The sequence below is a fragment of the Ursus maritimus genome, unplaced genomic scaffold (genome assembly GCF_017311325.1).
Source record: "Ursus maritimus isolate PB19 unplaced genomic scaffold, ASM1731132v1 scaffold_33, whole genome shotgun sequence".
Classification (NCBI taxonomy): domain Eukaryota; kingdom Metazoa; phylum Chordata; class Mammalia; order Carnivora; family Ursidae; genus Ursus; species Ursus maritimus.
In genome coordinates this window covers 9,729,567-9,800,190 of record NW_024425897.1, presented here as the reverse complement: position 1 = coordinate 9,800,190, position 70,624 = coordinate 9,729,567, and the positions used below count along the sequence as shown (strand labels likewise).

Here is a 70,624-nt window from a genome sequence, read left to right as displayed (position 1 = left end):
TGCGCTCTTTGAAAGACCCTGCGAGGAAGATGAAAAGGCAAGGTACAAACTGGGAGAAGATTTTTGTAAACTACATCCCTGACAAACTCAAATGTAAATATCAAACAATCCTATTAGAAAATGGGCAAAAGGGGCGCCTGGGTGGCACAACGGTTAAGCGTCTGCCTTCGGCTCAGGGCGTGATCCCGGCGTTATGGGATCGAGCCCCACATCAGGCTCCTCCGCTAGGAGCCTGCTTCTTCCTCTCCCACTCCCCCTGCTTGTGCTCCCTCTCTCGCTGGCTGTCTCTATCTCTCTGTCAAATAAATAAATAAAATCTTTAAAAAAAAAAAAAAGAAAATGGGCAAAAGACATGAGCAGGCATCCCATTGAAGAGATGTATACAGATGACAGATAAGCACAGGTTCCCCATTATTCGTCAGCAGAGAAATGTAAATTGGAGCCACAATGAGATATAACTACACATGCATCAGAATGGCTAAAATAAAAAATAATGAACACCAAATGCCGGTGAGGATGCGGAGAAACTGGATCACCAGTGTTGACTGCTGGTGGGAATGCAAAATGGCAGAGTTACTCTGAGAAAAAGTATGCAGTTTCTTACAAAACTGATGGTATGCTTACCAATACCCAGCAATTGTACTCTTGAACATTTATTCCGGAGAAATGAAAACTTAGGTTCACAAAAACCTGTGCGTGTTCGTCCAGAGCTTTCTTTGTAATAACCCCAAACGGAAACAAATGAAATGTCCTTCAGTGGGTGAAATTTAAAACAAACCGTGATACATTCACGCTATGGAACACTACTCAGCAATGAAAAGGAAGGAACTGTTGATACATGCAGCAACTCTGTGGGATCTCAAGGAAATTATGCTTGAGTGAGAAGAACTGACTTCAAAAAGGCTGTATACTGTATGATTTTATATATACACATAACATTCTTGAAATGACAAAATGCAAAATTATAGACATGGAGAATAGATTAGTGGTTGCCAAGGGTTAGGGAAGTGAGGAGGGAGAGGCCTATGACTATGAAGTGTGACCCAAAGAATCCTTGAAATGAAAGAATTGGAAGTGTTCCATATCTTTTTTTTAAGTTTATGTATTCATTTAAGTAATCTCCACACGGAACATGGGGCCCGAACTCATGACCCGAAGATCAAGAGTCACGTGCTCTTCCTACTGAACGAACCAGACCCCCTAGAAGTGTTCTGTATCTTCATTGTGGTGATGGTTAAACAAATCTACACATGTGATAAAACTGCAGAGAATTAAGCACACACACATAAACACAAATGAGTACATGTGAAACTGGTGAAATCCGAATAAGGTAGATGGGTTGTATCAACATCAATTTCCTGGCTGTGATATTGTACCATAGTTAGATAAGATGTGATCATTAGGGACGAATGGGTGAAGGGCATAGGGAATCTCTGTTGCTATTATTTCTTACAACTGCATATAAATCTTCGATTGTCTCAAAATAGGTGTTTGGGGGTTTTTTTAATTCTTTTGACTGCTTGACCCAAGATGGTTTCTTTCAGTGGAGAAGGTGCATTCACCATTCATTTGCCAATTAAGCTCTCACCGTTAGAAAGGTCTATATATGTCAGGCACTGGGCTAAGTGCTCTCCATAGATCATCTCTTTTTATTGAAGGAAGCAAGAAGGCAACACTGTTACTATATCTCCATTTAACAGATGAGGAAATGGAGGTTTGGTAGAGTGAATTCATTTGCCCAATCCAAGTAGTATTAAGAGCCAAGAATGAATCCAAGACTCATACCCTTAAACTCTACGGGACTCCTTTCTTGGATTAGATGCAAGGTGGCACTGGTCTTTGGGCTAGGCTGGCTTGAACCTGGGACAAAAGGCCAGGGCTCTCTGTGTAACAGCCAGGCATGATGGTGTAGTGGAAACACTAGATCCTTCCACTAGATTCCTCTAGACCGTCCTAATCCCCAAGACTATGTTTAAGTACCAACACCACCACTTGCAAGCTGTGTAGCCTTAGGAAAGTCACTTCTGTCTGAGCTTCCTCGCCCTCACATCAGACCTTGTAATTCTAGCACTGTCGGTGGATCGAATGAAGTAAAGCATTTCAAAGGGCTTTGGACACTCCAAAGAGGGGCAGTTATTATTAATAACAGGGCACCATGAAATAAATTCTAAATATAGGCCACTCGCTCCTATTTATCTTCTGGCTTGATGGTAAATGCTCTGAGGACATGGGCTGAGTTTTAGCTTTTTATTAGATCCTACCCTTCCTTACAAAGTGCTCACAAAAATGGTAGATTTCTTTAAGAGTCCTTGTGAACTGCTATATTGGTAGAAATGTGATCAGAATGCAAAAAGAAAAAGCAAAATATTGACAGTAAAAATAAAGAACTCTGTGCTTTAACTGCGTTTCTCTTGTAAATCGTGAAAAGAACTGAGAATGATTTCAGCCAAAACTTGGTCCCTGAATTTCCTGCCTTCTAACCCCAGGTAACTCCTTGTTTTCAACGTAGGAAGTGTAAGTTCTCTCTTTTTAGGGGCGTGGAAGAATGTGAAATTTGCAAAGTCCTTTGAGGTGCAACATGTTCTTGCTATTTATACCAACCAACCAGGATCTGTGGCTGGTTTTGGGGCAAGGTTTTTCCACATAAAATCAACTTTTTTCCCCCTTTCCCAGTTATGACAACCTTGCAAACTCACAAACAAATTCCTCGGCTTTATTACTAATGCCAATAACATGGACTTTTAAAACTGCCTTTCATCTCAACATCTTAAGCAATGTTGCAAACAGTAATTAAAGTTCAACACCCCAGTGAGGTAGGCATCTATTATTCAACCCATTTTCCAAACAGGTAAACCCAGACTTACAAATTAGAGGCCTGACCATAGGTTACTAGGGGTCGGAGCAGGGAAGAGAGTGAAATGAAGAGTTCTAGGCTCCCCAACTCTTCAATTCAGTAAGTGGATAGTGAGATCTTATGGAGATGCCCTCTCAGGGAAGGCATTCACAAAAGTGGGGTGATGCAGAAGGGGCAGAAAAGAGGAATGGGCCAGATACAATGACACTCAAAGAAAGGAAGGAAGAGGAGCACCCGGCTGGCTCAGACCGTGGAGCATGTGACTCTTGATCTCAGGGTCATGAGTTTAAGTCCCACGTTAGGAGGTGAGCCTACTTTAAAATAAATAAATAAATAAATAAATAAATAAATAAATAAGGAGAGAGAAGAGGGCCTAAAACTACTTGGAAAAGAAAATAAATTTATTTGATCCATTAATTTGGTTGAAGGTAAGAAGGAGTGTGATTGAGAAAGTAATATGCTTTAAAAAAGTAATATATTTACAATGTCTGATTTTGTAATGGAAGTAAGGAGCATAAGATTTTTTTTTTACTTTCATATTTTGAAATCATTACAGACTCACAAAAAGTTGCAAAAATAGTGCAGAGAGATTCTGTGTACTTCCCCAGCTTCCCTAGCGTCAACATCTCATGCAACTATAGTGCATTTTCAAAAACAGGACATTTACAAGACTACATACCTTACTCAGACTGCACCAGTTTGGGGAGCATAATATATTTTTAAATGGTATTTCACACAAAAAATACACAAACCTTAAGTGTCCAGCCCAATGAAGTTTGACGTACGTAATCACTAATGTAACCAACACCTCTGTGAAGGTATAGAATGTTATCAGCCCCCAAACCTACCTCATGACCCCTCTAAGTAAACAGCCTCCAGCCTAACCACTTTTTCGTCCCTATCAATTAATTTGTCCTATTTTAAACTTCATATAGCTAGAATTATACAGGGATGGCTGGGTGGCTTAGTGGGTTAAGCGTCTGCCTTTGACTCAGGTCATGATCCCAGGGTCGGGCTCCCTGCTCAGTGGGGAGTCTGCTTCTCTCTCTCCCTCTGCCTCTCCCCCTTCTCATGCTCACTCTCTCTCTCAAATAAATAAATAAATAAATAATATTAACAAAAAATGATAAAGGGGGCCTGGGTGGTTCAATCCATTAAGCATCTGCCTTCAGCTCTGGTCATGATACTGGGGTGCTGAGACTGAGCCCCACATCGGGCTCCCTGTTCAGTGGAGAGCCTGCTTTGCCCTCTCCTTCTGCCTGCCTCTCCCCTGCTTGTGCTTTCCACCCCCCTCTTTCTCTCTGTCAAATAAACACGTAAAATCTTTAAAAATGATAATAAAAAATGAATAGAATCATACAGCATATTCTCCTTTATGTTGTCTTTTTTCACTTAACCTTAAGCCCGTGAGATTCATCCATGATTTGACACATAGTAGAGCTTCATCAGTTTTCATTGTTGCATAGTATTTTATTCTATGAAGATATTGCAATTATCGTTCCATTCTACTGTGGATGGACATCTAAGTCACGTCTAATGTTGAGTTACAATGAATAAGGCTATTGTGAATCTTCTCATACATGTCATTTGATGGGCCCAAATGCTGATTTCTTTTTTTTTTTTTTTTAAGGATTTTATTTATTTATTTGACAGAGAGAGAGACAGCCAGCGAGAGAGGGAACACAAGCAGGGGGAGCGGGAGAGGAAGAAGCAGGCTCATAGCTGAAGAGCCTGATGTGGGGCTCGATCCCATAACGCCGGGATCACGCCCTGAGCCGAAGGCAGGCGCTCAACCACTGTGCCACCCAGGCGCCCCTCAAACACTCATTTCCGATGGGAGTGTACGATGGAGAAGAATTTTTGGTTATAGGGTAGGTGGATGCGCAGCTTTGGGAAATACTCTTAGCAAGTTTTCCAAAGTGGTTGTACCAATGTAATTTACCCTCCCACCAGCCGTGTGTGAGAGTTCCAGCAGAAGTAAGAAGCTGCCTGTCATTAAACCTTAAAAAGCAATTGCATGCAAGTCCAATTATGATCCATCTGTGTTTCCGAATCCTCTTTTCAAAGTATTTTCTGTTTAGATCCCAAAGTAGAGAGTGTCTGAGAAAATCTCAAAGGCTATGGGGCAGGAAAATGACATCACATAATCAGGAAGTTTAGAAACTAGAGTTGTCATTTTGTTGGGTGATTTTGAGCCAGTCACGGCTCCAGGCCTCAGTTCCTTTCTTTGAAAATGAACCAGATGGATGGAACTTTCTTAAGTTCCTTTTAGCTCCAAAGGCGGTGATTCCAAGATGAAAAAATGTTGATGCTGTAATGTTAAGTGAAGGGTAGAAATAGCTCTTGCTATAATTGGGGGAAATATGCCTGCCCAAAGGCGAAGACTGGAGGAAAATACACAAAGCTTGTGTTGTTAGGTTGTTGCATATTTATTTATTTTCTGTTTTTAACAGTGTTTTTAAAAATTTGTGGCCATATGAGTTTTAAAATGTGTGTCTATACAAATGTATATTTGATATTAAGAATATAACTTGGCAATTTTTTAAAAAGATTTTATTTATTTGAGACAGAGAGAACATGAGCAGGGGGAAGGGCAGAGAGATAGAAGGAGAAGCACACCAGGGTGCCCAATGCGGGACTCGATCTCAGGACCCTCAGATCATGACCAGAGCCAAAGGCAGATGCTTAACCAACTGAGCCACCCAGACACCCCTATAACTTGGTAATATTATTAATACTCCATATTAATGCACTGATTACTTTTCTACTTTTAGATGTTATATAAAACCTGAAACTTTGGGGCGCCTGGGTGGCACAGCGGTGAAGCGTCTGCCTTAGGCTCAGGGCGTGATCCCGGCGTTCTGGGATCGAGCCCCACATCAGGCTCCTCTGCTATGAGCCTGCTTCTTCCTCTCCCACTCCCCCTGCTTGTGTTCCCTCTCTCGCTGGCTGTCTCTATCTCTGTCGAATGAATAAATAAAATCTTTAAAAAAAAAAAAAACCCTGAAACTTTATTTCCTTTAGTAAACCCTCAACTCAAGTTATGAGACACTTTGAAGTCTCCTAATATTTACTCAACAAAACTTACGCAGCACCTTCTCTGTGTCAGGCACAGTGCTTGGCCCTGAGGAAATGATGGGTAAACTAGGGACAGTACCTGAATGTCAAGGAATTGATTGCCCTTGTAGGAAACAAACACATAAATAGACAGGTACAGGACTATGTGCTAAGGCTTATTTTAGGTAACTTGGGAGCTTATAGGAGACATCTCACTCAGTTTGAGAAAGTAAGGAAGGCTTCCTGGAGGAGGTGGCAGTCAGCTGAGACCTGAAAAATGGTTCAAAGTAAGCCACGTAATAGGGGAATAGGAGTGGGAAGTACCTCCTGTAGAGTGGGGCCAGCTGGGGCATAGGCATGGGAAGTAGAGGGAGTGTGGGATGGCCATGGAGCTCACTGGTAGGAGGTTATGGGACACAAGATGAGACAAGGCTTGAATACCCTACAGGCTCTTGAACTACCATGGGCTGCCACTGAAAAATATGAAGCCAAGGAGTGGCGCAGTCAGATCGGGGCTATTCAATAACTGTTCAGTCCTGCCCCAAATTCCTCTGATATGCCTGTCCATTAAATTAAGATATTGCCAAATACGTATAAATTGGCCTGTCTATGTGCCCTGCTGACTCTGCTGTGGTTTTCTGTTGGGGAGGTAGAGGATTGTGAAAAGGTAAGATGTACTGGGCCTGCTGGCCTTATTGGCAGCAAGGAGGAGGGGTTGAGCCCAGGAGAGGTGGATGAGGGCCCTACCGGGAGAGGGGCAGAATAGGTGTATGGGTAAGGGCCAGAGGATTGAGAAAGTGAGGCATTCAGCCAAATGGTGTCAGGGATTGTCAGTGGGCATCAGTGGAGGAAACTGAGCCCAGGGGAGCAGGAAGCAGAGACGTTATTATGACATATGTCTGTAGCCGGTTGGGGAGAGGCAAGGCTGCCAGAGAAAGGCCCCTCCAGGCCCCTCTCACCGTCTCTGCAAAGACTTGTTTTGTGTCTTGTCCCCGGCAGGCCACCCCAAGAGAGCACTTCATGCCTGAGTGGAGGTGGGGACGTGTCGGTGTCCTGACACATCAGTCAGAATCACAGGGTCTCAGCCGAGGCAGGGCAGCCTTCCCAGTTTGCCTGGTAACATCTTGATAAAGTTCCCAAGGCCTACGGTCAGCCTCTGACAGCTCCTCCGGGCAGCAGTTTCATCTTGGGCCACTCCTGCTGCCTGCCTGCCCACCCAGCTGTCAGGCTGCTGCCACCTGCCAGCAAAGGCCTGGGACTCACTGGGTTTTAAGAATCTTTTTGACTTTCAGTCCCTGAGTGCATTATCTTCTGAGCATGGCCCCTAATCAGCAGGCAGGAGGCTAATATAAAGGCATAAAATTTATTTTGTTGATGTCTCACATGTTGCCTAAAAAGCATAAAGATTAAATCTAAATCTTAGACTAGCTAAAATCTTTGACTTATCCTGGGTTCCCCCAAAATTAGAGTCTGAGATAAAGGTTTCTGTGTGGATAGTTTATTTAGGAAGTAGCCCCAGGGAGTAGAAGTGAAGGACAGGCAAGGAGCAAGGGCCAGAACTAGGATGAATCATGAGTAGCCCTCGGGATCTTTTGAAATGCCTTAGGAAATCTATTTCAGGAGCATCTACTCCAAGAATAAGGAGGAAGCATTTAAAGATTTTATTTTATTTTTATTTATTTATTTATTTAAGTAGGTTCCATGCCCGGCATGGAGCCCAATGCAGGGCTTGAACTCACAGCCCTGAGCTGAGATCAAGACCTGAGCTGAGATCAAGAGTCAGATGCTTAACTGACTGAGCCACCCAGGCGCCCCATAAAGACTTTATTTTTAAGTAATCTCTACACCCAACGTGGGGCTCTAACTTACAACTCTGAGATCAAGAGTCCCATGCTCCATTGAGGGAGCCAACCGGTGGGGAAACATTTAGCCATCAGCTCCCGTTCCCATTGCTTCATGGGGCATTAACATCTCACACTTACAGGTTATACATGGTGAGTACTGAGCCTGACAAGTACCCCCTACGTCCCCTGTGGCAGAAGTGAGAGAGGTGAGGCATGGTCAAGTTGCACCTGAGAGCATCTATCACCTGTCGGAATAAAAGGTGAGCCCAAGAGAATCTGAAGTGCTACGCAGAGATGTCCGATACTACTCTACAGATATACGAATGTCCCCCCCCCCCAACAGTCCCTCTCTTAACCGCCGGCAGGGGACACCTTTCATTCTTGCCTGCTAGGCACCTATTCCCCCTTTTCTGGTAACAACATCCCTATTTGGTGATTGGGAAACCAAGCCTCCCTCACTTTCAGTCCTTGTGATTGGGTGCAGGTGACCTCCCCACCTCCCCACAGCCTCAACTCCAAAGTTTGGTCAAGTCTCAGATCCAGCCAATCTATATAGTCTGTTCCTCTCCTCTAGCTAGAATGATTGGTTCAGGAATGGTCAGTAGATCCTATCAGTGCTTAGATCTTCATTTGGGTATTTGCATGGCCATATACTGGGGGAAGTGATTCCATGCCAAGTTCCAGGGGTGGGACTTAAAGGGCTTAAACTAACCAGCACACCCCTTCCACTGGGTGGAGATGCTAATTTCAGAGTGGGCTTGTGACCTAAGTGGCCCAGCCAGGCTGACTCCGAGGGCTCTGGCTTAGAATCCAGGAACAAATGTGTTCTTTCAGACACTAAAGTGAATAAGAAGGCCACGGTGCCAACTGCTGCTGGAGGTCATTCTAGGACCCTGAGGTTCCAGTACCTGTTCTCACTGTATATAGCAGAGCAAAAACGCAGAAAGAACTGGTCCCTGAGGTTGAGGACATGTGAGAGTTATTCAATCAACCAAACCTGAAACTCAGCCTACTTCTGGATCTTCAATTATGGGAACCCATTGCTCTTCTTCACTGCCAAGTCAGGTTAAGGTGGTTGTCCCATTGCTTGCACCTGAGCACAATCCTAACCAAGACCTGGACTTCAGCACAAAAGAAAACCATCAGTTCATGCAGCAGACAAGCCCCGGGGTGGAGACACCCTGAATAAACCGAGACTTCACATCTGTGATCTCCTGTGATCACCGTATTGCACCCTTGTAACTACTACTCTGATCTCCACTTAACAGACGGGGGCGGGGGAGACTCGAGGAAGCAAAAACAACCCCGTGGCTCTCAAGTGGGAGCAACGTTCCCCCCCAGAGAACACTTGATAATGTCTAGAGATATTTTTGGTTGCCACAACTGGGAGGAGAAGAAGGTGTGCCACTGGCATCGAGTGAGTAGAGGTCAGGAATGCAGTTCAAACATCCTACAATGCACAGAACAGTCCCCAGCAAAGAATTATCTGGGCCAAATGCCAATAGTGCTGAGGTTGAGAAACCCTGCTGGACTAACCCACGGCCACTCAGATTCTAGGTTCGGAATCAAACCCAAGTCTCTCTGCTGAATGCAGCTGAGCCCACTCTGGACGTGCAGTGTAGCCCAGCTCTGGAACCAGGCAGGGGTGCCACAGCTAAGACCCAGGAAAGCCAGGGGCCTAAGAGCCAGAGCAGAATGGAGCCCAGTCACTTCGCGGGCACCATAATCTTGCGCAAACTTTGCCCTCAGTCAAGTGCATTCCAGGCCGAGCCCCTTGCAGATTCCTGCATAATTTCCTAGCGCCGGTGGCCTGTGCTTCAGGGGACCTGGGGAGGTCTGTGGCTCCATGCCCAGGGTTTCAACTCCATTTCTACCTGTTTGCCTGGCATTTGCTGTACAAAATTGGAAATTAATAATTCATCTTGCAGGATGAATAATTCAACGGAGGGGACAAAGGGCTGTCAGCGATGATTGTCATCACAAAAACAGCCTATGTTGCCTTCTAAAGGAAGAGGGGAAAGAGGGATTCTACAGCTAGGCTGGTGTCTGGACCAAAGTGACTCTGATATTGAACAATTTAAACAAGCCCTCCTTTTGGACATGGGAGTTGATGAGGACATTGGGGCCACCAGAAAGGAATTTGAGATGCTATCCTTCTCCCCATGTCACTTCCAGCCTCTCAAACCTTCACAATTCATTACAGCCCGGCTTAATTGGCGCCTATACCAAGAAACTTTCCCTGATATCCCCACCCAACTGAAGCTGAATATTTATCTATCTGTCTGTCTATCTATCTATTTATTTAGAAAGTTTCTTTCTTTCTGATCCCATGTGTTAGCCACTTGCCCTTAACACGGCTGACCCCACAGCCTCACACTAAGCCATATTTCTGCCACCAGAGCTTCTTGAGCTGTGGAGTGGCTTTTTCAGCTAGAAGGAGATGAAAGGTTTAGCAGAGAGCTGGTGTGAATGATTCTTAGCATTTTGGCGATCTTGCTCTTCTGAGGATCAGAAGAGAGTCCTGCAGCTTCGCTGCTGAAAAAAAAGTCCCCAATACATCTGCAGGCAATTCAGGGGATACACAGATCCTGGGAGCCCCTTCATGGACCCATCTTTAGAATTCATGCCTCAAAGGGAGTCTTCTCTTAAGGAGAGGGACTACAGATGTCCAGGGCATGAAAAACAGCTCAGTCCCTCAGCTTTGCATTTCCTTGAAATAGCCCTGTTTCAGGCACTACTCTAAGGAAGTGAATAAACAGCAAGGAGCTATTAGATACTTGCTCTGTAACCGTGGCCCATCTCTGCATCATATTTTCTTTGCTTGGCATTGGAAGAGTTGGTCTAGATTATCTTGGGGCTTTGATTCAGTCATTCCTTCTGCAAATATGTTTTTAAAGATTCATTTTAAGTAAGCTCTGCACCCAACGTGGGGTTTGAACTTACAACGCTGAGATCAAGAGTCATTTGTTCCACCAACTCAGCCAGCCGGGCACCCCTCCTTCTGCGAGTACATTTTTTAAAGATTTTATTTACTTATTTCACAGAGAGAAAGAGAGTGCATGGGCAGGGGGAGCAGCAGGCAGAGGCAGAGGGAGAAGCAGGCTCCCTGCTGAGCAAGGAGCTGGATGCGGGACTCCAGCAATCCGACCACACCGACCACGACACTGGGATCACAACCTGAGCCAAAGGTTAACCGATTGAGCCACCCAGGCGCCCCTCCTTCCTCAAGTATTTATTGCACTCTATCAGGTGCCAGTTATCAAGCTCAGAACTGGGGATGAGGTTGGAAAACAGAACAGTTGAGGTCCCTAACTTGTCAGAATGCATAGTCCAATGAGGGAGGCGGTCACTGACTAAGCAATCACACAAGAAATACAAGATGATGAAATGTGATCCGTGCTACACAAGGGAAGTGCAGGGAGCTAGTGAGGAATGTGTATGTCAGGGAATAATTATAACCTGGCTGCATTCTGGAGTCCTCTGGGGTCTGTGCAGCTCGGAAACATGAGAAGGCTCAGGTTTCCCTCTTTTTGCGATGATCAAGGCATATATCTTCTAGTAACTTCGTTTTCATGCTCTCCCTAGGAAAGCTAAAGAGCTGGCAATATTCCATTGCATGTAAACCCCAGGTTCAATGGTTTAAAACATTAAGTACCAAACTTTCCCATCTCCAAGTAGCTGAAACCCCTTCCTCTCAGGTCCTATACAAAAAGCACAACATGCTACCAAATAAAAATTGTTTAATCTTAAAGTAGCACAGATCTCCCTGCCCTGGCCCCCTCTGCAATTTAAACCATGTCCCAGCCTTTGAGGAATTATTTCCACCTCCTGGTTCTGTGGTTCCATCGTCCCACACCGATGATTATGGAGAAGCCCGGACGTGCCAATTGCCACTTTGATGGGTGGTCTGAGTGCAGAGTCTCCAGGCTGCATGGGGCAGACAGAGCTACCCTTTCATCTCCTTGGGTGGAGTTTTAGGCTGGAGCCTGCACAGAAATTTTGGTTCCAGTGCCCATTCTGCCACCCACCGGTTACAGGGCAACTCTAGGCAAGTCCCACTCCCCTCTTTGGGCCTCAGTTTCCTTATCCACAAAATAAGAGATTTAGACTACATGTTTGATAAGATTCTTTCTTTGACTTGGGGATTCTCTAACCTCTTCTTTCTAAAACGTGTTAACTCAGACATTTTTTCCCCATCTTTTTGACTATTGTTCACAGACCAGTGACAGAAGGCAAGACGACCACTATTTGTAAATTATAATGAGTGGATAATTAGCTGCCTTCAAATTAGGCCTCCCTTCTTGGAAGCCAGGAGCCTTAGTTTCTAAGTTGTTTATCATTATCATCATTTAACACTGTTTTCTCACTAAAACCCAGAGGGGTAGGGGAGAATGACAAGCAGATGTTTTGTTATTAGGGGCCCTGGGGGATGATTTGAGACTTTCACTGCAGTGATCACTCTAGATTCTTCTCGAGTCAGCAGAAGCTTTGATGAACTCAACAGAGGGCAGGGGGATTGGACAGGCACAGAGCAGAGAGGCCTGTTGAGAGAAAGCCCAGTTTAACGGAAAGCTGCTAGGGATAGCAGTTCCTGGCTGGGGACAGCCTGGATTATGAAATTAGTATTTTTATGTAACACTTTGCAAGGAGATTTCACTGCCATTGTTTCATTTTCTCCTGGGGAAACTGCTACTGCCCGCACTCAAACCACTATCATCTCCCACATGAATCTCTCTCATTGTGTAGTCTCCCTGGCTGTGGGTAGATTGCCTGTAAAAATGGTCACCCAAAATCTATAGAGACAGAAAGGAGATTAGTGGTTGCCCATGGATGGGGGAGCAGGGCTAGTTCCAATCTCCTTGAATCAGAGCTGGCCTTGTAGCTTGCTATGACCAGTAGAATGTGAAGGAAAGAATGCATGCGTTCCAGAACCCAGGCCTCCAAAGATCTGGCAACTCCCACTGTTACCATCTAGAGGCCTAGCCACCATGTAAAGAAGCTTGGGCTAAGACTAAGGTTTCTCAACCTTGGTACTACTGACACTTTGGGCCAGATAGTTCTTTGTGGTGGTGGGCTAGCTGATGCATTGTTGGATTTTTTAGCAGCACTTTTGGCCTCTACCCACTCGTTTGGTTTTGACAATCAAAGTGTCTCTAGACATTTCCATGCATCCCCTGTGGGAGAAATCACCCCTTGCTTGAAAACCACTGGACTAGACGACCACCAGCTGTTGCAGCCACCCCAGCAGACATATGAGTGAAACTATCTTGCATGTTCCGCCCTCCACGGAACACCCAGTTGAATGTAAGCAAGTGATAACTTTAGCTGACAGCACATGAAGCAGAAGAACTGAGCCTAGTCAATGCACAAAATCACAAGAAGTAATGTATCATTGTAAGCCACTAAGTTTTGGGGTCCTGTGTTTTGTAGCAACGGATAACTGCAATGCAGACCATTCTTGTTACCATTCATTCTCTGCACTTTCAAGGCTACTGGAGTTGCCTTTCTAAAATACATTTGTGAAATTACTCAGTTCTATTCAGACCTCTCAGGGTCTTCCCCACGATCGACAAGAGGAAGTCCAAACTCCTCTTGGTCCACAGAGCCCTTTATAATCTGGTCTTTCCTTAGGATACCCTCAGACCCTGAGAGTCAAGCTACACAGGTCTGCTTGCAATTTCTTGAACCGCCCATTCTTTTTTACACCTCTAGGTCCTTTCCCAGGCTGTGCTCTTTGCCTGTTATTCTCTTCCAATTGGTAAATTCCCACACTCCTTGAAAATTCAGATTAAATAGCATCCTCTTCAGAAAGTCCACTCAGATCCCACCGTCTAAGCTGCTTTCTCCCTTATGACCTCAAAATAACCATGTATATATCTCACACTGTGTATATCTACCTCGAACCACGTTGCATTTCATGTTTTATTCATACTTCTTTTTCTTTTTTTTAGATTTTATTTTCAAGTAATCTCTACAGCCAGCGTGGGGCTCAAACTCACAACCCCAGGATCAGGAGTCACATGCTCTACTGACTGAGCCAGCCAGGGGCTCCCTGTCTTATTCATACTTCTGGCGAGACTGTGAAAACCTTGAAAGCTAGAACTGAGTTTTTTGTAGCTTTGTCGACAGTACCTGGCACATCATAGGTCCTCAATAAATGTTTGCTGAGTGCACATAGTAGGTTGAACAAGTATTACTATTTCCGTTATGTAGATAAGGAAATGAGGGGTCAGAAATGCTAAGCAACTTGTCCAAAGTTGCCCGGTGAGTAGGTGGCACAAACCAGGTCTTCAGGCTTCACCACCAATTTCCCACTTCTTAGCTCACTTTACTTCTGAACACGCTTGGTCTAGTTAAAGAATACCAGTCGGTGCCTACCCGAAGTGTACAGGGTCAATCCGCAAGCTGACTTCTCATCACTCTGCTGTGACTTGTAACGCCAGCAACTCCTAAGCTTGAACAGTTAACAAGCAACCTCATCCTTCTTGTCCCAGTGGGTGCCAGTCGTAATCTTCAGCAAAAGCTAATGAAACTAGACATAAGCACTCTGCATCTAGAAGGTGTATAGAACAGAAGCCCAACTCAAAATGGCTTAGGGAAAACAGGAATGAGAAAAGTCTGGGGAACTGGATTCAGGTGCACCTGGATCCAGGGATCAAATGATATCATCAGGCTCTTTCATCATCCCCTCCCCCCGCTTGCCATTTCCCCCCCCAGCTCTGCTTCCTTTGTAGTGGCTTCATTCTTAAGCTGCAGGTAGTGGCCTCTGGCTGCTCTAGGCTTAGTTCTTTCTTACTGCTATCAATCTCATCAGAGAGTTTTCTATCACTTTAACTCCAACAAAGATCCCGAATTAGGTATCATGTATCCACTCTTGACCCAACCATTCTTCAGCCAATCACTATGGCTGTGGGTTTGGAAAATGCCAATTGGCCAGGTTCACCTGAGATGGATTTGGTGGCCAGCTTCTGAAATGGCCCCCACTGACCTTGCCTTCAGATATCCCTGCCCTTATATGGTCCCCTCCTACACTAATCCAAGGCTATGTGAACAACAGAAATACAGCAGAAGTGATGCCATGTGACTTTCCAGGCTAGGTCCTAGAGGTGTTGCTGCTTCTTTTTTTTTAAAGATTTTATTTATTTATTTATTTATTTATTTATTTATTTATTTATTTGAGAGAGAGAGTGAGAGAGTGCATCCAAACAGGGAGAGGGGCAGAGGAAGAGGGAGAGAGAGAATCTCAAGTACAGGCCCCACTGAGCGTGGAGCCTGATGCTGGGCTTGATCCCAGAACCCTGAGATCATGACCTGGGCTGAAATCAAGAGTCGGACACTTAACTGACTGCACCACCCAGGCGCCCCAAGGAGAGAGAGAATCTTAAGCAGCCTCCATGCCCAGCGTGAGCCTGATGCAGGGCTGGATCTCACAACCTTGAGATCATGACCTGAGCCAAAAAAAAGAGTTGGATGCTTAACCAACTGAGCCACCTAGGTGCCCCAGTATTTTATTCTTTTTGATGCTACTGTAAATAGAAGTGTTTTCTTAATTTCTTTTTTTTTTTAAAGTAATCTCCATACCCAACGTGGGGCTCAAACTCACGACCCTGAGACCAAAAGTCGTGTGCTCTTCTGACTGAGCCAGCCAGGCGTCCCATGATTATTATTGTCTTAAGTCACTGAGTTTTGGGGTGATTTGTTGAACAGCAGGACATGACTAACACAATTGCTTATCCCTCAACTCTGGGTAAGGAATCAGTCCTACTCCATATGGACTGAAGTGGAAGAAATGATTCCCTGAGGAGTAATCAAGTTGCTGCTAGTGGGAAGGTGAAGAGGGGAATGACCATTGGGTGGGCCACACAATTGCTAACCCAACAATGGGTTCTCCATGGACATATACTTGCTGGAAGAGTGAAGCACTAAGATGATACTAATTCATTTTAGGTGACTCCAAGCATCTGGGCCAGGGGGATTCAGGCCCGGATATTCCTATGCGGATTTTCCAGCTCCAACTACTGACAGTTTTTCTCCCAAGTTATCCCTAGACTTGATTGGTTACAGGCACCACAGATACCTTCATTGCCAACCCAAACACTTGCTCTTAAAGTAAGCTATTTATTGTTTTCCTTTTAATCTAAAGTATTGAAGCCCCCAAATTCCTCCACATTGTGTGACTAATGTATGGCTTAAGGCTTCTTCTGTTAAAATGGCTTTTTAATTTAATTTCAGTTGGACATATGTTAGCTTAGACAAAGATGTCTCTTTTGGAAATTCGTATTCCTTATTAATTTCTTCTGGCAAAGAAGAGAAAACAGAGATAAAAGAAGTATAAGTGTTAATACTCCAATTGATAAGGAGTCTCTTTTCTTCTTTCCTTCCTTCCTTCCTTCCTTCCTTCCTTCCTTCCTTCCTTCCTCCCTCCCTCCCTCCCTTCCTCCCTCCCTCCTTCCCCAATAAATTTCTTGAGCACCTACCATGTGCCCAGCATTGTCTATATTATCTCATTAAACCTTCTGATGGTCATGAAGTCGGTATTAAGGACCCCTTTTAATAGTTGAGGAAACTGAGACACATTTGGAAAAGTTAGTTGTCTTATTAGTTGATTTGTCTTTTTACAGTTCTGTTATTGAGCTCCAAGACACTGATGATATTAATACACATAAGGAAAGATGAAACCCATCCATACATTTTTGCCAGAAATCTTTTTTTTTTTTTTAAGATTTTATTTTTTTATTCGACAGAGAGAGAGACAGCCAGCGAGAGAGGGAACACAAGCAGGGGGAGTGGGAGAGGAAGAAGCAGGCTCCCAGCGGAGGAGCCTGATGTGGGGCTCGATCCCATAACGCCGGGATCACGCCCTGAGCCGAAGGCAGACGCTTAACCGCTGTGCCACCCAGGCGCCCCTTTGCCAGAAATCTTAAGTTTTCTTTGTGCCAAAGGCTGCTACTCATGATTTCCTTCCAACCAATCACCAGGATACAGATTATGTTTCCTGTGTGCTCAATGTGTGTGGTGCCAGAGGGAAAAAACATGGAGTTCCTGGCACCTTTTCTGCCCCTTCTGTTACCAGACCAAAGTGGGTATGCTCCTTGGTGAGTTATAAGACAGAGACTACATTAGATGGAACTGCCATACACATCATCTTATTTGTACAAATAAGGAGATTATGGGAAATAATTTCCAAAGCCATGACTCTCCAAACAAGGGAAAGCAGGGTCCTTTGATTAGAGCTTGGGATGAATATTCAAAAGGGGATTTCAACATTGCAATGAGGCTGAGGTAACTGTTGGTCACTTCTGGCACTTTCTGATTCATCTGTGCAGGCATCCTCCTCAAATGTTTCTTTTTCAAAATTCTGGTAGTTTGTTAATTTGTTTCGAAAAAGTAAGGTAGACAGGCAGAAGCTGCTAAGAGTTTAGTTCCTAAAAGGTAAGACTGACAGTGAAGCAGAAACTTCTACTAGAAATTTCCTGAGTTCCTGGGTCAGGCTGGTGACACTTCCATATCAGTAGATGACCAGCTTTGCCTGAAAAATGACGGCAATTAAGGCAAGTACCCACTGTTTTGACACAGTTTGCAGCATTTAGCCCCAGAATTATTCCTGGACTTGAGACCCCCAAACTTGTTTCATGGAACTTGGGCAAGCCCTTGTAGAGCGGTTATGAGAGCAAACTCTGGAGCTAGACAAAGCTGGGTTCAAATCCCCAGTCCATCAACTTACAAGCTTTGTGACCCTGGTTTGGTCTCTAAACCTCTCTATAAAATGTAATAGTAATAGTTTATCTCTCTTTCAGTTCTTTTTTTTTTTTAAGATTTTATTTTTAAATAATCTCTACACCCAACATGGGCCTCAAACTTATGACCCCGAGATCAAGAGTCATATGCTCTACCAACTGAGCCAGCCAGGCATCCCTTGTAATTCTTTTTTTTTTTTTAATTTTATTTATTTAGTTGATAGAGAGAGCACAAGCAGGGGGAGTGGCAGGCAGAGTGAGAAGGAGAAGCAGGCTCCCCGCTGAGCAAAGAGCCCAGTGTGGGGCTTGATCCCAGGACTCCAGGATCATGACCTGAGCTGAAGGCAGATGCTTAACTGACTGAGCCACCCAGGCACCCCCCTTTTTGTTTTCTTAAGATTGTGTTTATTTATTTGAGAGAGAGAGAGCATCACACGCAACACATACACACACACACACACACACACACACACACATGCATGAGTGGGTGAGGGGCCGAGGAGAGGGAGAAGCAGACTCTCCAATGAGCAGTGTGCCCAACATGGGCCCAATCCCAGGGCCCTGAGACTATGACCCGAGCAGAAGGCAGATGCTTAACCAACTGAGCCACCCCGGTGCCCTGGCAGTGGTGGGTTTTTCGTCCTTACTATGTGCTAGCCACTGAGATGAAGCCAGGGTTGTGTATTTTTAACTAGCTTTCTTTGACGATTCTGATGCACAGCTGGTTTTGGGAATACCAACCCTATACCACCTAAGACATTCTGTGGAAAATTTGCATTTTGCTTTTAAGATAGCTATACCACATGGGGAGCCTGGGTGGCTCAGTCAGTTGGGTGTCAGCTCAGGTCATGATCCCAGGGTCCTGGGATGGAGCTCCACATCTGGCTCCCTGCTGAGCCAGGAGCCTGCTTCTCCCTCTGCCTGCTGCTCTTCTTGCTTGTGCTCTCTCTCTTTCTTTCAAATGAACAAAATCTTAAATAAAAAAAGATAGCTATAACACAGCCTTCTCGATTTAAAACAAAACACAAAACAAAACCCTTTTGTATTGCATACACACAGAAATGTGCACAGCTCACAGGTGTTCAATTTGACGACTTTTCCAAATTTAACACATCTATGTAGCTACCCAAAGATGAAGACATGGGATGTCCCAGTGTCACCTGTGGCCCCTTCCAGTCACCAGCCCCAGAGGTAACCACCATTCTAACCCCATCAGCACTCACTAGTTTTGCCTGTTCTAGAACTTTCTACAAACAAAATTATAGTCTGTGCTACTTTGCTTTCTTCTGCTCAACATCATGTTCCTGCTTCTGACTTGTTAAAACTACTCTTAGCAGGAGTTTTATTAAATGTGTGAAACGATGACTGAGAAGGTTAGGAAGGAGATGGAAGCCTGAGATCCCGTATCCAGGTACGATACTTGGATTTTCCAAGAGGTGGAACCTCCTGGAAGATAGGAGGGGGGGGGGGGCCTGGTTACAGGCCGCCTTATTTCTCGTGGGGGCGGAGTCTTAAGACTGGGGGCGTGGCCAGGGCCCGGCTTCCCGGCGGCAGTTAGCACCGGGGGCGGGGCGGGGCAGAGGCTTCCTGTCTGCGCCTGCGGAATCGCCGTTTGACCCCGGAAGTGCCGGCGCACTGGGAGCTGTCACCGTGGACCGCGACAGCGGCGGCGGCGGTGGCGGCGGCGGTGGCGGTGGCGGCGGCACAGCGCCGGTAGTGGAGCCGCCGAGGTGAGTGCGTGGCTGGGCCCTGCCGAATAGGGGGCAGCGGGCCTGGGACGAGCCGCGGCCAAGCCTCAGGCGGCCGCGGGCCTCCCCGCCTCCGTGGCGGGGCCGAGACTGACGCTGCAGGAGGGGCCGTGAGTCGCCCCTGAGGGCAGGCCGCTAGAGCCGGGAGTCTCGGGTTCGAGGCTCAGCCCCAGAGTCACCTTGGACGAGTCACAATCCTCCTACCCTCACTCCGGATTTTAGTTTCTTTGGAGTTCATTCATTCGTTCAACAAATATATGTCCATCGCCTCCTATGTCAGGCACAGATCTAAGCACTGGGGATACAAACAGCAAGACAGATAAGGCACCCTCCCTCGTGGAGCATACAGTCCAGTGGGAGGAGATAGACAGTCAACGACAAATAAAGGCACAAGATAATTAAAGATATGACAATAACTGCGAAGTGAATACTTTAGATTGGGCAGTCTGGGAAGGCCTTTGAGGAAAGTAATATGGAATTGAAACCAGAAGGGTGATGACAGAGAAACTGAGGCAGCAGTGGCCCTGGGAACGCTCCCAGGCCTTACTATAATTGGCGCTTGCCCCAAGCTCACCTTCTAAAGAAAGCCCTTTTCTAAGTTTTGGTTTCTGCTGCCCTGCTTGGCATGAAGGATGCAGCGGTGGGCACAGATGTCATCATAATCAATGTCCTTTTCCTTTTGGAACTTAGAGGCTCATCTTTGCCTAATTAATTTCTACCCATACTTTAGATGAAAACTCAGATCTTCCTTGACATGCTCCCTTCCTCAAGTCTGTTCTCTCTATTAAATGCTGTCACAGCCCCATGGGCCCGATCTACATAGCATACATCATGGTATTTTATTAGTCTGTATGGCTGTTTGATTCACATCTGTCTTTCCCATAAAGACTGTAAGCTCTGTGAAGGGCAGGACCAAATCTGTTTTTTGCCCACCTTGGTATTCTCCAGGCTTCAGTGCCTGGCACATAGCAGGGGCTCAAAAACTTTTTGAACGGCTGAGTGAAATTATTAACATGGTCTTTGCTCCCCAGTGGTTTATAGGCAGTCTCTCTGCCACTGGGTTATTGTCTTTTCTTTCTGATTATATCTCTTCTCTACTTAAATGACTCCGCACTGCCTTTAGGTGAAAGGCCAAAATCTTTAGCATCACGTGGGAGGCTCTTCTTAAAATGTCTTCATCTTTCCCATCCAATCTCCTCTTCTCAACTTCCATCATCCCCTACCTGACCTTGTGTTTTCAGCCATACCAAATATCTCCCTCTTGCTTCAAAGCCACTGGTTCTGAGCCTGTGTTCACACTTGCTCTTTGCTTGGAATGCCCTTCCTCCCCATCTTTTTCTCCTGTCCTTCAACAACCAGGTTATGGGTCACCTTCTCAGAGACCTCCCTTTCTCTGTTGTGCTTGTTTTGGAAATTTCCTGTTACAGCTCTGATCACACCAAATCAGTCATTTTACATGCCCAGGACCTGGGATGTATTCAGTCAGCCTTTGCTGAGTAAAGGAGGAAGTCCAAAGTGTTCTGCCTATGGTTGGGACAAGTAAACTTTATTGAGTGCTTATTATGTGCCAACGACTGTGTTGAACACTTAGCATTAATTACTTCTCACATCTCAGTTTTACAGATGAGGAAATCAAGGCTTAGAGAGTTTAAGGAACTGTCTCCAGGTCTCAAGCAGGGGTAGGAAAAGGTGGAGCCGGGATATGAATCCAGGCTGCAGAACTATAAAGCTCTCTTTTAACCACCACACCAGCCTGAGTCTGAGCTGCCTTTACAGGCATTGGCTTGTGGGAGTGAATTTCTTCTGAAATCAGGTGCTGTCTCTACCTGTCTAGGCCTGGCCTCTGGGGCCTAAAAGTTAAAGGATGAAGAGCCACCACCTACTATGGCTCTTTCCCCAACCTAGGTCCCTACATTGGACACTCCCACAACCGTCTTTGGCAGGTGAACATGGAAAGAACTGGGCCTGTGAGTCATTTAGACTTCTGGACTGGCGAGCAGACCCCTGGTGTTTTCCAGCTGCCCTCCCAGCATCACTAGGGGTTTAGGAAAGACATATTTTTAGTCTATTCAGTGCAAGAGATCCAGGTGCCAAGGCAGAAGGGCTGGGCTTCAGTTTCAACTTAGCCACTAATATATCTGCCTTGAGCAAATCAGAACCCCTCTTTGGACATCTGAGCATAATAATCCTTGTTGTCCATAACTAGGTTGTTGTGAGAGGCTAGTACGATAGTAACTCGATTAGAAACAACGTCCGTACAACATGTGTATATTATCTACGTTTTGGAAAGCTGAAAGGTGAAAACTCACCCAAGCCCCTTTCATTACTTCGCACCTTATGATTTTTTTGAGGCCATCTCACGTGTGCAGGGACCACATGCCTGACCCACAGAGATCCTAGAGCTGGAACAGGCCTTGAGGACTAGACGGAGTGGTCTTGTCTCTTTTACATCCTTCTAGAATGGTTATCTTCACAGTCTTTAAAACAGCCCACAAACTAAGGTTCCTTGTGTACCAAGCTGCTTCCTACCTCCTTACTTTTACTCCTGCTGTTTCCTCTGCCTGGAGCACACTCCAGCCTGACTAATCTCCACTCTCAAGATTCAGTTCAGGCTCTCCTGATCATTTCGGCTCCCCAGAAGTGCTTTCCTGACAGCAACACCCCCTGCAAGCTCAAGTACACTAGACTCAGTACAGCGAATGGTTAAGAGCCCGCCAGCTTCACCGGCTACTAACTGAGTCCTAGGGCAAGTTTCTTATCTTCTCTGAGTCTCTTATTTCCTTACTGATAAAATGGAGATAAAAATAGACCTACCCTTAGAGTTGTGGTGAGTATTGATATATGCAGAGCGAGTTAATGCTGAGGAATGCTCTAGGGAAAGCACCAGCACGTGATAAGCATGTTGCTGCTGCTGCCATTATTGTTGTAATGATTGGGCCGTAAGCCCCTGTGGGGCAGAGGCCCTGCATTATCACTCTGTCTTAGTAACACGAGGGCCTGGCCTGATATCTGAGATAGGGGACCCCCTGTAGCTCACGGCTGACCGTGCCCCTCAGCTCATCTAGGAGGTTCTCAGGAGATGAGGGACGGTTTCCTCACCCCAGCCGCAGTATGTCTTTGTGTTGTCGTTGAGACTGTGCTGGCCTTACATGGCATGTCTTCCAACGGGCCTCATTCACTTCCATTCCCAATATGCGGGTCCCTTCTATGGGGCAGGCCAAGTAGAATTATGGAAAGAACATTGGATGGGAAGACCAAGAAACATGGCGTCTACCACTCACTGACTCGGAGGCGGGTTTGGGCCTCTTCAGAAGAGAGCTCACACTGGCAGTTTTCTGTGAATTCTGTCGTCCTCTCTGGTCCTTCTGTTCATCCACATCCTGCCTTCCTGAAGCCTAGGGAGGTTGTAAAATCTTAAAACCCTCTACAAGTGAGGAAAGGCCCATTCCTCCAGCCCTGAAAAGACTGCCGATCTGCTTAGAATTGTAAGGAAAGTGTCCTTATATTCAGTCACTCATCAAACAGTTGGTGAGGCCGACCCCATACCAGGCCTGTGTTCGTCATGGAAATGATAACAAAAGGAGAGGCCAGGCACTGTCTTCACAGAGCTCACAGGCCAAGGAGGGCACAGAGCTGGAGCCATAATAAAGATAATCCAGGTGCTTTTAGCCAGGACTTCACAAAGAGGGTGGGAATGTAGCAGGAGTCACCTGGCAAGTGTTCTTCTCCTCAGTTGAGAGCTCTTGTTTTAGGCAGAAAAGTCACCTTAGTCTGGAGTAGTAGGAGAGGCACCAGGCCTTCGAGGCTCAAGTCAGGAGCCTCCTGAGGCCAGAGGGTGAAGCTTCTCTCCTGGCTCTGGGATCCGTTCCAGGGCAGGCCCCTGCCACCAGGAGCCTATGTGTCTGCTCTCTTCTTCCCATCCATATTCCTTTCAGGAGGGTCACCCAGCACAATGCCAGCTCTGCCCTTGGACCAACGCCAGATCACCCACACGGACCTGAAGACAGGAAAACTGAGGACTTCACCAGCGCTGGTGAGCCGGTACCTTGAGGCCGTTCAGCCTGATACTATCATTCTTGCAATTTCAGAAGCAAAAAGCAAATTCCTCCTATGTCTGTTCCAAGAATGACCCGAGGGCCACAGTCAGGAATTCAGCAGCTGGGATACTACTAGGCCCAGTGCAGAAGTTGCCTTTCTGAGCAGCAGCTTGAATTTGAGTAGTATTTTCCATGTTGCCACCCCACACCGTGCCCCCAAAGCATTTCATTTTGAATCAGAGTCCGATGGCAGTTGTGACTCAACCTGAGCTGGCCTAGAAAAGGATCCAGCCCAAAGCCAGGTTTGGGGATTTGACCCTGCGGGAAACGTTCAAGTTTCAGGTCGGCCTTTTTCAGAGCTATCTCCCCTGCTATCCACACTTCAGGGGGAACACCAGTTTCAGAGGTCAGGCTGTCTTTTATCACAGTGGGCTAAGACGCGCCACCTGCCCCATACCAGCTCCGCAGGGCTTGGGAGACTGAAAAATAAGGAGGCTGTGAGCGTGCCGATTACCAGCTGCAGAGTGAGATTAGGGCTGCAGAGAGGTGCCAGGCTGCTGAAGGAGACAGACGTGGGGACTGGAGTCCCCACACCCACTTACTGTTTCCCAAGAATATGAGCTTACTTGAGCAAGGTGGGAGGAAGTATTTTCTAGGGGGGCTTGAGTAAAGTCGTGGGAAACAAGAGCTTGGTGTTGTATTTCCTGCTTTCTGGATGGCTTCTTATTACTTCCTAACTCCTCTCTGATAATAGGACTTAACATTTATAGAGCACTTGCTCTGGGCCAAACCTTTCTAAACACTTCACCTGGATTATCTCGTTTAAGCCCCGTGAGTAGGTATTTTGATTGCCCCCATTTTACAGATGAGGAAACTGAAAGTTCAAGGTCACAGACCTAGGAAATTAAGGGAGCCAGGATAGGAAGCCAGCTAGATTGACCCTGGATCACATACCCTTAATCTTTCTGCTATAAAGCCTGCCATTTCTTTTTTATAACCTTTTTATCCAAGAAGGGTATTTATCAGAAAATCTAGATCTGTTCTGCTCAACATGGTAGCCACCCCGTGCAGTAGTCATTCGCCACAAATAGGGATTACACACTTGAGATGTAGACAGTTTGAGCAACTGCATTCTTTACTTAATTTTAGTTGAATTTAAATTAAAATAGTCCATGCAGTGAGTGCCTACTGTTATTTGCCAGTACAGATACAGAACAGTACCATTAACACGGAAGGTTCTTTTGGGCTGGGGGAGACGGACTCCTTAAGTAGTTGACTCTGGTTTTCCACCTCGGTCCTTCCCTGTGTACTTAATACCTAGGTTGCTAGGCTGTGGGCTCCTTGAGAACTGGAACTGGTCCCTTCCCTTCATTCTGGTTTCACAGTGGCAGGTGCATTTCTTTCCGGAAACATTCAGTAAATGAGTCAAGGGCTCCAGCTAGGCCTTGTACCAGACCCTGGAGCTACAGAGAAAAAAAATATGGTTCCTGCCCTTGAGGGGTCTGTGGAAAAGCCGACCAGTAGTTTCTCTACAGTGTGATCAGGGTTGTGTTAGAAGCGGCTACATGAGTGCAGAGCCCAGGCCACTGATCCAGGCCGAAGGAGTGGGTGGGACAGGGAGGTCTTGGGGCTGGTGCGAGGGCATGGGCAGCTAGGGAAGGCTTCCTGAGCTGGGCTGGGTATCGAAGGGGGAATAGACACTGGCCATGCAGAGCAATGGGAGAAGGATGAACCTGGCAGGAGGACCCAAGTATACAGGCCCGGAGTCTTGAGAGCCCATCTCCTACGCCAACCACCAGTCACTTGGGGTGGAAGCAGTATCATTGAGTTAAGGAACACAAGCTTTGTGTTAAGTCTCACATGTACTTAGCCACGTAACTAGAACATAGTAACACTCAGTGATGATGATGATAACAGTGACAGTGGCAGAAGGTTCGAATGGGGAATAGGGTGAGAAGAGGGACGAGCTGAAGGAGACAGCTGCCTGATGAAGGAGTGGTCTTTTTGAAAAGACTTGTAACCACTGTATATTTGTCTCTTTAGTCCCAACTTAGGACAAGGAGATCCCTAGCCAAGGGACAGCCACCACACTGCCTTTGCAGGATGATAGGTGGGATTAATGTTTATCGAGTAGCTACTGTGCACACGGCACACACTTGGTGCTATTGAAGATCCAAAAGAAATAAAATCTTGGGCCACAGTGGGTGAATGAGCTCTTGAGGAAGACAAAACTCATGTAAGTGGAACATGTGGAGAACAGTGTGAAATGGTTTCTTATCGAGATCAGCAGAACAGAAGTTTGATGGGCAGAGAATGTCCAGAAAGCTTCACAGAGCAAGTGGAACCTGAGCCAAGCTTGAAGGGTGGAAGATACAGCTGGGGCCTGCTAGTCTCTGTCCTCAACTCTCCCATGGCTCCTGTTACCTACAGAATAAAGTCCCCACTCTTGAGTTTGGCATTCAGGGTCCTTCAAAGAACTTGGTGGGATCTGGTCCTTCATTACCCACTTTCATGCTTTGTCCAGCCCACAAATGTATACGGAGAGTCTGCTCGATGCCAGACACTGTTCTAGGGACTGGGAATGCTGTAGAGAGCAAGGCCCACAGTGCTTGGAGACCTACAAGCTAGCGGGGGAGACAGAGAAGGCAGGCCCTTCCTTTTCATATAACTGTGTGGGCCATGATTGAAAGACAATAAACTACACATATTGAAAGTATACAGTTTGGTTGGTGTTGACATATGTTGTCATCATGATCAAGATAACGAACATTTCTGCCACTGCCAGAAAGTTCCCTTGTGCCCTTCTGTGATCCATCCTTTCTTCTCTCCCCATGTGCAGCAGCCGCTGAACTGAAAGTACTTCTAATGTAGTTCAACAGTGCAGAGTGCAGGAATTGGGGGAGCCCAGGTGAACACCTAACCTGGTCAAGGAGGGATTTGGGGAGACTTCCTGGAGTAGGTGAGGTCAGAGCTGGTATCAGAAGGTGAAGTAGCGAGACCAGGATAGCGTGTGGGTACTGTAAGTCATTCAGCAGGTCTGTAGTACAAGCTTTGGTTCAAATCCTGCCTCGGTTGCCTCCTTAGCCCTATGACCTTAGCCAAATTCCTGAACCTTACTGATGCTTCGTTTCCTCCTCTGTAAAATGGGGAGAATACTATCTCCATTTTAAATAGTTACAGATGAAAAAGAAATAAGCTATGGGACATACCTACTCAGCAGCGGGCACAGGGCAGGTCCTTAGTAAGTGGTGGCTTTTATTGTCACCATTCCAGTGTTCTCTCCCTCCACATCTATTTCCCACCACCCAGTGCAACCTGGGCCCTTTCTTTTCACAGCCCATTTTTATGCCTCCATTACGGAGGCACCATTTCCTTCATCAGAAAATCCTTCTCATTTTCCAAGGCCCAGCAGACGTTTTCTCCATGTGCCTCACCATACCTGGCACAATGGTGTGCCAGTAAATGTAGGAATGTAAGGACGGTAGAATCTCAGGATGCGTGTGCGTGTGTCTGTCTGTCTGTCTGTCTGTCGGCCGGTCAGAGGAGTAGGGAGCGATGAGTGGCCGTGCCTGAGAAGTGACCTAAGAGATGAGGTGTCAACAGAAAGACGAGGGGAGGAGCTCAGAAACCGAGGAGATGAATTTAGGGCCTACAGAGTCGTATTGATCTTGTTTCAGTCAGCAGGATTCCCTTTTTCAAAAAGTTTGTCCCTGGAAGCCCACTGTATAAATTCTGATTTCAATGGGAGGGGTCCTGAAGACCCACCTAATAGGGGCCCCCGAGGAATCCTTATGGGACCCAAAGACTTCACAGTTTGAAAACTTGTATCAGGCAATAGGGAGTCATAGGGGGTTCTTGAGGAAACCGACCAATCAGTCATGATTTTCCTGTCCCCCTGGACTGACAGACCTGGAAGTGGGTGGATTGTGGTTGATAACTGCTGAGACGTTGCCCAGCCTTCCTCCTATTACCACTTGCCCCGGAGAAAGCAGCCCTTACGTAGGCAGAGGAGAAAACTGAGCTCATCATCTCTTCTTTATGGTGAACAAAGTAAGGTTTGTTCATGGCAAGGTAAGGGTTGGGAGAGAGAACTTGTGATTCCAAGCAGAGACCTGCAATTACTTGATCAGCATCTTTTCTTTAAAAGAAAAAAGTTACCGAGGTTTTTTTTTTTTTTCTTCTGATTCTAAGAAGGATATAGCATGATATATACAGTATGGTACTATTTATGTAAGAAAGATGAAAACAGATTAAAATACCTTCTATGGATATATTTTCATGTAAAAGCCTAGAAAAGGTCTGCAAGGACACTCACCTGATGGTGAGTGGTCACTCCTGGGAGGATGTGGGGAGTGGGAGTGTGGTCCCAAGGACACTCACCTTCTCTGCAGTGTTGTAAGTTTTGAAAGAAAAGATGTGCATGTCTCCCTTGTACAATTATGAAATAACTTAAAAAGTAATACATGCATATGTTTTTTAAATTGGAAAATATATTTGAATCCTGATTCCCCCCCACCCAAGACCACCATTATTAGCTTTGGTATGTTGACCCCCCCGCCCCCAGCCGTTTTTTTTTTTTTAACCTGTGTTAAAAATATATACTTCTTTAAAAATCCCCAAACTGGTTATATTAAATAGGTTTATATCCTGCTTTCTCTTCCCTTGACCTTTCCCCATGTCATTAAATATCCTCCAAAACAGGTTTTTAATGCCTGCCTAGCATTCCCTGGATGCAACCAAGCCCCCTTTGTTAGAGACACTTGGTTCTTTATGCTTAAAAACTCCTTGGAGGGTCACCGGTTGGAACAGCCAAGTGTTGTCATTGCTGTGGGTTGGCAAATGGGCCCTCGCTGACTAACCTCTGCCACGTTAACACGTGGTTTTTGGATCCGTAGCACCCCGAGCAGAAGGCAGACCGGTATTTTGTGTTATACAAACCGCCCCCTAAAGACAACATTCCCGCCCTAGTGGAGGAGTACCTGGAACGCGCCACCTTCGTAGCCAATGACCTCGACTGGCTCCTGGCCTTGCCTCACGATAAATTCTGGTGCCAGGTAACATTCTATCAAAATTAACACTAAGACAAAGCACATGACATGCCCTTGGTTGGTTGCTGTTGTTGTTTTTCTCCCCCTAGGAGGTGCTTTTTTCCCTACTTCTTACACTGGATCCTTAACAGCAAATTGTGGTTTGGATTGCTCTGTCTTGTATCACAATCTTAATGATGTTTACACAGCGCCTTCCAACGTGTCATTTTTAGAAACTTGTGTTTAGCCCTCTGCTCATTCATACCTCCTTAGTCCCTTGGGGTTGGAGTGTTTGCCTTAGGCCAGGGCTGGTAGGCCGTGAGCCCCTGCGCAGTCCACCCACAAGCCCTCGGGCCTCAGTGACAAATCCTCGCTCTGATCTGTTGTCTGGCATAGGTTATCTTCGATGAAACCCTGCAGAAGTGCCTGGACTCCTATCTGCGCTATGTCCCCCGAAAGTTCGATGAGTGGGTGGCCCCGGCCCCTGAGGTTGTTGACATGCAGAAGCGCCTCCATCGAAGTGTTTTCCTCACTTTCCTCCGCATGTCCACTCACAAGGAATCCAAAGTAAGCCCCTGATCCCGCGACAGGATGCCACCCGACACCCAGCACCTCTGTGCCAGACTCTCCCGCCCTGGGAAGGAAGGCTCTGGAAGTATCGTGTTTCCTCTTTGTCTCTGCTCTGCCTTCATTCCCACCTTTGGGGAAGAAATCTGTGGCCACCCCCCTTATCTGTGAATTCACTGGGTCTGCGTTACATCCAGTAATTTCATCAGTGGGAGCTGAGGGCCCTTTGCCAGTTGACGGGTGACTGTGCCTTTTTTCATGCGTCAGAGGGTGAAAACATTGATTCTGATTTGTTAAAGGAACTTTTATGTGCTTTTTAAATAACTTTATTTTTCTCCCCCCGGTTTTAAAAATAACACCGTCTCTAAACAACTCAAACATTACAGAAATATTTTGTAGATAGTGAAAGTCACCACAAAATCCCTTTTCCCAAAAATAACCACCATTATGGTGCATGTTCCTTCAGGGAACTTTTTTCCTTTTAATCTATTTGTGTGTGTTTGAGTGCATATTTATTTTTACAATAGGATCTTGCCTTTTTTTTTTTTAACTTTTGTAATATGGAAATTTTCAAATATATGCCAAAGCATAATGAACCCCATGTACCTATCACCCAGCTTCAACAATTATCAATATTTTGCCAATCTTATTTTCTTTCTTCCCCTGAGTTTTTTCTTCCTAGAGTATTTTATTTTATTTTTCCTGGAGGTTTTTCATTTTGGGGGGGCTTTGGGGTTTTTTTGAGGGAGAGAGAGAGAGTTCGAGTGCAGGGGCTAGGGGGTGTGGGCAGAGGGAGAGAGAGAATCTTAAGCAGGCTCCATACCCAGCACAGAGCCCAGCACAGGGTTCAGTCTCATGATCCCGAGATCATGACCTGAGCCAAGATCAAGAGCTGGACACTTAACTGACTGAGCCACCCAGGCGCCCCTTTCCTGGAGTATTTTAAAGCAGTTCCAAACATCCATAAAGCAATTCCAAACATTCCATAAATATTTTATTTTTATTTTATTTTTTTTAAGTAAGCTCTACACCCAGTGTGGGGTTTGAACTCAAGACCCCCAAGATCAAAAGTTGCATGCTGTACCGCCTGAGCCAGCCAGGCGCCCCAACCCATGAGTATTTTAGAATGAATGCCCAACCAACCATTTATTTATTTATTTTTAAAGATTTTATTTATTTATTCGACAGAGATAGAGACAGCCAGCGAGAGAGGGAACACAAGCAGGGGGAGTGGGAGAGGAAGAAGCAGGCTCCTAGTGGAGGAGCCCGATGTGGGGCTTGATCCCATAACGCCGGGATCACGCCCTGAGCCGAAGGCAGACGCCCAGCCGCTGTGCCACCCAGGCGCCCCACCAACCAACTATTTAATAGCATATTTTTGCTTCTTTGTACATTAAAATGAAGAATAGCTATTGCTCCGGGTCAATATGTGAAGCTCAGATGTGTCTGCAGTATGGATAGACCTTCAGTTGTTAGCCAGTCCCCCGTTGTTCCTTGTGAGTTTGCTATTACTTTACGAAGAGCATGCTTTTGGAAAGTCTCTCATCCTCTCTCTCTGCACTGTTCCCTAGGAACACTTCATTTCCCCTTCGGCATTTGGAGAAATCCTCTACAATAACTTCCTGTTTGACATCCCAAAGATCCTGGACCTCTGCGTGCTCTTTGGAAAAGGCAACTCGCCTTTGCTCCAGAAGATGATAGGTACGTAGGGCACAGGGCCTGGCGGGCTGCACAGCGATGGTCCCCACAGGCCAGACTAGAGCACCTAGATGAGCGGAGGGGGATTCAGAACTACAGTGGCTTGGACGTGACTCTGCAGATATATGCGTGTCAACTCCGAAAGACACACCTAGGTGGCCATGGGGGAGTGGAGACAACACTGTACCCCACGGTCCCTCAAGGATCTTAGTATTAGGCCAAATGTCAAACAGTTGAAGGAGTGGGGAACCGCTTTGGCGGTGAAAGTAGGAACAGCAGTGATTGCTAACCTTTAGGTGAGTGCTCACTGGGGGCCCGGCACTCTGCTGAGCTCCTTGTATGTGATCTTAATTGATCCTCACGGCAGCCCTGTGATAGGACTCTGTAATCATCCCTATTTACAGGCAAGGAAACAGGTTAAAATGTAAGGAACTTGCCTAAGAGCCCATAACTAACAAGTGGCCAAGTTGGGGTTTGTGTCGCGTAGGGCTGACTCTCGAGCTCTTCCTCTTTGTCACTCCCTGCCTCGGGGATAATGGGGCTGCCTCAAAAGTCTCATGATTTGCAGTGTTGCTGAGAACAGTCAGAGACCGCTTTCAGAGAGGACTCTTCTGGGTTGAGAAAGGAATGGCTTCAGCAGTTGAATCCCGTCAGGAGGCAGTGGGCTGGAGGGTTCGATCAGAGACTGAAGTTTGGTTGGGATGCTGCAGAGGGAGCCGCACCCCAGTGTTGGGCCAGACACGGAGACCGGACACCACTGTCAGCCCTCCTCATCCTGGGATTATAGGACACAGTCTTCCCAAATGCCCGATTTCAAAGCTAAGTTGTCCCTTGAAATGGTTTCCTTCCTTCCTCCTAATAAAAAAGGTAATAATAAAGGTAGTATAGGTTAATTTAGAAAGTTTGGGGAGAGGGGCGCCTGGATGGCTCAGTCGTTAAGCGTCTGCCTTTGGCTCAGGACATGATCCCAGAGTCCTGGGATCGAGCCCCGCATCGGGCTCCTCCGGTGGGAGCCTGCTTCTTCCTCTCCCACTTCCCCTGCTTGTGTTCCCTCTCTCACTGGCTGTCTCTCTCTCTCTGTCAAATAAATAAATAAAATTGTTAAAAAAAAAAAAAAGGAAAAAAAGTTTGGGGAGAATATAAAGCATAAAGAAGCAGGAAAGCAGTTACCAAATTCCTGCACCCAGAGACAATCATTTGGTGATTATTTCCTTCCAGTCTTTTCTCTGCATGTTTTTCAAAAACATGTCAGAGCATAACGTATACGAAATTTCACATCCAGCCTTTTCATTAGAACAGCGTCTGGTTTCTCGTTCAAATCTAATTATTCCCTGATCATCAGTTCATTTCTTTTACTTTCCCAGAGAAAGACTCTTCATGATGTTACTGTAGGCCGAGGGCACAGGGTGAGTGAGCAAAACCAGGCCCGGTTAGAGAAACCATTATTAGGCCAGTTTGGTTAAAGTGGAGCATTCTAGGAGGGCAGCAGCAGGAGATGGGGAAGAGGAAGCTGGGGCCAGATCGGGGAGGGCTCTGTGCCAACCATTAGCAACACTTGGGGAGAGCATCGCTTGGTGCACTCAGAAGGCAGGCCCTGCCCAGTTCACACCCCAGCCCTATTCCTGGCTGTGTTACTTTGTCCAAGTCAGTTACCCACTCTAGCCTCAGTTGTCACATCTGAAGAATGGGAAGACTGATGTTATATCTACCTTATAGGATGGTTGTGAGGATTAGCACGGTGCCTGGCTCATTATAAGCGCCTGGTGACTGTAGCTCTTACTGTGATGAGGCCATGGGAGCTGCGAGGAGGAGCTGCCTGGTGTCAAGGTTAATTTGGTAGCATGCTGGTGGGAAGGGTGGTGGCCAGAAACCTAGGAGGAGGCCAGTGCTTTAGCGTGGGTTCGAAGGTGAGAGCCTGGTTGGGCTGAAGAGGACATCCTGGAGGTAGAATAAAGCAGGCTTTAGGGAGGTCAGCTAGAGGGAAAAGTCAACAATTCTAGAGAAAACTGGTGTCGGGCGCAGGAAAAGGGCCTTTTGGGCGGGGCGGGGGTGGGGATGTTGCAAGTGGAGGCACAGTCAGTGTTAGATCTGCGGGGTGCGAGATGCCGTGCAGATTCAGGGGGAGAGGATTTCTGGCCCCAGTTCCAGGTGGGCAAGGGTGGAGTGAGAAAGCTCCTAAACCTTTGAGTCACTGACTTCTTTGAGAATCGGATGAAAGCTCGTCCCCAGAAAAACATACCCCCTTATAGATTTTGAGGTGTTTTAGGATGTTTTTATCCCCCAGATGGAGAACCCCTGAATGGCTTATTTAGGAGAGCCCTTTCTTTGGCTCCTAGAGGGTGGTTCATGAAAAAGAAGGCAGGCCAGGCATTGGGAGCCCCTTCATCGTGTGTGTATTGGGGGGGGAGGTGTTGAGGGGGTGTGGAGGAGGGGCCTGTGGACACACATGCGCACATGCGCGCACACACACACACACACATACACACACACAGCAGCTCTCTTTCCAACCCTTGAGCAGAAGGCACAACAAGGGGCAGCCTCCACTGTCTCTACCACAGAAGCTCTTGAGCAAAGCAGATCAGCTATAGTAACAATGTTGACAAGGGAGAGAAGGAGGGAACAAGCGGATTGGCCAATCGTCCTTTGGGCGGAAGCCCAGTCCTTACCTGGCACTCTCCCACCCGCCTCAACCTTTCTGCACAAACACACCTTACTTTTTTTTAACCTCAAGATTGGTATTCTGAGTCAGTAAGTGTAATTCTGAAAGCAGGGCCTTTCAGTTAGACTCTTGGAGCCGCTTTGTGAAAGCAGGAGTACGTCAGGCCTTGGCCCCATCGAGGACTGCACTGATCTCTTTGGCAATACCTTCCCTTCACCCTGGGTTTCTGAACTGCTTTAGTCTGAGAAGGATGCTGCTGTTGTCCCTTACTTCTTAATTGTTTCTTTAAGAGATCGAAAGTCAGATCTTTGCATCACTCGATCAGATAAAGGAGAGGAAAGGGTCAGTTGTGAAATGTTATCTGTTTCGATGCTTGTAAAACATCCCTGTTACTCAGGCATAAGCACTAGAAGGATTATGAAAGAGTGCCCTACCCTGGGCCAGGTGGTTAGGGCGCAGTGGGGTCTACCGTACGGTACTGGGGGGAGACTGGCTCCTGACGCCTGAGTCAGGAGCACTGCCTGGAGAAGGTGACACCTGCCTTATGGTGGACTTAATTCTGGGAGATCACTCCAGGCAGAGGGGACAGGGCTTGTTCTCTGAGGTTGAAGAGGTACGAGAGAGGAATGCAGCCCAGGAAATGGGGAGAGGGTGGCTGGAGATGCTCTCTGGGCCGGATCTCACATGGCCCTCTGTGCTCTGGTCAGGAGTTCAGACTTGACCTTGAGGATACCATCGGATGGGAGAGTTTGGGAGAAAGAACAGAGGTTGATGGGGAGACAGCTCAGTCCCTCCTTGCTGTCAACGATAGGAGGCGGGCACAGATGGTCAGGGAGTACCTTCACAGGTTGAGGGATCAGGACCCATCTGGAGGTGGGATGCACTGACCAAGCTCATGCTGGTAAAACTCTGGCTTCTGGAGTCAAGGAACAAAGTGGCATCCAAGAAAGTATTTACAGAAAGTCCAGCTACATAGTGACTTTCTTCCTCATCCAGTCCCACCTGGCCTTTGAGCTCATTGATTTTCAAATCCTCTGGGATGGGGCAAGGGCTCCCCTTGGTTTTCATTAAGGAAACCAAGGACAGACCTGCACAAAGACGAAGGACACCTAGAATTCAGCACAGCCTGACAGACAGCCTTAGACGTTGGGATCATAGCGGGCTGAAGAACCCTGGCCTCTTCTTAAGGGTGTTGGTATTTTGCATCAGCATGTCTCCTGGCTAGCTATGATTTTCCCTTCCTCCCTCGCCATTTGGGCAGCCGGAACACTTGGTTTCTGTTCCAGTTACCATATGCTCTAACCTACGCACTCAGAGCAGCAGCAGCGCTTGGAGGTCGTAAACATTCGGAAAGGAGCTTTGTTTTATAGGAACCACTGCAAATGTGTGGTAAACCTGTCTCTAGGTCCCTCTCAGGTCTCTCCACTTGGAGGAGGATGGATTAATATGGCTAACATATTCAAAAACAGAGGGTAAGAGAATTTCCAGACAAATTTCTCCCTAGAGTCTCCTAACATTATTAGAGGCGTGGCCTGGCAAGAATCCTGGATTGTAGCATCCAGGTTTCTTGAGCAAAGAGATCATATCTCCTGATTTTCCTGGATGACTAACTCCCACTTCCAAAGCCAATGCTGTCATACAAGGCACAGTGCCCAAGTATGATCACTCCCTGGGGACATCAGGGTGAGCTGGTTTGACCAGGGCAGGCCTTTTATTTTTTTTTTTAAGATTTTTTTTTTTTTTTTTAATTTGAGAGAGAGAGAACACAAGTAGGGGCAGAAGCAGGAGTAGAGGGAGAAGCAGACTCCCCATTGAGCAGAGAGCCCAACGTGGGGCTCGATCTGAGGGCCCTGGGATTATGACCTGAGCTGAAGGCAGACACTTAACTGACTGAGCCACCCAGGCACTCCCAGGGCAGGCCTTTTATGTAATTCTCTAGGCAGAGGTGCTTAAAAGGTTAAATTGTACTGAGTAAAGTCCTCCCTCATGCTGGGGAAGTTTCTAGGCTGGGCCAAAGCTCTGTGCCAGCAGGGCCTGGGGCCAGGACTGCTCTGGTGCAGACAGGCTTAGGAAAGGGGAGAAAGGTCACAGAACATGCTGGCAACCATTTGTAATGTGTCCTCCCCTCCCCCACCCTCTTTTCCCAATTCCTACCTTTTTTTTTCTCTTTTCAGGAAACATCTTTACCCAGCAGCCAAGTTACTATAATGACCTGGATGAAACCATGCCCACCATCCTTCAGGTACCAGCTCTCAGCCCTGCCCAGATCCCCTCCCCAACCTGATGGTATGTCCCTGGACTTTCCTGGAAGAGCCGTAGAAATGTTTACTCCCCACCCCTCTCCAGCCCCATCTCCAGACAGTCTCTGTGTCCTGCCCCTCAGCACACCCTTTCAAATTAGCCCTTTTCCGCACTTGAACAGAACTGAAATCTAAGGGCTGTCTAGCACTCATACAAAAAGAGCTTAAATTGTGTGCTGCTTGCCAACAGCCATAAGCCTCTAAGGACACCCCTCTAAGAGACCTATGTTTCTCAAATAAGAGCTTTAAAGTTCTATAAAACTGTTTTAGAATATAATAATGTTCATTGTAGAAAATTTGGAAAATAAAAAATAAAAAACAGAAAGAGGAAGATTAACCCATCATCCCACCACCACCAAGCAGTTCTATTCACGATAACATTTAGGGTGCTTACGTGCTGGCGTACTTAAAGATGGCGCAACGAGTGCGAGACTTACATGATTTTACATTGGGCTCTGTTTCCTCCTCACTGTTGATTTGTCTTTGATTTCAGTATATTTCCGTAAATCACCATCTCCAGAGGATCCAAAACATATATTGTTGAATATGTATCTTCAATTTCATTACCATACACTTGCCCAGCATATCCATTCAGATAATTTCTATAGGAATCTGGGGACTTTTCATACATTTTGTCTTTTTTTTGGTTTTTTTTTTTAAGTTTTATTTAAGTAACCTCTGCGCCCATCGTGGGGCTCGAACTCACGACCCCGAGATCAAGAGCCGCAAGCTCTTGCGACTGAGCCAGCCAGGTGCCCCTTTTTTGTCTGTTTAATCCTCACCACAATGCTGTAAGAATAACCCCCATCATCCGCATCTTACAGTTTCCACTCTGACCCCGTGCCCTGTCGTTATCTCAGCTGGTTTCTTGGGAACACTGGCACGTATTTGAAAGATTCCAAGGCAGCTTTCAGATCACCCGTCCCCGACTGCAGGTCAGGGGTCCTAGCTGCTGGTTCGACAGGATGTGGGAGAAACCCTTCTTGTGTTTCACAGGTTTTCAGCAATATCCTTCAGCACTGTGGTTTGCAAGGGGACGGGGCCAGCGCCACACCCCAGAAACTCGAGGAGAGGGGCCGGTTGACCCCCAGCGACATGCCTCTCCTGGTGAGGTTGCCCTTCAGCCCAGCCTCTTTCTGTCTAGCACAGGACCCGACAGCTTCTTCCCCTGCTCGTGGCCCTCTTCCCCAACTCCGGAAACAGCTATTCCCATCACACAGGCTTAGAGCATTTCAGCAGGCTTTTTATTGTTCTCTGGGAGCTTCCTTTATGGGGTAGTGGAAAGAACAGGGAACTAGAGTTCAGAGGATGGAGGTTCAGTCTTCACATAGCTCAGCACAATGAGCTCATTCATGTTACTCATTGAGCCCTGTGTTCAGTCCACATATTTGTACTGATGAGGCTCCCGTGTGTGCCGAGCCTTCGGGAGAAAGCAGCAGGCAAAGGCAGACGGGGCACCTGCTCTCATGGGACTTGCAGTCTAAGACAGGTGAATAAGGAGCACAGACATGCGTCAGGCCTTATGCTCATAAGTACTGGAGATAGAACGGGAAAGAGGCACCGTGAGCTGTCTTCTTGGAACTTGCAATCTCATGGGAAAATGGACATTAATCAGGTGTTTCAGAAAGAGACACACTGAGTTCTGGGGGCGCAAGTCATTTTACCTGCCTGAACCTGTTTCCTAATCTGTAAACTAGAGACCCGTACAGCTGCTCAGCCTACTTTTTAGAGTTGTCAAGAGACTCTGGAACATGTATAAGAAAGCGCTCCATGTTCTGTGTACCCTCTTTAAAATGTACAGAAAGCGTGGGCTGGATGTTCTTGTCCTCGGTGGGATATACCTTCTACGTAGGACCACAGGCATTGTCTTGAGGTTCAGGGGTTGGTGCTCCTTCAGCTTAGAAGAGAGAACTGTATTATCTTAGAACTAGAAGTAACCCCAGAGATCCTCGGGCGGGTGCCCATTGGGGCTACGGTAGGGAGACCTAAGGCAGGGCGATTGAGTAACTGGTCCAGATCGTGCTCCTGGAGATGGACCGGCCAGGCTTCATGCAGACCTCCAGTGATCCCTTCCCCTCCACACGGCATCTGCCTGTTGCCTCCCACTGGTTTCCATGTCAACTTTGTCTCATAGCCACCACAGAGCTGTGTATGGGGGCGGAGGAGAATAATGCAGTGTTTTCTTTTGGCAACAGGAATTAAAAGACATTGTTCTCTACCTTTGTGATACCTGCACTACGCTCTGGGCCTTTCTGGATATCTTCCCCTTGGCTTGCCAGACCTTCCAGAAACACGACTTCTGTTACAGGTACTGCAGTAGTCCGACTGCCGAAGTAGAGGGTCTAGTTGCCGTCCACATGCAGCAGATATTTACTGGGTACTTAGAATGTGTCGGGCGCTCTTCCAACCTGGGGATACAGTAGTGAAGAGGACAGGTGAGGCTCCTGCTTGTGTGGAACCTGCATTTTATCTTTTTTTTTTTTAAGATTTTTTTTTTTAAATTTATGTGAGAGAGAGGGAGAGCACGCACGAGCAGGGAGGAGGGGCAGAGGGAGAGGAAGAAGCAGACTCCCTGCTGAGCAAGGTGCCCGATGTGGGACTCAATCCCAGGACCCTGGGATCATGACCTGAGCCAAAGGCAGATACTTAATGACTGAGCCACCCAGGCTCCCTGGAACCTGCATTTTAGAAGCATTCCCATTTTTGGCTAACAACTAAGTAGGGAAGGGGGAAAAAAAAACCACCAACCAAGAATAGGGCAATTTTAGTTCAGTTCCGTTGTTTCAAAGCCCCTCTCATGGGCAGGCACAAAGCAGTAACAGATCGTAAGAAGTGGTCTGAGGAGTTCAGCATCTGGTCTAGAGTGGAGCACATGCAAAGAAACAAGCAGATATGCTCACATGTGGGGCCGGCTGCTGTGGCCATAGTATGAAGCACTCTGGGAACACAGAGGAGGGAGGCAGAATTCTGCCTGGGGAAGTAAGAAGTTTCATGAAGGCCCTTGAGTGAGAATGGACAGGAACCTTCCAGACAGAAGGATTACAGTGGCAGGACGGGCATTCCAGGCAGGCGGTGTGAAGGTGGGAAGACCCAGAGGGTGTCCAGGGGAGAGCCAGGGAGTGGAGTGGGGTGAGGCAGGGCCCAAATCAGCAGGAAAAGGAGCAGCTAACAGCAAGAGACGCTCTGGAGAGGTTGGTAGAAGCCAGATTGTGAGGAGCCCTGACCTTGCTGGCAGGGAGTGGGGTCTTTATTCTGTAGGAGCAGAGGGAGAAGCTGGGAGCTTTTATCCAACGGAGTTACAGAAAGATCCTGCCAGGATGAGGGAAGATGTAGGGAGGGAGACCCTCCTTCCCCACTTAGCATCACGAGCATCTGCCCATTCCTTGTGCAGTGAGAAAGGGGTGCCCGGGCCTGGGCTGGTAACCTGCACGTTGCCTGGCAACAGTGTGTGGGGGGATGCTGGCCTGTTCTTAGTGGCCTCTGGCTGTTGCTCTTGCCAGACATCTCTCCCCACCGTTTGCAGGAGCTCCTGGGAGCTGCCCAGCTCTGTGCGCTGAGCCGTCAGTCCATTCAGTCATTTCTTGCCCATTCAACAAAACATGTATATAGCACTGACCTGTGTCAGAGGCGGCAGCTGGCACTCTGACCCCTCCTGGGTCTCCTGAGCTCGAGAACATCACATGCGAGGACTGATCGGCCCGTGAGGATGTTAGAATAAAGCGCCAGTCGGCGCTCTGCCCGGAAGAAAGGGGTTAGGCTGGGCCTGTAGCTGTCCCCTTTTGGAAAAGGTATCTTTTCTCATGGTTAAAGTGGCAGGCGCTCATAGGAAATTTGGAAAATCCCCAAAGGTAGAAAATTAAAATCACCTTGAGAGATCATGCTGTTCTTAGGGTTTTGTATCCTGCTTCTCTTCACTTACCATAGGCATTTTCTTTTCTTTTCTTTTTTTTAAAGTAAACTGCCCCCGATGTGAGGTTCAAACTCTCAACCCCGTGATCAAGAGTCACATGCTCTGCTGACTGAGCCCGCCAGGCGCCCCTGTAGGCATTTTCCCATTTTGTTAAAGCATCTTCCCAGACGTGGCACAGATTGCTTTTGAAAGGGTCTTTGGAAACAGGGCAATTTTTGGAAAAACTAACTTTCCTGCAAGGGACAGTGAAGGCAGGCGAGCGGCTCCACCCATCTCAGGGTGAGGAGGAAGAAAGGAAAACAGGGTTGACTACAAGCCTTTGACCCACAAACAGCCCCGGGCTGGCCCAGCCTGTTCACACTGTGCTGGAGGCCAGGAACGCCCGCTGAGCAAATGCCTCCACCTCAGTGCCCGCAACTTTCTGGAACGGGCTACAGTCACCAAGCAGCTCTGTGGTTAATCCTCTCAGAACAATCTCCTTCCTCCCAGACATCCTCAGGTATATCGGACTATCTCTGTCTGTTACTTAATTTTATGAATGAATAATATGTTCACATGGTTCAAAACTCAAAAGATATGAAATATATAATGAGGGGCACCTGGCTGGCTCAGTCAGTAGAGCATGCAACTCTTGATCTCTGGGTCATGAGTTCAAGCCCTATATTTGGTGTAGAGCTTACTTAAATAAAACTAATAATAATAATAATAATAATAAAATATATATGTATATATAAAATACAGTCTACCTCTTCCCCTTCCCCAGGTCCCATTCTCACACACCACCATTGTTGTTAGGGGTTTTTCGTGGAGTTTTCCAGAGATATGCATATAAATATAAGCAAATGTGCACATTACATATCACCCCCTCTGCCTTTTATTTTTATTATTTCTTTTAAGATTTTATTTATTTTTAGAAAGGGAGAGGGCGAGCAGGGAGAGGGGCAGAGGGAGAGCAAGAATCTCAAGGAGATTCCCTGCTGGGCACAGAGCCTGATGTGGGGCTCGACCCCATGAACCTGCGATCATGACCTGAGCTGAAACCTAGAGTCAGATGCTTAATCGACTGAGCCACCCAGGTACCCACCCCCACCCCCTGCCTTTTAAATTAACTGCCGACGTATTATGAGTACTATATGTACTGTTTGCATTTTATTTAATTAAATTATTTGTTAAACAACAAATTTATTTCTCACAGTTCTACAGGCTGGGTGCTTTTATTTTTAAATTTAATATGTATCAGTACACAAAGCAACCTCAATCTTTGGTATGGCTAGATAGAATTCCATTGTACCGTATGGAATACCGGACCCCAGAGATCGACCTGGAGATTTTTTTCAGTTGTTTGCTCTTACAGAAAAATGTCACAAAGAATATTTGTACGTACATCATTTTGCACCTTTGCAAGTACATCTGAGGAATATATTCCTAGAAGTAGACTCACAAGAACAGATGGTTTGTGCATTTAAAGTTTTCATAGATCTCGCCAAATCGCCCTCCACAGGGGTTGTTCCAGTTTACCCCTCCCACCAGCAGTGTATCCTGGCAACACCTGAGTCTCTTTGGGCCAAACTGCCCACTCTGCCTTTTTCTGGGTGCCATGCTGTGGGCCTAGAAAGCCTGCCTCTTTGGGCCTAGGTACCCTCTCCTGCGTACGGGACTACTCTAGCATAGAAGTTGCCAGAATCCAGCGAGTCGATAGTGAAGTGTTTACAGAGCACCTGCTACGCATTCAGGAGCGGTCCTAGGCCCTGAGGCTACAGGTCCGGCTTTGGGAAGCCTACGCTATTCAGAGGAAGAGCCGGGCCACAGAAGAGAGGCAGCTGCATTTTCAGTTGCAAGGGTAACATATTCGGAGTTCTGCACACCTAGTTTGGGGAAGGAGTCATCACGTGGGTGAGCGTCACCAGGAAGCGTGTGCCTGGGGCAGAGAGTTAGGATCTGGGTTGGGAAGGGGGGTGGGTGTGAGGTTGCCGAGGTGAGAAGCAAGGTTGGCTACTCTGTGCCAGCTATGGGTATACCAGAGAAAGGAGTTACAGTCTGATGTCATGGGAGGTAGGGAGCTGCTGCCAGGCTTGAGCAAACAAAAAGAGTGATCTCGTTTGTTTCTCAAGCCTCGGTGAGTTCCGACTAGCCCTCTCATTGCTTTGTGAGAGGGAGCCTGTCTGGGCCTCGGTGTCCCGAGTGAAAGGGGGCTGTAGCTACAGATCGCTTCTCACGAGGCTCTCCCTGGACCAGCCACAGTGGGCCCAATCTGGGGTGAACTTGGGGAAGAGCCGGGGTGGTGCTGGGAGCAAACTGCTGTGGTGACAACTTGGGAGCAAGAGATGGGCCTTCCCCCTTCCCACGGGTTGCTGTGATTTTCTGATGAAGTGTGGTGTTTATGAACTAAGCCCACCTTCTCCCCATGTGCGCCTCCACAGACTGGCTTCCTTTTATGAAATCGCCATTCCTGAGCTGGAGTCCGCGATGAAGAAGAGGAGGCTGGAAGACAGCAAGTGAGCAGGGGACAAAACTGAGTGCCTCGTCGTGGTGGAGAGAGCGTCCCCATCTCGAAGAACGATGGGGTGGCCCACGGAGCTCCAGCTTCAGTGTCCCTGCCGAGCAGCCCCCCCGGCCACTGCGTCCTCGCCTTTCCCCCTCAGATGTTGCTGCGAGCTCTTGTTAGCGCGCTGGTTTCCCACCCACTGTTTAAACAAGAGGCGGCCCTGGAATCAGCTGGCCTCTCAGGGCCTGTAACCTTTTGCCAACTGCTGTCCACACTGAATTGTGAAGCTGTCTTAGCCCTGGGGAGGGACACCTGCAACTGTTGAGAATAAGCTCCCTCTGGGCCTTTTTATCTCCTAAATCTCTATTTTTTTTCCCTTTCTCTCTCTGGCCTTCAAAGGCTGCTAGGTGACCTGTGGCAGAGGCTGTCCCATTCCAGGAAGAAGCTGCTGGAGATTTTTCACATCCTCATAAACCAGATCTGCCTTCTCCCTGTCCTGGAAAGCAGGTGAGTCCTTGGGAGCAGCTGCCTGGGCGGAAGAGCCCCCTTCCCAAGCCTAGCAGAGGTGGCCCCCTCACTTCATCTGCCCCCTCCCCTGCTCAGCGGAGATGGGGAAAAGAGACACAGGCCTCTTTTCCTCTAACTGGCCTGAGGCCTCGCAGAGGAGCGGGGCGGGCGGCAGGGAGGGGAGCTACAGATCATTTGCATCGAGTGAGCTCATCTTCCCTGGTGTCCTGTTCCAGCTGTGACAACATTCAGGGCTTCATTGAAGAGTTCCTTCAGATCTTCAGCTCCTTGCTGCAGGAGAAGAGGTGAGTGTGGCTGAGCCAGGACCAGTCTGCACAAGGCCTTACATACTAAAGGCTCTGCCATAAGCTCACCATGGTCTAAGGTTCTGAGATTTGTGGTTGGGCAGCAGACCAGCGCGCCTGTTGCCCCAGCCTTGTCCCTTCTGTCTGCTCTCTGCCCAGCAGGTTCCTCCGGGACTACGACACCCTCTTCCCTGTGGCCGATGATGTCAGCTTGCTACAGCAGGCCTCCGCCGTCTTGTATCCTTCTTCCACAGCCCCTGGGACAGGACCTGGCCTGACCAGGTTGGAGATGGGCTGCTAGGACCCAGAGGAGCAGAGGGAGGTTTAGCCCCAGAACCCACCGGTCAGCCAGCTGTCCCCAGAGTGCCTGCCAAAGCCCCAGTCCCTGTTTCTGGAGGAGGTGACTACTCTGATCCTCAGAGCTGGGTGGGGTTGGAGTCCTGTGTTCTGTAGGTGTTTACTGAGTGTCTGGGCCTGTGTGACCAACGTGGACTCGGCCCTGCTCTCACAGACCTCATTGCAGGAGGGGAGACAGACAAGTAAACAAGCAAGCTCAGGGTTAGGCTATGAGACAGAAGTGATAGCCGAGCTGAGAACCGCAGAAGAAAGTAGAGGAGGCCAAGCCCAGAGCGAAGTGTTCCCAGTGGATGGAGGACAGAGAGGCCCAACTGGGGAGCCCACAGACATTTTGTGTAGATCGCAGGGTGGGGCTGGGATCTAGTGGGAGGAGCCTATGGCATCGCAGATGAGCTGGGGCTCAGCAGACCTGCACAGCTCTGGGGTGACCGTCACTGAGCTTGGACTCTGTCCTATAAGCACTGGAGTGTCATGGAAGGGTGTGAAACAGGGAGGAACAGGGTCAGTTTTATACTTTGGGAAAGCTCTGTCTGGCACAGGGAGGAGAACAGACTGGCCTGGGACCTCTGTGAGGCCCAGTGGCTGGTAAGAGTGCTGTTGCTGGCATCCAGGCATGGCCAGTGGGGGTGTGGATTCAAAGGGGAAGGAGGGAGTCTAGGACAACTCTCAGATGTCTGGCTTGGCAGTGTCCAGACTGGTAGAGAGAGAGGAAGGAATGACAGGGAGGAGGGCCCGTGGGCCATTTTGGAGGCTGGGTGAGGTTGCTCAGTCTCGCCTCAGGGATACCCTCTGGGCCCCCAGCCTTTTCAGGAAGCCCTCAGCTAGTTGGACAGGAAGCCGGGTGGCAGTACCCCCCTCAGGCCCTGCTCCTGGGGGTCAGTGCAGAAGTGGAGCTGCTGGTTCACCCAAATATCACGTCCCAGGATGCCCCTGGCCCTGTCTTCATCCCGAGCTGCTTCCTGCTGTGTGGCAGGTACTAGGTTTCAAGACCAGTGTGGTCATGGTCTGGCCTGTTTCCCCACGCATCCCGGGTGCCCGTCATGTCCACTGGGTACAGCCCAGCCAGCCCCTAACACAAGTCATAGCGTCAGATGCTGGCGAGGGAATGAGAAATTACGCTGCCTTAGAGCGAGGGAGGCAGAAGAGACGCTGGCACCCAAGAGAGAGCCGCCTTAACACGTGTCACAGGGACGAGACCCGGACTGCCTACATCCTCCATGCGGTCGAGAGTGCGTGGGAAGGGGTGGACCGACGGAAAGCCACAGATGCGAAAGACCCACCGGCGGCCGAGGATCCTAACGGGGTCATTGCGCCAGCGGGGCCAGTCGGTGGACCGTCCTCACGTCTGGAAAACTCAGAGGAAGAGGAGGTGTGTGTCTGGAGCGCCGTTTTCCCCTGCTTCCCCTGCCCCTTCCCGGAAACCTCTCCCTTCTTGGTTTCTGCTCTCAGAGAAAAAGGTTTCTTTTGGAATTGACAGCCTCGAGCTGCCTTTAGAGAGCCCTGCGAGTCGCTTCAGCTGCCAAAACGCGAGTTTCCCCCTATAAAGGGAAGCGATGGAGCTTTCTCCCGGTGAGGTCCTCCCCGGAGCTCTCCTCTCAGCGGATCACGGTGGTGCTGCTCCGGTCCCCCTGCTGGGCCAGCCTGGATGCCCCGCCATGGGACTGTAGGGCTCCACTGAGCCGGTTTGGAAGCCCCTGATCTAGTACTTTCTCTCCAGGCCTCTCCAGAACTCGCCCAGTCTACAGCTGTACAGATTGGCCCTTGAGCCCAGGACTCTTCCCTGCATGTGGGAGGCAGCATGACGTAGGGACTAAGGCCACCTGGCCTCTGGGGTCAGACAGCTCTGGGGTGTACCGGCTTCTGCCACTCACCAGCTGTGTGGCCTTCACCTCTAGCCTCCGTTCCCCATCTACAAGTGGGGCCAGTCACCATCCCTGCCTCCACAAGTTTGTTGGGATTCCCAGAGCGGTTGTGTGGAGAGCCCCAAGCCCAGCTGGCCCTCTGTGCTCTGTTAACAGACGCTACTCTCCTTCCTGTTAGACTCAGGCCCATGACTGTCACTGGGCCTTGGAAAGTGACAGTCCTCTCCACCTTTCCCACCCCCTTCCCCAATTTGGTTTCTTAGCTGAGACATGGATGATTTTTATCGTTTGTTTACAAGATTTGCGAATTTCCTGAAATGAAAAACCTAACAGCATCCACTCACATCAAGCAGGATACGGACTGAATCCCCCCTCTTTTTTTTTTTTTTTTTTTTAAGATTTTATTTATTCATTTGACAGAGAGACAGCCAGCGAGAGAGGGAACACAGGCAGGGGGAGTGGGAGAGGAAGAAGCAGGCTCCCAGCGGAGGAGCCCGATGTGGGACTCGATCCCGGAACGCCGGGATCACGCCCTGAGCCGAAGGCAGACGCTTAACGACTGAGCCACCCAGGCGCCCCTGAATCCCCCCTCTTAAAAAGAATATAATTAAAGGGGAGCAGCTCCCCACAGTCCAGGGCTGGTGATTGCCGTTCCTCTCCAATGTCAGCCGTCAACTTGTTAGAGCTGGATAAGGATGAGTAAAAGCCGTGGCCATTTATGGTCTTCTCCAGGCACTGTGCTCGGCGCTTCGGGAGCATGATTCTCTGAATCATCTGAAACCACCCCATGGGGTGGATGGTGGTATGCCTATTTTGTGTGGAAGAAGCTGGGGTTCAGAGTGTTTAAGCACTGTGCCCAAAGTCACACAGCCAGAAGTAGCTGTACCAGTAAATCATAGAAACCCCCCTTTTCCCAGGGGAGGAAAGGAAGACTCAAGAGACCTGAGTCACGGGGCCGAGATCCTCGGCCCAGGAGCGACAGGGCCAGGACTCATACCGGGTCCCCTGATTCCCGGTCCTGTGCGCCTCGGGGCCTGTGGCCCTATCACCCAGCTGGCCTGGCCTTCCCCACCTTCACTCCCGCTCTCTCCGCAGTGCATGGGGGCGGCGGCTGCGCTGGGCCCCCCCGTGTGTGGCGTGGAGCTGGACTCGCTCATCTCCCAAGTGAAGGACCTGCTGCCGGACCTCGGCGAGGGCTTCATCCTGGCCTGCCTGGAGCACTGCGACTATAACCCGGAGCAGGTGATCAACAACATCCTGGAGGAGCGCCTGGCCCCGGCCCTCAGCCAGCTGGACCGCAGCCTAGACAGGTGGGACACATAGGTAGAGGTGGCTCATGGCGCCCAGGCTGTGTCAGGCCCTGGCGGAGGCGCTCTGGGGCCCCTGTCCCGGCCCCTTCTTAGCTCCTCTGCTTCCCACTCCGGTGCCAGAACTCAGCCCTCCGTCTCTTCCCCACGGTAGCATTCGCCATACAAATGAATGGCCTCCTTGGCAAAACATCAAAACTTCAGGCCCCCGGGAGGTCCTCACATGCCCCCTGCAGGGCGGAGAGTGTGCACAGTCCCACGGCTCTGCTGCACCTTGGCTGGAGGACGGATTAGAAACGTGGGATGTGACAGAGGGGTTGCTGAGCCTTTCAGAGCTCTGAAGTTTCTGGCCTGTCCCTGTCACCTTTCCAGTAGATTCCTGAGGGAGGACGGCCAACGCTTCTCACTTTCCTCACACCTACCTTTCGGAGGTTGGCCCACTGCTTCTCTGAAGGGCCGCAGAAATGGGTGCACACATGGGTGTTTCTTCCACGAACAAATTATGTTTACTGGTCGAGTGAAGTTAGCTCTGTCTTTGGACAAGTTCCTTAGCCACTTTGTGCCCATTTTACAGAGGAGGGCGCAGAGGCACAGAAAAGTTGAGTGATCTTAGCTAGCCATCTCATCAGACTGTTGTGAGTGTTCGGTGAGGGAGGGAACTTTTAAGAAAATCTGTGTGAATGGCACGTGGGACCAAGGGGGAGTTTCGTGTGAGGGACGGCTGCGTACCCAGGGAGGGGCCAGACAGTGCAGGGTTTTAGATCGTGTCTCATGTGGCTGCCGAAGGGAGGGGAGAATCTGATGGATGTAACATGGTACGGGGTCAGTCGGGCGCAGGCAGGCATCAGCTGACCAGTCCCCCTTAAACTGATTTCCGTGTCACCCCCCAGGCAGGTGAAGCCAGACCCGACACCCCTGCTGACATCTCGTCACAACATCTTCCAGAATGACGAGTTTGACGTGTTTAGCAGAGATTCAGTGGACCTGAGCCGGGTGCACAAGGGCAAGAGGTGAGTGCAGTGGGCTGTGGGGTGCCAGGCACCCCAACTCTGTAAGTGCAGTGAGAAAATAGAAAGTCAGGGCGCTTTACAGAACTAGCCTGAGTTTTGGCTTAGGGTCCCCCCAAGCAGTCCAGGACCTGCATACTCCCAGCAGGCAGGACCGGGTTCTCTAATGGTTATACGTTAGGCTCTGACGGCACAGGGTGGTTTTTTAATGAATCCCCTTGTTGATAGCAAAAGGCCAGAGGGACCTAAGCTGTCCCCCTCTTCCGTTCTTATATCTTCAGATATGTCAACCACCAAATCTCTGGGCGATAGAGCTGAGCGGTACTTCCCAGGTGCCGCCGCTCCACGTGATTTTCTCCATTCTGTGACAAAATGAGAAAATTAAGGACCTGTACTAAGTGAGCTTTTTAGAGGGTGAACATATTCTATTTTAAGGTCTTTCTGCTTATTTTTAGCTTATGTCCTTTCTACTTTTTTGGCATTGAAAAGTCCATTTATGATTTATTCATTCATTCAACAAATATTTGCTTGGTGCTTACAGCGTACAAGGTCCTGGGTTTATTTGGTGCTGGAGACGTAGTGGGCAGTGAAACAGACACGGCCCCTGGCCCTGTGGAGTCTGCACTAATCAGTTGGTCAAACAAGCAAAGTAACATTGCAGATCTAAAAGGCTCTGTAAGGTGAAGGTGTGCAGACCTCTGAGCCTCCGGTAGGGCGTTCGACCTGGACAGGAGGGTTCCTCTGAGGAGATGCCAATGGGACCAAGAGTGGAAGGATGAGGAAGGGTCAAAGGGCCAATTCTGCCAAGAGGGGGGAAGGAGAAACTTTCCAGGCAGAGCAAACAACAGGGCAGTGAGCCCGAGGTCGTGGGGAGCATGGTAGGGGTCCCATGAGCTGACACATTTTATGCTTTGGAAAGAGGACCTGGCTTTGGAGTAGAGGCCCATGGGAGGGCACCATGAGTCAGTAGCGATGAAAGTGGGTTCGATATAAAAGGCAAAGTAAGACGTTGACAACACTGCTAGCCCCCAGGCTCCCCATAAATGGTATTGGTTCATGAAATCTGCAAATCTAGGAACTGCTGGACAAGTGCAGTGGCCCCCCTCTCTCCCCCATCATGCATATGGAGACAGTGAGGTTCAGAGAGAGGCGGTGGGAGACCTGCCCCCTTCTTGTGATAGGAGCCCCCGTGGCAGAATTGCAAGCTGCTGCTTCAGCGATGGCCCCGTGCTGCTCGCTGTCCCCAGGGTCATCGCTGCTGGAAGCTTGGCTGGCTGAGGGCTTGGGGGAGTGGGCTCAGGGCAGCTGTAAAGCCATCTGGCTGGCTGGACAGGAAGCAATTGTAAACTGCTTAGTCACGCACATTGCGACATCCCCAGATCCTGAGCTAGAGATGTTATCCTGCATCAGTGGCCGCTGTTCCAGACCAGAATGACCCTCTGCAGCTCCTGGGGCAGATGAGGAGGGCTGCGCCCTGCTCCTAGGGCATTCCAAACCGCCAGGAGGAGAGACCGGGCGGCAAATGTTTACTGAACTTGTCGTGCTGGGTAGCCTGGGGCCTGGGGATTGCAAAGAGGCAAAGCCTCCATTTATGTGTTCATTATTTATTTATTCATTCAGCAAATATTTATTGAGTGATTTACTAGCTCCAGATCCTGTGCTAGACCCCAGGGAGACAAGGTGAGCAGGGCACCCGGGCTGCACTCTCAAATGGCACAGAGACCGTGGGAAAGACTCAGACCATTAAACAAATAGCAACAGAGTGGGAGAAGTGCTGGGGTGGGGCACACAGGGACCTCAGTGGGGACACCTGTCCTAATCTGGGCAGGGCAGTCAGCAGGCACAGGAGAAAAGTAGCACAAGGCAGGTCACACTTGAGTTAAAAGGTATGTGTGTGATTAAATCAAATAGGTTGCACTAGTGGCTCAAGCAATAGGGAAATCTGTTCCTTGCATGACAGGGAGTTGCAAGGTAGGGCAATCTAGGCTTGGTTAACCAATGGTGTAGCCTCATCATCAAGGATACATCCTTGCCATCTCTCAGAGCTAGTTCCTTCAAAGCCACGGGGCGGCTGGCTGCAACTGTTTCAGCCGTGACCTCCAGAAGTGACAGTGCCAAGAGGAAGTCTGGACCAGATCTTCCTACATTTCTCTTAGAGACTAGGAGGACTTTCCCAGAAGTCTCCAGACTCCACTCACATCTCATCAAGGAGCTGGGTCACAGGGCCGAGGTCCAGGGCTCCAGGAGAAGGGGGAAAAGTGGAAAGACCCGAACCAAATGAGGGTCTGTTAGGACTGAGGTGAGGTGGATGGTGGCTGTTGGATATGCCAGGCACATGTGCTGCAGGTATATGATAGCCAAGTGAAGGAGGCCGTGTGGATAAGGTGGGGTCCCAAAACTCCTTTGGACTGAGCAGAGGCGCCCTGGAAGATTATGAGTGTTCTCCCTCAGAAACGGGTGTGTGGCCAAAAAAATGTCTGCGCACTCGGCTTCTTGGAGAGGTACAGAGCACATTAGCACATTAAAGGCTCTGACAAGTCCTGCAGTAAAAAAAGAAAAACCAGGATTCACTTTGTTGAGCTCAGCAGGTGCCAGGTTCACTTTTAGTCATCATCTTATTTCATCCCTGGGATGCGGAATTAAGACCTGGCAAGGATAAGAGGTTTGCTTGTGATGGATCGCACAGCTCAGGTAATATCTGAGCTGACTTGAGTTGGTGGTAGACCCGTGTTCTGGCCCTGGCTTGGCTGGTAGAAGCTGGGTGACCTTGGGAAAGGCGCTCTGCCTCTTGGGATCTCCGTTTCCTCCCTGTACAGGTCCTTTAGGAATTCAGAGGTGGGAGTCACCCCCCAAGGGTCAGTTTGAGTTGGGCCTTGAAGGATACGCTGGAAGAAAGGAGGGGAAAAGTGTCTGGGCTTCAGGGGAGCCCACATGTTCCCTGAGCTTCCTGTCATCTTGTAGGAGGCCGAGGAAGCACCTGCTCCAAAGTCTCTGAAGCCATTGTTGCCTGTGTTTCCAGACTTTTCTGGAGTTCTGGCCCTCTGATGGATCTTTTCCTAGCTGGCTTTGCCTCTGACCTTTCTTTTCCTTCTTGGCTCTGAATGGGGTCATGGGGCCAAAGCCGCACCTCCCTGGATGGGATGCCCAGGGCACCAGGCTCCACTGTCCCTGCCTGTGCCGTCTCCAGGACCCTGCGTGGGTAGAGTTGGCAAGGCTTCTCCAGCCCTGCGAGGGAACAACATAACCAGAGGCCCACAGCGGGACCTTACGCACAAGAACTGGGGACCGGATGGACCAGGAGCTGTGGGGGTGGCAGAAAGGACAGTGACACCTCTCATTCATCCTTGGATGCCTGGCTCGGCACAGGTCCTAGCACCTAGCAGGCCCTCAGGAAATGTGCGTGGAAAGAGGGGATGTGCTCCTTCCAGTGGCACCAACTGCCTGAATGAGCTCGGGCCCGTTTCCCTTGCTCCCTGCCTCTCTCCTCATCAGCCCCCGGCCTGGTGAAGAGAGCCAGATAAGGGCCAGGGCCACAGTCACAGGCCCCCTTTTCCGGCATGATATAAAATTTTCCTCTGGACCAAGAATTTTCCCTGGTCTAGACCCAATGCCCCCCACCCCACAGAGCCTCCATTTCCTCTCCTCCCACCCCACCCCACTAGACCCCCTAAGCCAGGTCATGTTTCCTTTCTGTCTGTTCCCAGGGCATGCTTACCTCCATTCGGCACATTTCATGTTAGCTGCCATTCACCCGTGACCCTCGCTAGACTGTGAGTTCCCCAGGGACAGATCCAGATCTTACTCTTTTTTTAATCTCTCCCGCAGCTCAGCCTTAGTACCCTGCCTGGCACATAGTAGGCCCTTAGTAAAAACTGTTGGAGGAAGCCAAATCCTGACCTGCCCCAGGCTCCCAGGCAGACAGCCTGAGAGACTCAGGCCCCTGTCCTTCCCTGCATCAAAAGCCAGTTAATAGATTTCTGTGAAAGCTGTGTATGACTTTGTATCTCTTTTTCTTCTTCTTTTCTCTCCCCCCCCCACACCCTTGATACATTCCAGAAAACTGATTTCACAGCTAAGCTGGATTTTCTTGCCCGGCATCTTGTATTGATTTTCCCCTGCAGGGCTCGAAACTACATTCCACAGGCCTGTGTGTCTGACAAGCCAGATTTCTCTACAGATTTGCAAAGCCACAGTCAAGAGGCCTGAGTCCCCACTGAGGCTGGGCTACAGTTCACTGCTCCCAAGCACGTGCCTCTCCTTCCCTCCACCGCACCCGAATTTCCTCACCTGTGATATATAGCAGGAGTTGAGCCTTTGGACTTTTTCTTCCAGTGCAATCTGACATGGAAGATTGAACTGTAGAACAGATCGAAAGCCACCGTGATGAAACGGGTGGGAGGAAGAAGGCGGCCACCCCTGCTCGCTCTTCACCCCCCTGAGGGCTCTCTCCTGTGGCTCCCCTGAGCTCAGTAAGAGGGCCAGATGTGACCTTGTTCTTTCTTATATTTTTGGTTTTTATTTTTTAAAGATTTTATTTATTTTAGAGAGAGACAGCATGAGCGGGAGGGGCAGAGGAAGAGAGAGAATCTCCAGCAGACTCCATGCTGAGCATAGAGCCCGATGAGGGGCTCCATCCCAGGACCCTGAGACCATGACCTGAGCCGAAACCAAGAGTCGGAGGCTTAACCAACTGTGCCAGCCAGGCACCCCCAAATTTTTGTTTTTTTAAAAGGTTCAAATAATCCCAGGCCCTACCTAGGAGTAACCGTTGTCATTTGGTGGGGGACTTACTAGCTCTCTCTGTGCAGTAACATATGTAAATTATAATCTGTGTGCTCAAAGGAACAGGTAGTTTGTCTGGTTTGCTTTCTGCTTTTTATACAGTTGGGATCATACTGTATACATTTTTCTGTAGCTTGCTTTTTCCCTCAGGGGTAAGTCTTAGAATTCTTTCTGCATCAGCAAAATAGATGAATGTCATTCTTGATAGCAGCCGCCCAGCGTTCTAATATAGATGTGGCACTTCATTTGGCCATGTCACCTGTGATGGACACTAGTTGTTTTCCATTCTTCACTGTCACAAACGACGTTGAAAAGAAAATTCCCCATCAGACCTCTGTATGTCCCTGGCCAGCGTTTCCCTAGGGTGGGCGCCTCCGAGAGGAAATTCGCAGCCGAAGGGTGGGCACGTTTTACATGGCAGCAGCCGGTTTGGGATGCCTTCCGGAGCCCGCACCGCTGCCCCCTCCTCCCCGGTGCCCACACATGCCACCTGCCCGCACCGCTGCCCCCTCCTCCCCGGTGCTCGACACCCTTTGTGGCACTTTGCACCAGCCCGAGCCCGTGGTGCCTTGGACCCTCGCTCTTGCAGCCTTCAAAGCCTGATGGCTTTCCTTCCTGTCTACCCGCTGTCCCCCCCGCCTCCAGGAAGGAGGAGAACACGCGGAGCCTCGTGAACGACAAGCGGGAGGTGGCGGAGCAGCGGCAGCGCTATGAGCAGTACAGCGTGGTGGTGGAGGAGGTAGGGGGCCCCGGGCCGCCGGGCAGGGGGGAGCCGGCCACCCCGGGCCCCTCGGGCCCACACTCCTGCCATTGCAGGTGCCCCTACAGCCTGGCGAGGGCCTGCCCTACCGTGGTGACGACTACGAGGACGAGTATGATGACACATACGATGGCAACCAGGTGGGCGCTAACGATGCCGACTCGGATGATGAGCTCATCAGCCGCAGGTGAGGCTGCAGGGCGCTGAGAGGGCAGAGTTCGGGGGGGGGGCCACAGTGGCGTTCCTGAAGCCTCTTGTTTATACAGATGGGGAGGCCGAGGCCCTGATCACGTGAGCAAGTCTGTGGTGGAGCCAGGGCCCAAACTGAGCCCTCCTGATTCCTAGTGCAGCGCTCCCTCCACCCCCAGACACCCCCTCGGCCAGTTGGTCCAACCCGTCCTGAGTGGGGCAGCATTTATTTGGTTTCATGCAGTCCTTTCAGATTGTTCTTCTTAACGGCAGAAAACTCTCCACCATGCAATGGTAGATTTCCCAGTGCAGATAAAAGGACAGCTGCCCCAGCTCAGCCTCCCGTAAGGCCCCACATCAGACTCTGGTACCTTCAGAGAGTCTGGGCGCTGGAGCAAAGCTGGCTTGAAAAGCACTTTGGTGTTTTCCAGCTGCCTGAGCCCATCCACATGCTGACACCCCGCTCTCACCCAGCCTGATCCCCTCCTCCCTGAGGCTCCCTCTCCAGGTTTAATCCAGTCTTTGATCTCACTTTCTCTCTAAACCCTCAGGCCCTTCACCATCCCTCAGGTGCTGAGAACCAAAGTGCCCGGAGAAGGGCAGGAAGAGGAGGAAGAGGAGGAAGAGGAGGAGGCTGAGGACGAGGCTCCCAAGGTGCCTCCTTGGCAGGTGGCCGATGAAGGGGAGGGCGCAGTTCTGAAAGGCAGAGCGGGACCACTGCACCCCTGCTTGCCTGCCGCTGGCTTTGAGGCGGCCCTAGCGTCACTGCCCGGGAGAAGAGGAGTTCCTTTGAACCTAGGATGCCTGCTTGGAGAGTTGCTGCCTTCAAACTCACCTTCACTGCCCAGCGAGGGCTTTGGGGACGGATTAGAGGCCAAGCCTTTGAGTTGCTGGGTTCATTAGACCCAGGAGCCTAGGGGCTGAGAGAAGGGCAGCTCTCGGCCACCGTGCTCAGGATGGCAATTCTGGAACTCACAGAGATGTTGCAGAGATGTTGGAACCCCAGGGCCCTTGGAGGTCATCTGGGCTGGTGGGTTTGAAAATTCTATTTTTCGGCAGCTGAACTTTCTCTTCAAATGAAGCCTCAACTAGAACCTCAGCATATAAAACAGATTAGGGCAGTCTTGCTCAGGTTGAATGGAGTGACCCCTGGGACCCCTGGATCCCCTCGTGCCCTCCCACCAGGGTGACAAATCCCGATGTATCCAGGCCGGGCTCCCGAGGTAAACAAGTGGCGCAGACTGATGGAGCCCGAGGCTAGTGGGGTAAAAGCACACACACACCCTGTCCGAGGGGCTTCTCAGCAGAAACGTGTGCCTCGGAGCTTCCAGGGCTTTCTCTTCTTGCCAGGCAAGGGGTCAGCCCAGATTTTTCTGTAAAATCTTCCAGTTTACAAATGTTACCAGTTGCACTTGTTTTGTTTGTGTTTCTTTAAACAGTACAGGCCACTAAAGCCTGTGTGTGATCCTTAAGTCACAGTTCTCCCCGCTGCTAGTCCAGGCTCCTTTGCTTATTGGCCAAAAAATGGTCTTCAAGAGTGGCTACTCCCAGAGCACATTGGTGGCGTCCTAGAGTGAGGATGAGGCAGCTCCGAGGGGCAGCTCTCTTGGCCCTCAAGGCTCTGTGTGGCCTCTCATGGTGGCCATCTGGCCTGTGCCCCATTTGTCATCCATGCTCCGGCTCTGGTCCACCTGCCTCACCATACCTGTGCAGGAAGCCTTAGTCCCTTTGGCTGCTTCTAAAGGAGAAGAGAGGCTTCTAATGGGAAGCTTGGACCCAAGCAAGGGCGGCTCCATTCTAGGGCATCACCCTGCCACACTGTGGCTTTCCCCCAGTTCGGGCCTGGAGGCGTCAACAAGACTCAGTCCAGTGCAGCCCCAGCACAGCTTGGGCAAATGGGGCAGCTCATGACTCTAGATTTTTTTTTTCTCCCCTCCCCTCCACAGCCCGACCATTTTGTGCAGGACCCTGCGGTGCTGCGGGAGAAGGCAGAAGCCAGGCGGATGGCCTTCCTCGCCAGAAAGGGGTGAGCATTTTAACGAGCTGTTTCTGGTGGGGGGGGACCCATCTGGGGAAGGCTCAGCCAAGCACCTGGGAAGCCCACACATATACCCCAAATGCGTCATGTGTGTTAATTTAACCCTCACGACAGCCCTATGAAGCCACTATATCATCATTCTCATTTTATAGAGGAAGAAATAGGGCCATCCCCATCCCCATCCCCAAGCCCTCCTCTCCTTGCTGTGGGCTGTGGTCAGCTGGTCCTTCCCGCAGCGAAGCCAGGGACCTATGTGGAGGCAGAGCTCAGAGAAGAGAATTCACCAGACACAGGACCGGCCAGAGCCCTGCCCTTGCTGGGCTGCATTTCTTCTCCCACTGGAAGTGGGGACTGGGGTGTCCTGGCCCAAGCTGTGTGTCCTCTCCCAGGGACCTCTGAGAAATGCAGTGGGCTCTTCCCATCCCCTGGGCTGGGTTGTTCTTCCCTCAGGTACCGGCATGACAGCTCGACGGCAGTGGCCGGCAGCCCCCGGGGCCATGGGCAGAGCCGTGAGACAACCCAGGAACGCAGGAAGAAGGAAGCCAGCAAGGCAACACGAGCCAACCACAACCGGAGAACCATGGCTGACCGCAAAAGAAGCAAGGGCATGATTCCATCCTGAGGCCACCATGTCAGGGCCAGCCGGGAGGCAGCAGCACCAGACCTGCCAGGCCGAGTTACCATAGCCTTGGGTCCCCTCACCAGTTGGCCTCCTGCCAGGGCCAAGTTCAACTCCACCCCTCAACAGCCTCAGCTTCGCAGCCCCTGAGAAGGCCGCCTCGTCGTCCACCAGCCAGCCGTGAGCGCCTTCTTGCAGACACACAGTGCCTTAGCCCACAGGGGAGGAACCCCTGGGGCCAGCGAGCAGGCGACAGGGATGGGGACAGAGAGCCCCAAGGCAAGCCCCAAAACCTCATGCAGTAAGACGCCACTTCTCTTGGTGGTTTCCTGCCTAGATGGCAGGAAACCTGTAAATTCAAAAACTAAAACAGAAAAGGCCTGCAAATAAAAGTTTTTTACCCTTTCAAGCAATGATCCATGATGTGCCCCTGGCCTGCTCCCCCTATATCCCCTTATCCAGTGACGGCCACCATCAGGAGAGCAAGAGAGCAGAATGGTCACCTGCTCTACTCCTCAGCCTTTCCTGCTTGCCTCTCATTTTAACGCCTCTTGATGTTGCCCGGCTTTGCTGTGTGGCCCTGAGCACATTACTCCCTCCTCTGAACCTGTAGTCCCTGCTTATGGAAGGAAGAGATGAGGGTGTGAGACCCTCTGGTCCTTTCCATGTGCTCGATCAGTCCCTACAACCTCCACCGTCGGAGGTGGGGAGAATTTCCAGCCCCACGGTGTAGATGAGACACTGAGAGCTGAAGCTGCCTGCCCAGACAACAGGCAGGGAGTGGGAGAACAAGGATTAGACCCTCGGTCTGACCCCTGGCCTTGATAGTGTCATAGACCCCCGTAGGTGGTGTCATCACCATCTCATAGCTGACCCAAGGACATCTGTCTAATAGCAGAGCCAATACCAGAGCTTGGTGCCTCCTGGTGGTGTGCACAGTCCATCAGTTCCTCCAGAGTCAAGGGGTCGGAGACCAGAAGACACCAGTGAGGGTGTCCCTGCCAAGCCCTGTTGAAGGACTTGGGCCCAGTTCCTCAAACCACCCCTCCCCGGGCGCGGCCGGTCAGTTCACGGTGTGGCAGCAGCTGCCAGGCAGCCCGATGCCTGGGCCCCCCTGAATGTTGCCGATCATCAGAGGATCGACCGTGGGGTCTTTGCTGCCCTATCCTCCCCGGCCTGGCCCCTGCCCAGCCGGACCTTGACAAATCACCCTGGATGCTTGTGTAATTTCTTTGCACATGGTTAGGATGAGTGTCTGGAGCAGCGAGGCAGACAGGCCCTTGACGAATTGGTTTTGTTAGGTCAGCCGCACAAGTGAAAATCAATAGCGATTCCTCTGAGTCGCGCCATTCCCTTGGCGCATTTGAGATGCCGAGCAGATAAGGGAGCGGTGCCTTCCCCTCGAGCTGCTGAATTAGCGGAGATCAGGCTCGGGGTCAGCCACTCTGACAGGCAGCGGGAAGCCTGTGTTTCCTCCTAGACGCATTTGCCAGGGACCGTACAGGCGAGGGTCATTTCTTTTCTCTCTCCCTGAGCTCCTCAGACCCAGCTCTTGGCCCTGGAGCAAGACGAGGTGAGTTGGGGGCGCTCTGGGCTTTACCTACCTTACCTGTTACTGTTCACACAGCCCCTCTCGCCTTCCTTTTGTCGTACATACCTCCTGACCGCTGGGAGGGGTGTTCAGGCCTCCCCTAGGCATCCCGGTTTTAAGAATTAGAGAAGACAAGCGATTTTTCAAACTTTCCAGAATGTACTGCCAGGTCAAACTTGATCTCCCTTGAAGAACTCTATTCTTCCTCGTTTCAGATCTTGAGGGCATCCCTTCAGGGATGCTTTGCAAACACCTCACTCAGGAGTCATCCAGAGCAGTGCTGGTAGGCACATCCCTTCACCGCTCAGGGCCTCAGTTTTCCCATCTGCAAAGTGGGTATGTTGGGCCAGGTGAGTTGTTTTCACTTGGTGCCAATTAAATCCTCCGAGGAGGCCCCAAGGTTTAAGATGGCCAATGGCAGAAGTGTTACAAGTGAAGTGGGGTGGAAGCCCCAAACCCTGCTCCCTTGATCACTGGGCCTACCACCCCACCACTGCTCCTAACAGGAATCTCTAAGTGCCTTCTCTGCACCCTGTTAGAGAACACGACTATCACAGGCATTTCCCAGGAAGCTCTTACGACCCAGTGCCTCCAAGAGAACCTAGGACTTTGAGTGCCATGGTTTCTAGCTCACGGGTGGCAATGATGGCAGATGTGTTAGTCTGAACAGTGTTTCTGCGCCTCTGTGAGGAGGGGAGGGGCAGAGCCTGTCATTGATAAAAAGGGACCCGGGAGCCCAGGGCGGCAAGTTAGCAGCAGAGCCTGGATGCAGGTCCTTTCTTAGCTCCAGGTGCAGTCTGGAAACGTAGGCGATTAGCAGGAAACTGCCTGTCCCTCTCACACCGGGAACTTGGGCTAAATAATGCAGGGAGGGAGACCACCAAAACCACAAACAAAAGTAAACCCACCAAAAATGCAGGGGGTGCTTGTGGAGCCCCCATCTCTAAAATGATGTCAATGAACACTTGGTAGCAACGTGAGAAACTAAATATTGAAGAGTCAGTTTGTTGTTGTGTTGTCTTTTTAAGAGAATAAACTGGATGGTAATGCTCCATGATTGTGAAAATACTTATGAAAAATTTGCATACAGACCAAGTCTGGAAAGGAATGTGCAAAACGAAAATGACAGTAAGACCTTGATATTTGTAATGAGAATAAAAGTGCTTACCGAGTACTTACCGTGGCCATAGTTTCTGCTGGGCTCTTTCCTTGTGTTATCTTGTCTAACTCTCACCAGGTAGATACAGATGAGAAAACCAAGGTCGGAGAGGGTAGGGGACCTGTCTGAGGTTACACATTTACCACGTGACCAAGGAGGGCTTCGGTGGCAGGATTGCCTCCTAGAGCCCACGCTCTTAACCCCTACACCACGTGCCATTCCTTTCTTTCCCCCACATTCGCATCCTTGTCACTACTGTTCTTAACAAAGAAAGGAGAAAATGGAAGTCAAATCGCTATAGAAGAGGAGGATGGGAAATCCCCGCTCATCAGACAGGTTGATGGACCCCCACTTGTATGTATCACATACCCGTGGATACTGTCCCACAGATCTCAGATGCCCTGTTTTTTGTTTCACTTTGTTTCCAGATTCGTTTGTCCTTTCCTCTCTGTGTCCAGTCTGCCGTGAAGCCCACTGAATGATTCTTCATTTTTATGTCCAGTCTCTGTCTAGGGAAAGCAGAGAAAAAGCCAGGGGTAGAGCTCTCAGCCGAGATGGGCACAGCAGAGCCTAAGGAGCGCGGAGGCCTGGGAGGGGGCCAAAGGGTCCAGGGTGGGTATGGAAGAAGGCTGGGAAGGAAGATGGGAGCCCCAGAATTAGGACCACAGGCCAGGCCATGGCCCAGACCTTTGTCGAGAGCAGCAGCTCCCAGGATTTACTGCCTGCCCTCAGGACTTGGGGCATGGACGGTCAGCCTGGTTGGGAGGACCAAGGGAGGAGAGGCTAAATGCATCCACTCAGCAAACGTTTACCAAGATCGCAGCGTGAGAAAGACTGGACCCCCGCCCTCACGGTGTTCACATTCCAAGGTGGGAACTGGATGTTAAGACATTTTGGGAAAGTGATTTAGTCACAGCTGTACTAAGCCCTAATAATAAAGAATGAAGAAATGAACAGACACGGTGAACAGAAGGAAACCAAGAGCAAAGAGACTTTGCAGAAGCAGAGGGTAGTGAGGGTGCTTGGGTGGCTCAGTTGGTTATGCGTCTGCCTTTGGCTCGGGTCAGGGTCCTGGGATTGAGCCCCAAGTGAGTAAGGCTCTCTGCTCGGTGGGAGCCTGCTTCTTCCTCTCCCTCTGCCCTTCCCTCTCCCCCACTAGCTCGCTCGCACTCTCTCAAATAAATAAAATCTTTAAAAAAAAAGAAGCAGCAGCAAAGGATAGTGGTCACAGTGTCAGGCAGCAGCTGGGAGGTCAACCAGGCTAAGTCAGTGAGGCTCACTGGGGCTCTGCCCCACTTTGCCAGGAAGTGATGGGGACACATGGAAAGAATGGAAGGTGAGGAAGAGACGGCAGGAGAGTGGGCCCCTCTTTGAAGGAACTTGGCATCAGGAGGTAGAGGGAGCTCAGAGGTGAGGAGGGAGAATTGGAACCCAGACCATGTTGATGGGATGCCTAGAAGGAGCCGGGGAGGCACCAGGGCTCTAGAAGTTCCGCTTGGGGGAAGGCTAGTCCCCAGCAGGAGCTTCCCAGGTCAGCCTGGTGTCTGGTCTTAGCTAGATCTCTGAGTGCTGGGGCAGGAGGAAGGGACCTTGACTACGGCCGGCCGGTCCTAGGCTGGTGTTGCAATTCTACAGCCCGAAGCGAGGTAACCAATGCAATCTAAAGGTTAGTATCTCCAGCCCCCCCCCCCGGGGGGCGGTATGTCTGTCTGAAAATGAGAATCAAATTCTGACTTCACATCACACTGGAAATTCTCTCCCAACAATCGATAATCATCAAGAGAATTTTACACAGCTGGCAGACCTCAGAGAGCCTTAAAGGGCATTTTGTCCAGAGTTTCTCAACCTATTTAGCCCCCCAACCCTCCCCCCAATCTCAGACGCTGGGAGTCCAGCTACCCCCACGTCCCCTGGGGCGGGGGGGGGGGAGTTTCGCCCTGCTTAAGAATTCGCTGGGCTTCCGTGGCGCTCTCCCAGCCATGGAGGTTATATCATCGAGCTTTACTTGCTGTGGTCTGAATTACAAAAACAACAGGCACTTAATTCTAGTTTCCCAAGTATGAAATTATGACATTGAATATACTCTCTCTGGCTGCACGAACCCACCCTCAGCACTCTGACGGGTCCCATAAGTGCTCTGCCATCCCAAGGGGGTAATTATGGTTTTCTTCTTCTTAAAGTGGTTTTCACAGAAGAGCCAGGCAGAAAGGGGGCCCTTCAGTGGGTTGCCTGCCCATTTAGGAATTTTACGTGCAGAGCTTACACGCAGGCTCCCGCCCCCATCTCCCATCCTGTGGTCGAACCTGCTTACTCCGTTCTTTCATGTGCACATTTGCAGGCCTCAAGAGCCCATCCTTTTTATTGTCGTTTTGTTCATAAAGGGTGGTGAAAAGAGCAGTGGTCTGGGGGGTCAGGAGGCTAGGGTCTAGGCCCTTAGATTTCAACAAGCTATGTAACGTTGGGTCGGTTCCTTGGCCTCTCTGGGCCTCAGTTTCTTCTTATAGGAAATGGGGGTGATCATCGTCTCACCTCTCTTGCCTCATGGGTAATTGTGAGGCTCAGCTGAGATCATGCTGGGTGGGGGCAAAGGGCACTCTGAAACGGGTGAATCGTGTTCAAAGGGGAGAGAAGAAAACTGATGGGAGTTTTCTGGCTACTCTGCATTTAGGGCAGTTTCCACGTCTCTCTTTTTATCACCCTGCCAGAAACTTCTTTGCACAAATCACCCATTCTCAACGGGCACATTTCCAATGGAATGCCGGGGTCGCAGGGCCAGGAAAAGTTTGAGAGCTGCCTCTGTCTGGATTTTTGCTGACAGTTCTCCCCGGAAGGACAGAATCAGGGAATGGCCTGAATCCAAAGCTATTTGGCTCCATGAGCAAGTTCTGTCGTGAAACAGCCTCCCCTCTAGACCCCTGCCTCTAGGGGAGCCCGGGAGCTGTCACACTGGGACCCCTCTGGCTGGTGAGACGGTTGCCCCTTTCCTCTGACAGACCTACCAGATGCCACATGACAGACCCAATGGGCAGAACGCAGCCCCAGGTCCAGCTGGCCTGTATCACAGCAAAGGGGCAACAGCCCCGCTCTGTGACCCGCCTCAGGGGTGTGCGCGGCCTGTCACAGCCGGAAAATCAGTCTCCCCCACTCAGGAGAGGGCTACACAGGAAGGCATGGGCTCCTCCCCCAGAGTATTAACTCAGAGTAACATGCAATGGCCATGCCAGACCTTTTCCTTGGGGATCGGGGTCCTCTGAATGGCCAGCGGCCTATTTGGCTTTCGCCATTTAGAGCAGGGGCTGAGCTCTGGGGCTGGAACCAAGCTGGCAAGCTCTGTGACTCTGAGCGAGGTGGCCTCATTTCTCTGAGCCGCAGTTGTCTCTACATTGAGATGGTGGCAGGATGGCTGGGGTAAGGTGGGGAGTGCTGGCAGGCTAGTGAACTCCCAGGGCCCCGCTCAGGAAGAAGGGTGGCAGGTGCCTCCCACCAGGGCCGCAGTCAGATTTCCGTGCACCCCACCTCTCAGCCTCTCAGCATGGCTGCCGTGACTCCTGTACAGCAGTCCTCCCAGAAACCTCTGGGCTCAGGATGAGCTGGGCAAACAAGAGCTGGCAAGAGAAAAGGATGGGCATGATCCAGCCGGGTAAGTGTGTGGCGGGTACCCTGGGAGCAAGGGGGGGTACCCTGCTCAGCTTTGTGGGACAGGAAATCACTGAAGCCTTGAAACAAAGCCAGGTGATAAGTGTGATTACATAAGCCTCATTTAGAGGTTCGGCCTCTTGCTCATGGCTGAGCACTGGCTGACTCAAGACTCGAACCCAGGTTCGCCAGCCTCCAAAGTCCATACTTTCAGCCTCCTGGCTTTCCTGCCTCCCTACAGCTTGACACTTACTCCATACATGGTTGGCTCAGCATGGAAAAGAGGACCTATCACCTCCTTTGTTCTAAACACCCTACTTCTATTAATACAACGTATAATCAAGTCATTCCATCGACAGAGATGAGACCAGGAAGTTGGGCAGGATGTATTTTCCAAATCTCCCCTTTGCCATAGTTTTCCCTGCCTGCTAGTGGAAGGAAGGGCTGCTCCTTAGAGGGTCCAATTTGAAGGAGGTGTTTCATTAGGAAAGATTAGTGAGCCAAGGAGATAAGACATCACACAGACTTGCAGCCCCAGGGCAGGAAGCAGCCTCTCTGTTGGAGGCCTGTACAGGAGCGAGACAGAAGTGTGCTCAGACATCTGGAAAGGAGGAAGATAGACGAAAGCAGAGAGGAGTCCGTTACATGGTTAAAGGCGTGGGGAAGAGATAAGGACCGCCAGAAGAAGGCACAAGTCGGCTGGAGTTTAAAAACAGTGTCAGAGACACTGAAAACGAGATTATCACAGGACACACAGGGGAGCACGAGAAAGTGATCAGGCCTTAGACGGATAGAAAGGCTGTCAGGTGGGGCGCCTGGGTAGCGCAGTCGTTAAGCGTCTGCCTTTGGCTCAGGGCGTGATCCCGGCGTTCTGGGATCGAGCCCCACATCGGGCTCCTCCACTGGGAGCCTGCTTCTTCCTCTCCCACTCCCCCTGCTTGTGTTCCCTCTCTCGCTGGCTGTCTCTGTCTAATAAAGAAATAAATAAATCTTTAAAAAAAAAAAAAAGAAAGGCTCTCAGGAACACGGTTTCAAAACAGCTGGGACAAGGGGTGGGGCAGATGTTTCAGCTGAACAGTCATCCCCAAAGCTCTCGGCCCACATTTTGTGGATCAAATATGCTAATTAGGCAGTGTTCCCTGAAGACTGTGCAGGGGGCCCCCCCTTAATGTACTCACAGTAGCAACGTAACGAAACCACCACTGGTAGGCATGTGCTAAGAACGTTATAAGCATTACTTCACCCTGTGAGGTATTCCTGTCATTCTCCCATTTTCCACAGGAGGAAACTGAGGCTCATGGAGGGAAAGCAACCTACCCAAGGTCACCTGGCCAGAGAGTAGCAGAGCTAGAATTCAAAACCAGGCATGTGCTCTTTCCATGACCCATGCCTAGACACCAGACGGGAGAGCAGAGAGACCCACGGCAAGGACCATATTTGGGATGTTTGTAAAGTGAGATTTGAGGTAGCGTGGATCTTGATGGAATTTGAACTTGATCTTAGTAGTGGGGAGCCATTGAAGGTATTTGAGCAAGGGAGTTGACCTGGCAGTCTTATGAAGGTGCAATGGAGAAGAAGTGTCCAGAGCAGCCGAGGAAGTTTTCTGTGCGGGAGTTTTGAAGGGAGGATAGGCCGGGAGCAGCAGGAAGGCAGTCAGTACCCCTGTACTCACAGACTGTCGCCTAAGTGGCTCCCAGCTGATGCTTTCTCTACATTCCATCATTGCCTTGTCCTTGATGCCGGCTGGAGTCTGCCCTTGGCATTCAGTCTATGTATAAATCCAAGCATATCAGGCCAAGGCCCCAGTGAAGAGAGAGAAATGATTTTTACACAGCGCGGAGCTGTGGATATGAGCATAGCCTCTGGGGCCAACTGTCCTGTGTTTGAACCTCCACTCTACTTTCTCTAGCTGTGTTACCCTGGGCAAGATACTTAACCTCTCTGAATCTCATTTTCCACCTGTAAAATGGGGTAGAGAGCAGTGTCCACCTGGGGTTAAGGATCTAGTGACACAAGTTATGTTAATGGTACCAGGCCCAAGCCTGGCCCTGCGCGAGTGCCTAGAGAAGGCAGGTGTGTGCGTGTGTGTGTGTGAGAGAGAGAGAGAGAGAGAGAGAGAGAGAGAGATCCTCTGCGTGGGCTAGTGTCTGCCCCTGTTACAGTGTTCATCCTTCGCTCACACTGAAGCGACTGCCATAACCTCCACTCTGCCTGCGGAATTTGTATTCCCTCCAACTTTGCACATTGCTCAGACATTTTAAATTCATTGATTTCTGTCCTTTCCTTGCAAGGCTTCAAATTCATTTGTAGGACAGTCCTTGCTCCTTGTTATTGGAAGAGCCGGCTGAGTTACGGGATGGAATCTATTTCTTTTTAATAACTCACATTGCCTCCCCCCTCTTACGACAAAAGCGGTAACACACTTCTCAGTGGGGTTCACATCAGTAAGCAAAGAGAAAGAACACTTCCACCATCCGGAAAGAACTGCCGTTAGGATTTTAGCTCTTATCCTTCCGACGTTGTTTTAGAAAAAAGGACTATACATAAGCATGTTCTTTTTTTCTTTTCTTTTTTTACATACGTGTTTTCCACGAAAATGGGATCACACGGCACATGCTGTTCTCCCCGTTTTCTCGGCTAGTTGGACACTGCGAACATGTCTCCCTTTCGCATCCGCACCCTCTTCCGTGGCTTAGCGGAATTCTCTTGTGATACTGTGCTTCGGTCAACCCGCGCGTGTTGTTTGTTTCTCCTTATTTGCTATTAAACTGCGGTGAACAACCTCCTGGCTAAATATTTGTCCACGTCCATGATTATTTTCTCAGGGTAAATTCTTAGAATGGCTGAGTCAAGTTTTCTGACTGTCGAATGGGCCCTTCCGCCAGCTGGATTTGAGAGGGATCATTTCCTGCATCTTTGCTCACGCTGGGTATTAGAAGTTTTTACAATCTTCACCAGTTTAATAAGGAAAAGGCTATCTAGCTATTTTTATTTTGCAAATCTCTTCTTGCAGAGCCTCGAGGAGTAGATGCAGGTATAAAATGGATCTGAGAGGGTGGGGGGATGGGCAAAATGGGTGAAGAGGAGGGGGAGACACCGGCTTCCAGGTCTGGAATGAGTAAATCATGGGAATAAAAGGTGCAGCATAAGGAATATAGTCAATGGTATTATAATAGCATTGTATGGTGACAGATGGTAGCCACACTCGTGGTGAGCACAGCATCATGTATAAGCTTGTCGAATCACGGTGTTGTACACCTGAAACTAATATAACACTGCGTGTCAGCTACAGTCAAACAACAAAAGTAATTAAAAAAAATTAAATGGGGACCCCTGGGTGACTCAGTCGGTTAAGCGTCTGCCTTCCGCTCGGGTCATGATCCTAGGGCTCTGGGATCGAGCCCCTCATTGGGCTCCCTGCTCGGCGGGGAGCCTGCTTCTCCCTCTCCTGCTCCCCCTGCTTGTGCTCTCTCTCTCTCTCTCTCTGTCGAATAAATAAATAAAATCTTTTAAAAAAATTAAATGGACTTGAGAAATAAACCTCCTGCCCACTAACCCCCAACCCAGAGTCTGCTTCCTGGGGAACCCAGCCTGTGATAGGCAGCATCCTTGTGTCTACTGGGGAAAAGCCTAGAATGTTCCAAGGGCTGGACCGTTCTTCTTTGAGCTGCCAGGACAACTTGGACTCCACCCAGAGCTGAAAAGTTTTGAACCTTGGCAGGCAGCCCTAGAGTGCCAGCCTGGATAGCCCCTGGCTGGGTTAATTAAGCAGTCAGCTGGGTGAGGATTTACCACACAGTAATCCTTACTCCCCTTGACACCCCTCCAAGATGACAACATCTCCAGAAATAACAAGAATCATAGCTGCCATTGCGCAATATCATGGTGGCTATTTCACAGATGAGGGAAGTGGCTCAGGGACAGTAAGTAACTTGCCTAAATTTACAGAGCCGGTGAGTGGTGGGGCTTGAATTCTAATCCAGGACTGTCCATTCTAAAATCAGTGCTCTTTACACCTCACTAGAGTTATGCAGTGGGAATAATAAAACGACCTCTGGGATCATTGTTCAAATAAAGCGACATATAAACTGCAAAGCACTTAGTACAATGCCTGGCTCATGGTAACTGCTTGATAAATGTAAGCTGTTCATCAGAAACCCTCCAGAGGCTTACCTTTCTTTCTAGAATGGAATCCAAACTCTTTTAGCATGACCTACAAGACCACACAGTATCTGACCCTATCTATTACTGCCTCACTTCCTTCAGTTCTGCGACTAAACCAAACTCACACCCACCTCAGGGCCTTTGCACTTGGCTGTTCTTGTTTCCTGAAATACTCTTGATCTTTACCTAGCTGAGATTTCCATTCGAATCTCTACTCAAATGCCATCTCCACAGAGAAATATTCCCTGACTACCCACCTGAGTATCGCACGCTGCTCTCTAAACCTGAGTCACCCCCTATATGTTACCCAGTTTTACTTTATTCATAGCCCTGAACATGAGCCGAAGTTCTTATTTAATTTCTCGTCTACCATCTGTCTCCCCTACTAGAATGCAAGCTGCAAGAGGGTAGGGATCTTCCTTATTCTCTGCTATGTACCCAGGGTCTAGACCAGGAGCAGGCAAAGTAGGCACTTGGTAAAGATGTATTGGTTGACTGACAGACTGACTGACTGAACAAATATTTTATCAGTTTGGAGAGATTTTTGAAAACAAGAGAGAAGCGAGGAGAATAGGACATTAGGTCAAATACACTTAGCCAACAGCGTGGTCCTGCTTGCTCAGAGCAGAGCTATACTGGATGCCAACTTCCCAGAAAAGGATTTCAGAGGCCTCCCGTAACTTGCTTTTTGAGGTACCCAAGCATTTACTTTTCCTGACACCTGTGTGAGGGGGGCAGGTGCGGAGTCCTTGGGGCTTTCTAACTGCAAAGGCTGTCCCAGCTCTTGACTCCAGGAAATATCTCAGGCTGAGCTTGGGAAGGAAACTTTTTCCAGTAATGGACAGCTTCTTGGTGCCAGTCTGAGGAGGGTGCTAATCCTCATTTCCCCCACCTGCGAGGCACACCCCCCCAGGGAGCTCTGGGGAGGCCCAGCCCCCAGTTGGCAGTGCCAGGCAAGGACGAATCCTCATTGGGAGCTCAGGAAGGGGAACCCTGGGCCTCCGAGCAGCTGGGTTCTAGGCCTGGAGCCAGAGCTGGGGGCTCACGTTTTAGATTTCTCTGTGTTCACACTCTCTCTGGGCGGCTCCCTTTTAATTTATTCCTCCCCGAATATAAGAATAATACATGCTCGATGCAGAAAACTTAGACATCAGAGAGAAATAACAACAGAAAATGACTCGCCTAGAGTTAACCACTATTAACAATTTGCTGTGAGCATTTCCAATTTTTTCCTCACACGTTTTCCAAAAAATTGCATCGTGTATGAATTTGTGGCTTGTTTTTTTCACTTAGCTTTATATTTTGACTGTTTTATGTAAGCATTCTTAACCATTTTCTTTCTTTCTTCTCTTTTTCTTTCCTTCCTTCCTTCTTTCTTTTCTTTCTTTCTTTCTTTCTTTCTTTCTTTCTTTCTTTCTTTCTTTCTTTCTTTCTCTTTTTTAAATTTATTTATGAAGCGCCTGGGTGGCTCAGTCGGTTGAGTGTCTGCCTTCAATCAGCTCAGGGCGTGATCCCACGGTCCTGGGATTGAGCCCCACATCAGGCTCCCAGCTCGGCAGGGAGCCTGCTTCTCCCTCTCCCACTCCCCCTGCCTGTGCACACACTCTCTCTCTGTCAAATACATAAATAAAATCTTTAACAAAATAAAAGATTTATTTATTTTAGAGAGAGAATGAGTGTGCACACAAGCAGGGGGAGGGGCAGAAGGAGAGGAAGAGAATCTCAAGCAGCCTCCGACTCCCCGCTGAGTGCGGAGCCTGATGCAGGGCTCGATCTTACCACCCTGAGTTCATGACCTGAGCAGAAATCCGGAGTTGGCTGCTTCACTGACTGAGCCACCCAGGTGCCCCTTACTTGCTTTTTCATAAAATATCTTTTATTAGAATATCAATATCTGCTTGTTGTAAGAGAAAAAGACAATATCTGTGGCACAAAGTGGAAGTTCTTTGGAATCCCACCCCTCAGAGATAATGGCCATGAAAAGTTCAGTGCCCATCCTTCAGTATTCTGTGTGCACACAAATCGATGTCTATCAATTTACATACACGGGATCAAATTAAACACAAATTTTGCAGCTTGGTTTTTTTCCATTTCATCTTTCTTTACCCCTCCCTACACAGAGTCACCTCAGTCTTCTTAATGTCCACATAGATGTCTGTGCTAGTATAATCTACCTCTTTAGTTCGCCACTTCCTTATTGAAGGTCATTTTCTTCTTTTTATTTTTTATTTGAGAGAGAGAGAGCATGAGCAGGGGGGAGGGGGCAGAGGGAGAATCAGACTGTCCAGTGAGCAGGGAGCCCGCTGTGGGGGCTTGATCCCAGGACGCTGAAAGTATAATGGTGGTTGCCAGGGGCTGGGGAAGGCGAGATTGGAGAGCTATTTAATGGTACGGTTTGTTTTACAAGATGGGGATGGATAGCGGTGATGGCTGCACCCAATATGAGTATATTTAATACCACTGAAGTGTACACGTTTTGTTGTGTATTTTTTTTTTTTTTGAGACCGAGAGAGAGAGAGAGAGAGAGAGAGCGCGCACAGGCACGAGGAGGGGCAGAGGAGGAGCAGAGTGAGAGAGAGAGAGAATCCCAAGCAGGTTCCATGCTGAGCACAGAGCCAGTTCTGGGGCTCAATCCCACAACCCTGAGATCACGACCCAGGCCAACATCAAGTGTCGGACGCTTAACTGAGCGAGCCACCCAGGCACCCCTGTGATGTGTATTTTAATACATGCACACAAAGTATTTTTGGAAGGAATAAACATTTAAAATAGATCATACTAACATATTCTGTAAAACCATTGCTGCAGTGGCCATGTGTGGACTTCCCTGCTTCCCAGTTACTCACCTTTTTCCTGTTAATTTGGAAGACTGCTTCATGTATTAGTGAGGTTGGTACTTTGCCATATTTCTTGGGTATTGTCTTCTAGTTAAAACGAGGTTTTAAATGACTGCATTTTCACCCCAGTAGTAATTCCTATTTTGGATATCCTATTTTTATTTTTGCCATTATAAAAAACACATGGCGGACATCTCTTGTGGACATTTTTTTTTCTTTAAAGATTTTATTTATTTCTTTGACAGAGATAGAGACAGCCAGAGAGGGAGGGAACACAAGCAGGGGGAGTGGGAGAGGAAGAAGCAGGCTCATAGCAGAGGAGCCTGATGTGGGGTTCGATCCCAGAACGCCGGGATCATGCCCTGAGCCGAAGGCAGACGCCCAACCGCTGTGCCACCCAGGCGCCCCTCTTGTGGACATTTTTAAGGAAAATTTGCCAGAAGTGGGATTTCTTGGGTCAAAGGTATGCACATTAAAGATTTTAATACATAGGTACTAAATATCCTTCAGGAAAATGGTGCACACATGCTTTCCTATAGTACATGGTCCCATAAGATCTTTTTTCTAATTTAAATTATTTTAATTCAGTTAATTAACATATAATGTATTATTGGTTTCAGAGGTACAGGTCTGTGATTCCTCAGTCGTATAGAATACCCACTGCTCATTATATCACATGCCCTGCTTAATGTCCATGTATCTTTGATATAGAATGGCATTTACAGTATCTCCTGTGGGAGCTCTAGCCTCATGTTTGCCACCACAAGCCTAGCAGCACCTAGCACAGTGCCTCACAGTGGTCAGCCTAACGTTTGTTGAATGAATGACTGGACCATTTTCCTTGAACCCCTCTTCCTCACATTCCCGCTGCTCCATAGACTCTGGCATAATCTTCTGGTTCTCCAGGTCCTTAAACATCCCCCCATGTGTCTCTGCCAGCAGTTATGTCCATGTGCCAGGGTCTGTGACTGTGTTAACTGCATTTAACAACTCCTTTAATACAAAGAACCCACACAGAAGGCGCTCCCATTATCCCCATATAAAAGACCAGGAAATTGAAGCTCAGAGAGGTCAAGTGCCTTGCCCTTGGTTCACACAGCTAGAACTGGTAGAGAGGATTCAAACCCACCAAGCAAGCACAACAATAAACTAAACTCTGGCAGGATGCTCAGAGTTCTGGTCCAACTTCATCATCAGAACATGGGCTGTGGCCCAGAGACGTATGCCAACTTGTCCAAAGACACTCAGCAAATTAAGGGCAGAATGGAGATGGGACTCTGGGGCAGCGTTCTTTCCCCCAGCTGAATTGAGGGCTTCCCTATGGTTAAGCCAGTCAGCTCTCTTCTGTATGATTTAAAAATGGAATTATTGGGGCGCCTGGGTGGCGCAGTCGTTAAGCGTCTGCCTTTGGCTCAGGGCGTGATCCCAGCGTTCCGGGATCGAGCCCCACATCGGGCTCCTCCGCTGGGAGCCTGCTTCTTCCTCTCCCACTCCCCCTGCTTGTGTTCCCTCTCTCGCTGGCTGTCTCTCTGTCACGTAAATAAATAAAATCTTTAAAAAAAAAAATGGAATTATTGGGGC

General features: G+C 49.2%; 1 protein-coding gene across 7 annotated transcripts; it reads left to right on the top strand.

Moving 5' to 3' along the window:
- The first annotated feature begins 19,087 nt into the window (after positions 1–19,087).
- Positions 19,088–58,421, top strand: ASCC2 (activating signal cointegrator 1 complex subunit 2). 7 transcript variants are annotated; one of them, XM_040619720.1, is made up of 20 exons: positions 19,088–19,222; positions 23,176–23,273; positions 28,173–28,331; positions 28,701–28,871; positions 30,443–30,572; positions 35,403–35,470; positions 36,525–36,635; positions 37,724–37,836; positions 41,859–41,933; positions 42,323–42,430; positions 42,667–42,735; positions 42,898–42,972; positions 44,281–44,461; positions 46,050–46,264; positions 47,152–47,271; positions 52,696–52,789; positions 52,867–52,997; positions 53,551–53,653; positions 54,946–55,025; positions 55,488–58,421. In XM_040619720.1, exons 2-20 carry the CDS (start codon positions 23,193–23,195, stop codon positions 55,657–55,659), a joined length of 2,256 nt encoding a protein of 751 aa, XP_040475654.1. In that variant the 5' UTR covers positions 19,088–19,222; positions 23,176–23,192; the 3' UTR covers positions 55,660–58,421. The 7 variants fall into 7 exon arrangements, with proteins under 7 accessions (XP_040475654.1, XP_040475652.1, XP_040475653.1 ...); XM_040619718.1 differs by having other exon boundaries at positions 53,551–53,668; XM_040619719.1 differs by having other exon boundaries at positions 42,895–42,972.
- Positions 58,422–70,624: the final 12,203 nt, after the last annotated feature.

Excerpts from the sequence above, each read along its gene's own strand:
- ASCC2 (XM_040619717.1), top strand. The coding sequence starts at position 23,193 with ATGCCAGCTCTGCCCTTGGACCAACGCCAGATCACCCACACGGACCTG. Across the intron at positions 35,471-36,524 it reads CCATGCCCACCATCCTTCAG|GTTTTCAGCAATATCCTTCA; the intron begins GTACCAGCTCTC and ends TGTGTTTCACAG. Across the intron at positions 52,998-53,550 it reads GATGAGCTCATCAGCCGCAG|GCCCTTCACCATCCCTCAGG; the intron begins GTGAGGCTGCAG and ends CTAAACCCTCAG.